Genomic DNA, 72,089 nt, shown 5'->3' on the forward strand with positions numbered 1-72,089 from the left:
AAAATTTTTAAATCGCAATTATTAAAATTGAAATATAAAACTGACCCTAAATAATACTAAATAACACAATTTTTATTCCTAATTCCTAAATTTTGAATTTTGAAATTTTGATTGAATTTAATCGTGGCCGTCCAATTTAATTGAATTTAATCTTGGATGTTGGATTTAATAAATGGAATCAGTCTCCCCATCAAATGCACACATAGGATTAATTCCAGGTGCACACTATAAATTAATCTCAAAGAAAAAAAACCTAACCCTAATCGCCGTCTCTTTCTCACACAAACACTCTCCTTGTGGTCTCCTAGCCTCTCGCTGTCTTTTTCTCACACAGACGCTCTTCTAGCGTCTCGCCTCTGACCTCGCCTTTCGCCGTCTCTCTCTCACACAGATGCTCCGTCTCTTTCTCACATAGACGCTCTCCTAGCGTCTCGCCTCTCACAGTATGCTTCACCTCTGAGTGAACTGTTTGGTTTTTTTGTTGTTGTTTAGATTCAAAGGCTCTCACGGTTTTCTTGCCTCACAATGTCTTTTCTTTTGCTTGGTTTTCTAGATTCAATCGCTCACATCGTCCGTCTCTCTGGTTTTCTCGGTGCATGTTAAGCAAGGTAAGTTAGTAGCTTGATTTTGAATTTGATTTTGAATTTGATTTTGGTCTCTCTTGAATTTGATTTGATTTTGGGTTCTTATATTGCTAATTTTGGTATTATGATTTTGGGTTCTTGGATTGCTGATTTTGGGTTCTAGATTGCTGATTTTGGGTTCTTATGTTGTTGATTTTGGTATTTTGATTTTGGGTTCTTAGAGTGCTGATTTTGTTGGGATATACGGCTGTTGATTTTGATTTTGGTACATTATTGCTGATTTCGGTATTCTGATTTTATAAATGGGTTCTTAGATTGATTTGTTTGGAGCTGTATTAATTGAGTGGCAATTTATACTGCTGTTATTACTAATTTGCAATTTATACTGCTTGTTAGTTTTAGTTAGCCACCTGTTAGTATAGTTATGGACTGAAGTTTGAAATAAATTTTTTGTTTGAAGTTTAACTTGCAACATGGCGAATGCTGACATTAGTGAGTTGCAGCTTGTTTATGAAAATACAGTTGAGGAGTATGAGAATGAGGATGAGTTTGAAATTAGCTTAGGTACTAATATAGATGACGAAACTTGTAGTGTTGAGGTTCCTAATACTGCTACATCAGGATTGGTTAGGGTTTCAAATGCAGAAGAAGGTAGTTCAATCAATTCACATAAGAGAAAGGAGAGGTAGAAGATCTCTTTCGTTTGGAATCATTTTATTGAAGTAGATGAAGGTGGTGTGAAAAAAAATCAATGCAAATGGTGTAAGACTAAATTCAAAAAACAAAAACAAAATCTAGTAATACATCTACATTGGTTAGGCATTTGAAAAATTGTTTGAGTTTCATAGGATTCAAGAAGCAAAAGACTTTGTCGGTTGATGCTAGTGATAATGTAGCAAATTTCCATTTTGATGAGACTAGGGTGAGAGAACCTGTTTCTCACATGATCCTTTATCATGAGTACCATTTTATGATAATGGAGCATGTGTTATATAACAAGGTTATGAAAGCTTGCACACTACATTGGAGAAAGATTTCTCGGATTATTGCTAAGGCTTTGTGTTTTGCTACTTATGAAAGGAGAAAAAAAAAATGAAGTCTTTTTTGAGTAAGGTTAACAAAGTTAACATCACAACTGACATGTGGACTTTATGTCAAAATTCTTCTTACATGGTTGTAACATGTCATTTTATAGATGCAACATGGGATTTAAATAGGCGTGTGTTAAACTTTTGTACTCTTCCCCCTCCACACACTGGACATGCAATTGTTGAGACACTATTTAAATGTTTTAAAGATTGGGGCATTGAGAATAAAATTTGTTCAATCATTGTAGACAATGCAAGTGCTAATGATTTAGCAATGAGGTAGTTACGAGATGTTTTTAACAAAAGGATATTGTTGGTTGTTGGAGGGAAGCTGTTTCATGTTAGATGTTGTGTACATGTAACTAATTTGTTGGTTAAAGATGGGCTGACCGAAATTAAGCCAATTGTTGATTGTGTTAGGGATGGTATTAAATACCTAGTTACATCTGAATCGAGGTTACTGAAATTTGCTGAGCATGCAACAAATTTGCAATTGTCTAAGAAAAAACTATTTTTGGATGTGCATACCCGTTGGAATAGTACCTATATGATGTTGGCAATTGCACTTGATTTTAGGGAGGTTTTTCCTATGTATAGTTATAATGATAATATATTTACTTGGGTGCCATCAATTGAGGATTGGGTTAAAGTTGAATATGTGTGTGAACTCTTGGAGGTACGCAACTGAGTAACCAAGATTGTATCTGGAAGTGACTATCCGACAGCTAACTTATTCCTTCCTGAAGTTTGGCGGATGAAGGATGTCTTAAACAAGAAATCTGATGATGAAAATGAATACATTAGATCCATGGCACAAAAAATGAAAATTAAGTTTGATAAATATTGGGGTGAGTGCAATTTGTTGATGTCAGTTGCTGCAATTCTGGACCCAAAGTGTAAGATGTTGTTGATCAAATTTTGCTTTCCAATAATCTACAAAGAGAGTGAAGTTGCTGCAAATATTAAGCTTGTTGAAAAAAGTATGAAAGAAATTTATGATGTGTATGTCAATGAGCACAATTCAAATCTTGTGGAACAACATCTTCATAAAAGCTCTTCACGTGGTGCTTCAAGTAGTAATGCAATTTGTGAAAAGGGTGAAGGTGGTAGGGATTTGTTTGAGTCATTCCTTAGAACTACAGATTCGGTGTAGCAACCTATTAAATCAGACTTGGACATATACTTGGAAGAGAGTGTATTCATACCTAAGAAGGGTTTGGAATTTAATGCATTGGAATGGTGGAAAGCCAATCCCTTGAAGTACCGTATTTTGTCTAAAGTAGCCAAAGATATATTGTCAATCCCTATTACTACAGTGACTTCAGAGTCTACTTTTAATGCTGGGTGAAGGGTTATTGATCCCCATAGAGCTTCACTAGAACCTGAGACAGTGGAAAAATTGCTATGTGAGGCTGATTGGGTGAGAGCAATGTATGGGCTAAAAAGGGGTGGTTTGGTAAGTTTCAATTTTTCCTAAATTATTTTTATTATTTTCAATTTCTTAATATCTTGTACTTGAACTAATTACTTAGCATTTGTTATATTAGGTGGAGGATATAGATGATTGTGAGGTGGAGATTGATCTGCCAAAGGGAAAATAATTATTATTGTTCAATGTTGCATTTTAGTTGATTCTGTTAGTTGATTATATATGGGATTGTGAGGTGGAGATTAATCTGTTTTGTTTGTTTAATGTTCTTTAACATTTTAGTTGATTTTGTATGGATGATTGTAATGTTGTGATTAATCTGTTTTGTTTGTTTAATGTTTTTTAGCATTTTAGTTGATTCTATTAGTTTTAATTGTAAGGTTGAGATTAATCTGTTATGTTTGTTCAATGTTCTTTAATATTTTAATTGATTCTGTATGATGATTGTAAGGTGGAGATTAATCTGCTGGAGGGAACATAATTATGTTTGTTCAATGTTCTTCAACAATTTAATTGATTTTGTATTTCTGTTTGTTGATTATGTACAATATGATTGATTGTGAGGTGGAAATTAATCTGCCAGAGCTAGAGGAAACATAATTGTATGGTTTAGCAAATTAGTGTCAATTTGTTTGTTTGATTTATTTTTTATTTTTTATTTTTTTATGTTAAGATTTTGAATTTAAAGAAAAAACTCTAATACACTTAAATTACAAAAAAAAAAAAAAAAGTCGAGCTCGAGCTCGAGCCGAGCCCAAACAACCTATGCTTGGCTCGTTTACAGCCCTAAGTATGCATATGAGATGGGAGATGTAACCGTACATATGTACATCGTTATGGATAGATGATGCATGATGACTTTCCATATGTTTTGTTGCTTAGTTATGCTTCTGAACTTGTGTTCATCCTAAATAGTGAATGCACATCTATGGGTGTAACTAAGCTATATATTATGTAAGCATGTATAACGTTAGATGGTATAGTATGCGCATGTTCCAAGAGCGGTAGATCGGGATTATGTATACTCACACAAGTGATATAGTATGATTTCAAATGATGGATTATTTTGGAAAGCCTAGTGAGTCCTATTCTACTGAGGTCTCTATTTCATGGAGACGACGAACTCATAATTTCGCCTACATCATAGATGGTGGTGAATCCCGTGGTGCAGACGATGTTGTCGATGTTGATGCAGGTATAGGGACAATAGATGATGACCTAGTGGCTATGTATCTAGGTTACTATGATGTCTGAGGCTTAGATGCATTGGATGTTTATTTTGTTGGACTACTCGTTAGTCCTCTTTTGTAGAGCAGTTATGTATATGCTTAGACATTGATATTTTGTATATGTCTCATGTCGCATGTGACACTTTTGTATAACCATTCTTTTGTATGTAAAACTTTATTCACATAGATGTATTTGTCGACTTAAATGTGTTAAGTATGTCTAATGTTATTTGTATTACTCTACAAAGATATAAACTTTAATGAATCATTAATGATGCATGTAGCTTTGTGTGGCATATTATATTGTCAATCAGGTTAATGCATGGGTTCATGGCATACTGCAGTATGGCCATGCCACTGTGATAATTCGCTTTGTTGTGAGTTATCAGTTTTTAAAAGAAAAATTTTTAGTCATATTTTTATCAAGCGGGTCGTCACAGAAACCCTAAGGCTCTGTTGCTTCGACGGAAAACACTCAAAATGCCAATCAAACCAGACAGAGAAATGAGAAATAGAATAGAATGAGTCAACGAAACTTATAGAGTCGGTGAGCGAGGAGACCCGGAGCGAGTGAGACTGAACTCGGCGCTGAAATGTCTACCCCAACCCCAAACTAAAACGACACATTATCCCCAATGTGGCCAGAAATACAATACCGGATGGGCGGTGCAAGCTGGGTGTAACGTAAGAGAACGCTCCCCCAAACTTGAATGGCAGACACATCTCCTGAAAAACACAACAAAAACAAAACAAAACAAGCAAAACCAAATCAAATGACAACAAAAAACTAAAAGTTACAAAGGGTTGCCTCCCACAAGCATTAAGTTTACAGTCCTTAGCCACACTTTCCATAGCAGTTTGTAGGATGATTCAAACGGCATGCGACAGTAGGCAAACGCACCAAACGCAAATGTGAGGGTGGTGTCCTCTTGCTCGTTAGGATCCCAAGGGACTTGGTTGTAGCTGGAATGACCATCAATCACACAGTAATAAGGGTGTCCAGCTAACCGATCCACCAACTGATCAATGAATGGGGGAGGGAACTGATCTTTCCTTGTAATGGCCTTCAACTTGCTGTAATCATTGCACCCTAGCCATCTTATCTGAACACGAGTAGAGAACAACTTGTTATCCTTATTCCTCCCACGGTCACATTTGGCCACTTGGGCCACACCTGAATGGGTCTGACCCATTGCTCTTAGAAATCAACTTGAGAGGCTCAACGACTGATGAATATAGGTTGGGGAATGATATCTCAGTGGTTTCCCCATACTCCGGCTGCATCTCAGGAATGGGATCCAAAACAGCTTCAGCTTGCTCAAATAATTCATCAAAGTCCAGATCATATCCTAATTGAGCAAAGCATTCTAGCTCATGGTCATCCATACTTGGCTCACTCACAACCTCAGAGGGCTCAAGTAACCTGTCAAGGTCCATATCTCCTCTACACTGAGCAAAACACTCCACCTCAGGGTCCTCAATACTTGGCTCATTCAACGTCCTAGCTTGCTCAAGTAATCTATCAAGGTCGAGATAAACTCTAGATTGGGCAAAGCACTTTATCTCAGAATCCTCAATACTTGGCTCACACAAACTCCCCGCTTGCCTAAATACCCAGTCTAAGTCCAGATCATCCTCATCTTGAGTAAAGCACTCCACCTCGGGGTCCTCCAAGCTTAACTCACTCATCTTCTCATCAGTTATCTCTTCAATTAAGCACACATTGTGGATCTTATTATAGTTAAGTGGCTGCTTATTGATGTCGAAGATGTTTAGTTCCACTGTCATATTCCCAAAAGAAATTTTCATGACACCAGTCCTACAATTGATTAGGGCATTAGCCGTAGCTAAGAAAGGTCGCCCTAGAATTACAGGGATTTGACTCTCAACATTTGGAATTGGTTCCGTGTCTATCACTATGAAGTCCGTAGGGAAATAAAACTTGTCCACCTTGATTAATACATCCTTAACTATTTCGCTTGGTCTCTTCACTGACCTATCAGCCAATTGGAGTGTCATAGATGTGGGCTTCAATTCTCCCAACCCCAATTGTACGTAGATTGAATAGGGCAAGAGATTCACACTTGCTCCAAGATCCAATAAAGCCCTTTCAATCTGGCTGACTCCTATTATGCAAGAAATGGTAGGACACCTAGGGTTCTTATACTTTATGGGAAGCTTGCATTGAAGGATGGAACTGACTTGCTCGGTTAGAAATGCTTTCTTTAGGACATTGGTCTTTCTCTTGACAGTGACCAAATCCTTCAGGAACTTAGCATACGAAGGCACTTGCTGGATGGCATCCAAAAATGGAATATTCATCTGAACTTGTTTGAATACGTCCAGAATTTTAACATACTGTGCACTCTTCTTTGGGGCCTTCAATCTTTCTGGATAAGGAGCTTTTGGGACAAAACTCATAGGGGGTCCTCAACAGTGGGTATGGCTCTAAAAGGCTCAGCAACTCTCCCCTCATTTTTGCCACTATCTTGCCTTTGCGGCACAACAGGGTTCTCTTCTGGCAGAACCACTTGATTGTCCACTTGTCTCCCTGACCTAAGTGTGACAATGGATTTCACATATTCCTGCCTGTGCACAGAATTTGAAAAAATTCCACAAACTGTCCCTTGGGGTTGGGCACAAGCTGACTTGGGAACTTCCCCTTCTCTCTTTCACCCAAGTGATTTGCTATTTGTCCTATTTGACTTTCCATCTTAGCAATTGCTTGGGTATTGACCATGGTTGCATTCTTAACCTCCTGTATGGCCTGGCTATTGGCCATAGTGGAATTCTTGAGCACTTGTATCATCTAGCCATTTGCCTAAATAAATGTCTTTAGTGCGTCTTCTAGAGCTGATTGTGACGAAGATGTAGGCACTTGAGTAGTATATTGAAATGTTGGAGGTTGCGCTAGATGAGTTAAGTGCCCTTGATTTTGCTGTTGTGCATGAAATCCAGGAGGGTATTGATTCTGAGCACGATGAGGTGCTCATCCCTGATTCAATTGGCTTTGCTTCCATGAGATATTGGGGTGGTTCCTCCACCCTTGATTACAGGTCTTCGAGTATGGCCCACTTGATTGCTTCCTACAATCATTGAAGCGTTCGCTTGTTCCATCGAACACTTGGCATAAGCGGAAGAGATGGACAATTTTCAACTAAGTGCAGAGAACTCGCACAAATGGAACAACTTTCAGCATTGAATGTGTTGGCTGCGTTGATGGGCTGGCTCACAATGAGAGCATCGACCTTTCGGATGAGTTTGATAAGTGCCAAATATTCCATACTTGGACCCCTTTATTTACATTAGTTAATCCTTTAGTTTTGTCGTTATTTAATGTTTTGTGTTAGTTTTGTGTTTTTAGTATTTTGTAGGTCATTGAAGAAAAACTACAGCTTTAAAGAAAAAAATGCAAAGTTTGAAAAAAAGCATACTTTGAGAAGACCTAGATGATGTGGTTAAGTTTAACCAAATTCAAGAAAAATGTTAAATCGGATTAAAGATCAGAATGGATTAAATTTCAGATTGAATAAGATTTCGGATTAGATTCAAATTCAGGTTCTGCACATGTCTCAGTATTTTGACCATAACTTTCCTCTCAAATATCGGATTGAAGTGATTCAAGTGGCATTGGAAATTTACTCAAAATAATACAGTTCATTGTGAAATAGTATTTTCCCAATTCGGACGGTTACTATGCCAAAATCACCCCGCAACTAAAGGACACAAATTTGGACGAATCCGATTCCAATTTCAAACTTTTATTTTAACTGGAGACAGACCTCCGAATTATCTAGGTTTAATAGGGCTTCTAGGACTTTCCTAAGCCTATAAATAGACTTCTTTGCATTCAAGAAAAGATATAGAATTCCATAGAGCAAAATTCTACAGTTTTTCTCTTTTTAGTTTAGGTTTTCTTTATATTTATGTTTTATTTTTATGTGGAGCTAAATTCCCAACTGAGGTTGGGGATGAAACCTCACCGATGAAGAATATCAATACTTTCATGTAAGTCTTTATTTATCTGATTTTATTGTGTTTAATATTTCAATTGTTTTACTTCTTTTCAATGTGTGAAGTGATTATTGGATATCTTTTGTAATTTAAGGATACACTTGATGATTTAAGATAATTTCATATAATTGATTGCTTGATTTTATTTGCCTAAATAATTGGATATCCCTTGTGATTTGTTCTACGGATACATTTGGTGTTTCAATTAAGATTGGATATCTTTTGTGATTTATGGATACATTTGATGATTTAATTGATATTTGTTGTGCAAAAATCTACCTAAATTAATAGGTGAATAATTGTACGTTGTACCTCCAAGTGCATAAGGTCAACATAGTAGTATATGGTGCAAGTACAAGATCATTCCTACGAGGATTGTTGAATTTATATTTTAAAAATAGATTCCTTAAGTAAAAGCAAACAAAGATTGATTTTTGAAGTGATGATAATAAAGGGTAGGGCTTTGATATCCACCATTAATTATATTTAACTAATATAACAATATGCCAATTCTTTGATCAGGTTATGCATATCTAATGTTTGTCAACCTTAGGGCATGGCGTATATTCCTAAAGCTATAGATTTTCCTAAGCAACAAGTTAGGCATGGCATCTACTCTAACTCTTTTCATTCCTAAGGGATTTAGCATGATTTATACTAAGTTGTTCCTTAGGAAAGCATATGTTCTATGGAAATCGACAAACACACGAGGCCTAGGGCATGGCATATACTCCCGGTTCCCCATATTGATTAACCCAAGAACCCGGCGTGGATTTCTTTTGTTACTTATGTTAAACCCAGGACTCGGCCATCCAAATTGATTTAACTAACTAGTCCATACCACATGCATATGTTGATCAGGCACACACATATGAGGAATTCATGCAAGCAGGTATTAATCAAGTTAAATAGCACAACAAGATCATCACAAAGGCCCCAATATTGAAATATTAACAAAACATAACTAGGGCTTCAATCAAGCCCTACTAATTAAATTAGCTACACATAAAGTTGATGTTAAACATCTTCATAAAATAAAAGAAAAGAAAGAAAAAGAATAAACCCGAGACTTGAACGTGAAGAGCTCCTATTCTTCTCCTCCCAGTGTCTATTCTAGAGGCTTAAGGGTCTATTTATAGGCTTTAGAAGTCCTAGACAAAGTAGTAAACCTAGGGAATTCGTAGGGTTTTGAGACCTATTACAAATTGGAATTGAAAACCCTAATATGGAAATATTGTCAATCTAGCCGCCACTTGATAAGTCTCCTGCGCACGGGTGCGCTCGATTGCAGGTCTGTGATCAAGCCTTCTTCTGTCATGCGCTCGATCGCTCCTAGCTTGGTTCGTGCAGTGTCTTCTCTGGTACTGTGCTCGATCGCAGGTACCCTGCGATTGATCACAGTGTCAGGGAGCTCCAATTTCTCTATCTTCTCTTTTTGATCCTAAATCACCTAGTTTTACTTCATTTTCTTCCAAAAGCCTGTAAAAGTATGAAAAACACAAAAAGGAATTAAAACGGCCTAATTAAGTAAAACCAAAGGAATAAAATATGCAAGTTAAGGGCTGAAAATATGAGTAAGTTTTTAAATTTTAGTTTTAGTTTTTTTTTTTTTTAGTTTATTTTATTTAAAAATATAAAAAAATTAAAAAATTAAAAAAAAAATGGTTAATGTTTTATGTGGGATATTTGCATGCTAAAAAGTGAGGAGGAAGCATGAATTTTCATTTTAATGATTTTAATGTCTCTCTTAGTTGTATGACACCAGCTCCTACCAACTACCATAAAAACATTTACCCACATAAACCATGTTCATATTGTTTCAATCCTTATCATGAGGAAAACAATTGTCCAGATCTACGAGCTGAGCTCAACGACTTATGGGACAAATTAGACCAAATCAGAGCAACTAGATCTAACTTTTTATATGAACAAATGAACACTAGTTTCTCCAGTCCGGGCTTTGATTCAAATTTCAATTGTTATAACCCGGGCTGGAGCAACCAATCTGATTTCTCAGGACCAGCTCAGGCTACAGAAAATTATGCTCACCAATTTGATGAATTGCACCATTCAGAATATCCGCAGTTCGATCATGAAGCTCAACCTCCTGTTTATCAGTCTACTACTCAAGTGCCACAACCTACACCACAGTCATCACTGGAAGACATGATGAAAACATTCGTGCAATCAATGGATAAGAACATACAAGATATGAAGAATACTACTATGAGCAATTCCCAAGATATACAAGATATGAAGAATACTACCATGAGCAATTCCCATGATATACAAGAGCTAAAAGGTTTCACCAATCAAGCCGTACAGGAGATGAGGAATTCCACCATGGCTAACAACAGAGAAATACAAGAACTTAAGCAAGCCATGACCAAGATAGAAGGATAGATCGGTCATCTAGATGCTGACTTCAACAGAATAGAGGAAGAAGAGCTTCAAAGTCAGCTGATGGCTGAAAGGCACTACATAATTGATAACGATGATTCCAAAAATTCTTATTATGAGCATGCCCAAGTCACCATCATACTTGAGAGTGAGGAAATTATAAATAACAAAGATGAGGAAGAGAAAGAGGAGCAAGTTGAGCACCCTGAGCAAGTTGAGCACCATGAGAATAGTGAGCCCCCAATAGATCCTAATTTGCCCAGTGACATGGAAGTGAGTACTGAAGCTCCTGCCTGTATCATTGTCCCTCTTGAGACACATCAAGAGCCCAAAGCTTCATCGCCTGAATGTCTCAAAGAGCCATCTTATGTCAAGATACTCAAGGACTTGTGAACACAAGAACACAAATTTAGGAACTACTTTCCTAAGAAGATCCTTTGAAGCAAGCAATTCTACATAAGATGGCGAAATATCCTTCCAGAGGGGTATGAAGTTTTGAAGAATGGGTGGAAGGGATTGGTTGGACATCCGCATGATAGGGGAAAGCACTGTAAAGTTTTCTCCTCCAGTTTATTTTCTGCACTTCACTACACAAATTCTTTCTTTCCTTTTTCATTACATGTTATTTTTATTTGTTTTTGTTTCTAACAGCAATTAATCTTTTGGTGTTTGTTTCTATGAAGAAAAAAAATATATTGCTGTTAGTTTTTGTTGACAGGTGTTTTGGTGTTTAAGTTTGGGGGATGCCTTAACCTTGTTCACACTCAGATTTCCTTACTTCCGATAATGTATTTCTATACTACACATTGAGGTCAATGTGTAATTCAAGTTTGGGGGTATGGAAAAACACTTTGTCTGTTTATTTTTGTTTTTATTTGTTTGTTTTTATTTGTCATTTTGTGTTAAAAAATTTGAAAAATAAAATAAAATTATGCTATGTTTTTGTCAAGTTTGAGTTAAACTGTGACTGTGATTTGCATTTCATTAGCTTGCTTAAAGGGTTGAACACATCATTATGTTATTAGGAGTCTGAATCCTTTGACTCATTTTTGAGTAAAAGAGATTTCACTTGTTTTGAGATTAATTTTTAAGAGCACATTAGCACGTTTTCTGTGAGGTATGATGTTTGAGCTTAAGCTTGTTCTCTTTGAGATTTGTTGGATGACCTATTGATGAATAACTATTGGCTTGCAAGATCTTAAAAAAAAAAAAAAAAAAACAGAAAAATCAAAAAAGAAAAGAAGGAAAAAGAAAAGAAAGATCATGTTGAGTTTTCCGCTGAGTAACCAGACCTTTTGCCTCATTAAGCATTGAGTGTTCGCATCAAAAGGTGTGAAGTTCAGTGTTGATTTATGATATGGCTAGTTTGGCTTCGTAGCCTTTTTGACTTAAGTTAATAAGCCCTTAGGGATGTTCTATATCTAGTGCTCTAAAGCCACCTGGCTTGGGAGCCATTGGCTTAACACTTGTTACGTGGGTCAATTAGAAAGCTTAAGAGAGTTAGACATTGCAAAGCCTGAAAAAAAAAAAAAAAAAAAAAAAAAATCCATATTTTGCCTTGGTTGTTTCATTTGATAGAGATTTTTACAAATTTTGTAGAACTTGTATTGAGTTTAAGCTGAAAGCTTCATGATTGTATGCTAATTACACTTTACACTTTTCAGAACATATGAGGTCTCAATTCTCCATTTATGAGTGAGTTGATTCTGGATTTCCTTTTGACTATGATGATGGTGTTTGTCTTTTTAAGCTTGCTCATGAATAAGAACCATTGTTTATTGTTGTGCAAAAATATACCTAAATTAATAGGTAAATAATTGTACGTTTTACCTGCAAGTGCACAAGGTCAACATGGTAGTATAGAGTGCAAGTACAGGATCATTCCCACGAAGATTGCTGAATTTATGTTTAAAAATAAATTCCTTAAGCAAAAACAAAATAAAGATTGATTGTTGATGTGATGATAACAAAGGGTAGGGCTTTGATATCCACCACTAATTATGTTAAACTAGTATATCAATATGCCAATGCTTTGATCAAGTTATGCATATTTAATGTTTGCCAACCTAAGGGTTAAACTCTAACGCCTTAAGCTATTGATTTCCCTAAGCAACGAATTAGCCACTTGGTCCATGCTCTAATTATTTTCTTTCCTAAAGGATTTAGCATGTCTATACTAAGTTGTTCTTTAGAAAAGCATATGTTCTATGGAAATCGACAAACACACAAGGCCTAGGGCATGGATACATACTCCTAGTTCCTTATGTTGATTAACCCAAGAATCGCGGTGTGGATTCTTTTGTTACTTAAGTTAAACCCAGGACTTGGTCATCCAAATTGATTTAACTAACAAGTCCATACCACATGCACATGTTGATCAGGCATACACATATGATGAATTCATGCAAGCAGGTATTAATCAAGTTAAATAGCACAACATGATCATCACAAGGCGCCAATATTGAAATATTAATTTAACATAACTAGGGCTTCAATCTAGCCCTACTAAATAAATTAGCTACACATAGAGTTAATGTTAAACATCTTCATAGAATAAAAGAAAAGATAAGAAAGAATAAACCCGAGACTTGACTTGAGAGCTCCTATTCTTCTCCCTTCTCCAAGCCCCCTTATTCTAAAGGCTTAGGAGTCTATTTATAGGCTTTAGAAGTCCTTGGAAAAGTAGTAAACCCTAGGGTTTTCGCAAGGTTTCAGTCCTATTACAATTTGGAGTTGGAAAAACCCTATTATGGAAATAGGTACATTGTAGCCGCCACTTGGAATACCTACTGCGCACTGGTGCACTCGATCGCAGCCCGTGTGCGCTCGATCGCACGTCTGCGATCGATGCCTCTTTTGCCTGCGCTCGATCGCTCCTGGCCTGGCTCGTGCAGCATCTCCTCTGGTATTGCACTCGATCGCAGGTACCCTACGATTGATCGTAGTACCAGGGAGCTCCAATTTTCCCATATTCTCTTTTTGAGCCTAAATCACCCAGTTTTACTTCTTTTTCTTCCAAAAGCCTATAAAAACATCAAAAACACAAAAAGGAAGTAAAATGACCTAATTAACCAAAACCAAAGGATTAAAACATGTAAGATAAGGGCTAAAAATATGAATATTTTAGCGTTTATCACACCCCCAAACTTACATATTGCTAGTCCCTTAGCAATACAAAACAAAAAACAGGAGTGGAAAAACAGAAAAACAAAAGATAAATCCATCTTTCGTGGGATGTACGATTGCATTTAGCATATGCAACAAGCCTTTTAAACCACTAGGAATTCCCTAGTGGACGAGTGAAGTCTCGTGAGGGTTTTTCAGAAATGTTACCCACAAACATCATGCAAGAGTTCATGTCATCCCAAAAATTAAAGCATCACTTCAAGATCATGATTTTTATTCATTAGTAAGTTTTTTTTAAAAAAAATGAACTCCATCTTCATAATGAATTGGAATCTCAAAGTGCAATTACTTACAAATGACATGCTAAAATATCACAAGTTTGAAAACAGTGTAAAGTGAATTAGCACAAAATTATTAGGCTTCCAAATCTTTCCAATATGTAAATGTTTCCAAATCTCAAAATTCACTGACATTCCTATTAGAATGACACAAGGCATATTTCTTCTTCTTCTTCTTCTTCTTCTTTTTTTTTTTTGGTCAGGTTGTGCAATGTTGGTTCTCTTAAGCTTTCTAATTGACCCTTGTAGCGAGTGTTAAGTCAATGGCTCCCAAACCAGGGGGTTTTAGGGCATTAGGTGTAGAGACACCCCTAAGGAGCTACTAACTCTAGTCAAAAAGGCTACAAAACCAACTAACCATGACAATGATCAAATCCAAATTTTTCACCTTTTGACGTGAACACTCAGTGCTTTGAAACAAGAGGTCCAGTTACTCAGTGAAAAGCCATCAATGATCATTTATTTCACTTTTTTTTTTATTTTTTATTTTTTATTTTTTTTATTACAATATACGCCATGGTGTCATCTAATAAGTCATCCAATTTCTTCCAAGATGCAGAAACACACATATTAGACTTCATGTCATACCTCACAAATTATGTGCTAATGTGTCTGTGTGATTAGATCAAACATGTGATTTTTCAACTGGCCTAAGCAAGTAACCAAACTAACAGATTCACTCATCAGATCATGTGTTCAAAATTTTAAGCTCACTGATGAATTCACGCCACAATTCTTTCTCGATCAACCTAAAATTTTTGAGCAACAAGAACATGCAATTTTTTTTTTTTTTTCAAACAACACACAAAACAAACAACATGAAATTGGGACAAAGTGTGTGTGAACATGTGTGCCCATACCCCCAAACTTAAATGACACATTGTCCCCAATGTGTCTAAATTAAGGAAAGAGTGTACCCGGGAGATGGTCGAAATAGTCTTGGAAAGCATGGCTCGTAGCACACCCCCAAACTTGAATTGAAGCACACTTGTCCCTGCAAAAGAATAAAACATACAAACAAATAAAAAGGAACAAAACTAAAATGAAATAAAAATTGAACAGAACAAAATAAAAATAACGATGGGATGCTGCCAAGTGTGCTCGATCGCACATGTTGTGCGTTTGATCGCACTAACAGAGTGTGGTAGCATCACCACTGGAGACATGCGCTCGATTGCATGTGTTATGCGATCGATCGTAGTAACAGAATGTAAAAGAAAACGACATAACACCAAAAAAACTAAACACAATGAAAAACACAACAAAATAAAAATCAACAACAAAAAGAAATGGATATGCTATGGGGTGCCTCCCATGAGCGCTAAATTTGACGTCTTCAGCCAGACTGTGGTCCTTTCTCAATGTGGTCCAGAAGTGGATGCTTCAGATGGTGGAGGAGGTAATCGGCTCAAGATGGACCGCATAGCTTCCTCCATGGCGGTCAAGCGTTGATTCATTTGGACCTTATCTTCCCGGGCCTCCCTTCGTTGATCAGCGAGCTCTCTTTGAAGGCCTTCCATTCTGTTACAAAGGGCTTGGTACTGGATGGCTCGAATATTAATTGCAGCTGCATCATCATGGTCCGTTTCGGACTCAGATGCCAGTTCATCTTCAGCCATTGGTTCGGCTTCATCCATCTCTTCCCCAGTTTTCGGGAGTGCTTGGGGCATATGGGAGCAGCTCTTATTCCATTGGCGAATGCCATATAGTGGAGTTGCCGTGACTAGCTCGTCAGCTGCAGTGCCCTTGATACCCTTCTTCCGTAGGATATGTGTGATTAAGTAAGGGAAGGGCAGCCCCCAAGAGTGAGTGAATTATGCTCCCCCAACATGCACTCCATTCCAAAATTTGTTGATTTGGGTCCATATGATGTCGGGGATGGAGTACCATGCATCCTTGTGGAAGGCGTAGAGTGTCTGAAGGAATTGATCATGCCTTTGAGTTTTGTGTCCCAAAGGGAAAGCATTCCGATGAAGTACCGAATCCACGAACCATAGCCTTTGTGGCAATTTAGACCGGCTGCCAGCATTGTGGTGTGCATCTGCATATAGTCCTTGACACATATCTTCAATGATTTCTGTGACATAATAGCGGGCTGGTTGCTTGGCGAGATTTGCAGTTTCGGGAGGATGCTCATCGTTGCATTGCAAGGCGGCAGCGATGTCGGCTTTTGTCACATGGACTATTTGCCCCCGAAATTTGGAGGACATTGCCTCCCGGTTGTCGCAGTCATGAAAGAGCTGGGCGTATAATTCTACGACCAGCTTTCGATAGGCGGTAGAGGTGACCTGTTTAAACAGCTTCTTAAGACCCCTTCGCCTAAACTCTGCAACCGCCCATTGAGTTGCTTCGTTGTTTTGGAAATCTTCTCTGATGGCGAAGTTGGTTTCAAATAGTAGCTCCCGCTCTTCAAAGGCTGGTGGGGGAGAAACGGCATGAGCTCCGGACCCTCTAGAAGATGAAGCACGTGTTTTAGGCATTTGGAAGTTGGTTGGGAACTTTCCTCGAACAGGTGGTGTGCACTGATGATGACTTCAAAGACAACTTCGGTCAAAGATGCTCCCAAACTCCCTGCAAACACTAAAAAAAAAAATCCAACCCAGAGGCAATGTGGGTCGATAAACACCCACAATTGCAAGAAAAATGAAAAAGTTGGAGGTTGGGTGAGTGTTCGGGGATGTTGATGGTTGGGGTGAGGTTGGAATGTGATGTGATTTTCAGTGGAAGATGGTGGTGTGGTGGCCGGAGAAGGGTCTTGGATGGTGGTGGTGTAGTGGATTTGGCAAAATCTAGGTGAAAATTGGTAGAAGAAGGGGTGCCGGAGGTGGAGGTGTGAAATGGGGTTGTACGGTGCCGGGAGAGAGGTTGTGGGCCATGGGGAGAAAGTGACCTAAATAGTTCGCAGGCCTGGCAGGGCGAGTGCGCTCGATCTCACATCTCGTGCGCTCAATCGCACTCGTCCAGATGTGGGCATATTTGGTCATAGTGCGCTCGATCGCACCTGGGGTGCGTTCGATCGCCCTATCAGAGAGTGTTTAGCCCCCTCTCGGTTATTGCGCTCGATCTCCGATACTGTGCGATCGATCGTAGTACCAGAGTGTCGAAATTTTTTTTTTTTTCTTCTGTTTTTTGGAAAAGTAAAAACAAAAAACAAAACATTCGAGAAAATCAAGACAAATGTGAAGGAAAGAAAATAAGATAAAAAGACAAGAGAGAAAATGTTATTGTCCTTTGTGTGGCATCAGTACCACTGTTGCAGGTAGATGCGTCTGAGGGTCTTGCCTGTTCAATGCATCTACTAATTACTGTAGAACTCCTAGTGTGGAGAGCTGCACTTGAGCTCTTCAGATTTAGGCTCAAGTGCTCTTGTAAGCACGGGACCTCTTTGAATTGTGACTGCCTTCAGCGGCTGGTGATTGCTTGGATTAGGTACTGTTTGAGCTGGGAATTCTCCCTGCTTCCTCTCACTCAGCTCCTTTGCCATCTGACCCATTTGCATTTCCAGCTTTTGTATGGCTTGCTCAGTCTTTGTATTGACATGTTTTTGATCAGCCATAAATTGTTGTTGCGAAGTCACCAGGTTATGTATCATGTTCTCCAGTTGGTTCATCTTTGGTTCTTGAGTTGGTTGGCTTGCGTGTTGGGGCCCTTTCTGCTGTCCTTGATTATTACTCCAGGAAAAGTTGGGATGGTTACGCCATTTGGATTGTAAGTATTGGAGTATGGGTTGTTTTTGTGGGGGTAGTTGTTCTGTCCCACGAAGTTTACCTCTTCTTGTTCTGCAAAAGGGCACTTCTCAGTGGTGTGATCTAGATGGGAACAAATAGCACATACCTGGAATTGTGTGTCTTGTTGCAGAGGTGAAGTTTTCTGGACAGTCATGGCCTTGACAAGCATATCCAATTTCTTTTCTACTGCAGCCAACTGATGAGTTGATCCTCCACTGAGATTCACTTCATACATGCCCTTGGTCTTAATTCCTCTTCTTCCTCTTGAACAGAATTGCTGTGAATACTCACTTAATGTTTCAAAAAGTTCCACAGCTTCCTCACTACTTTTTTCCATTAGTGTTCCTCCGCAAGCTGAGTCAACCATCCCTTTATTTGTGTCATCTAAGCCTTCATAGAAGATTTGCACTTGCTCATCTTGAGGGATGTTGTGATGTGGACACTTTAGGAGTAAGGAATTGAAATGATCCCAGGCTTCAAAGAACAAATCCCCATCTCGTTGTTGGAACATTTGAAGTTCCCTTTTAAGTTGCTTTGTCTTTTGGGCTGGGAAAAATCTCTTCAGAAATTTGGTGGTCAATTCTTCCCAAGTATGAATGGATTCTGCAGGCAAGGAATTGTACCATAGTTTAGCATTATCTTTCAAGGAAAAAGGAAAAAGAACTAACCTGAGTCTCTCGGGAGTTAGGCCTTGAACATTCTGCAACTTGCATAAGTCGAAGAATTCTTTTAGATGCAAGTTGGGATCCTCAGTAGCTGTGCCTCTGAAGTGGGTTAGTGCATTGAGAATTTGGGGAGAAATATAATAACTGCCATCCACCTCTGGTTGATATGCTATGCATGAGGGTTGGTGTAAGTTTGTTGGCACGTATGCTTGCTTCATAGGTCTCCTCACTCGTGGTGGATTTGCTTCGAGGGGTCTTGGCCCAATTGGATTTTCTTGCATGTCTTCCATTTCAACTTCTTCTTCTCCTTTGTCTCTAGGTCGTTGTCGAATTGTCCGCTCAATTTCGGGATCGAGGGGAAAAACGGTTGAGACTTGAGATCGACGACCTTGCATGAACTTGGCAGTTTTAGCACTGCCTGGTCTGGATGCTCTCTGGAACTGCGCTCGATCGCAGGTTGGTGCGCTCGATCGTACTACGCTCGATCGCACGTGGCTGACGATTGATCGCAATAACAGAATGCCAATCTGCAACCTGCAATAGAAACAGAAAAGTGAATGAAAAAAAAATTCTTTTTGATTTGAGTTTTGCTAATACTAAATTAAAATTGAAAATTAAACTATCGAAACTGAAGGAAGATAAATTTAAACAAAATTCGCCACAATCCCCGGCAATGGCGCCAAAAACTTTTTGTGCAAAAATATACCTAAATTAATAGGTAAATAATTGTACGTTTTACCTGCAAGTGCACAAGGTCAACATGGTAGTATAGAGTGCAAGTACAGGATCATTCCCACGAGGATTGCTGAATTTATGTTTAAAAGTAAATTCCTTAAGCAAAAACAAAATAAAGATTGATTGTTGATGTGATGATAACAAAGGGTAGGGCTTTGATATCCACCACTAATTATGTTAAACTAGTATATCAATATGCCAATGCTTTGATCAAGTTATGCATATTTAATGTTTGCCAACCTAAGGGTTAAACTCTAACGCCTTAAGCTATTGATTTCCCTAAGCAACGAATTAGCCACTTGGTCCATGCTCTAATTATTTTCTTTCCTAAAGGATTTAGCATGTCTATACTAAGTTGTTCTTTAGAAAAGCATATGTTCTATGGAAATCGACAAACACACAAGGCCTAGGGCATGGATACATACTCCTAGTTCCCTATGTTGATTAACCCAAGAATCGCGGTGTGAATTCTTTTGTTACTTAAGTTAAACTCAGGACTCGGTCATCCAAATTGATCTAACTAACAAGTCCATACCACATGCACATGTTGATCATGCATACACATATGAGGAATTCATGCAAGCAGGTATTAATCAAGTTAAATAGCACAACATGATCATCACAAGGCGCCAATATTGAAATATTAATTTAACATAACTAGGGCTTCAATCTAGCCCTACTAAATAAATTAGCTACACATAGAGTTAATGTTAAACATCTTCATAGAATAAAAGAAAAGAAAAGAAAGAATAAACCCGAGGTTTGACTTGAGAGCTCCTGTTCTTCTCCCTTCTCCAAGCCCCCTTATTCTAAAGGTTTAGGAGTCTATTTATAGGCTTTAGAAGTCCTTGGAAAAGTAGTAAACCCTAGGGTTTTCGCAGGGTTTCAGTCCTATTACAATTTGGAGTTGGAAAAACCCTATTATGGAAATAGGTTCATTGTAGCCGCCACTTGGAATGCCTCCTGCGCACGGGTGCGCTCAATCACAGCCTGTGTGCGCTCAATCGCTCCTGGCCTGGCTCGTGCAGCATCTCCTCTGGTATTGCGCTCGATCGCAGGTACCCTACGATTGATCGCAGTACCAGGGAGCTCCAATTTTCCCATATTCTCTTTTTGAGCCTAAATCACCCAGTTCTACTTCACTTTCTTCCAAAAGCCTGTAAAAACATCAAAAACACAAAAAGGAAGTAAAATGACCTAATTAACCAAAACCAAAGGATTAAAAGATGTAAGATAAGGGCTGAAAATATGAATATTTTAGCGCTTATCATTTATGTGAAACTTCTTTCTTGTTAACAACATAGAGCTTCAATGTTTGTGGGTATCATTCCTGCTAAGCCCTCACGAGACTTCACTCGTCCACTAAGGATGCCTAGGGGTTTAAAATGCTTGTTGCATATGCTAAATGCAATCGTCTCTCCCACGAAAGATGATTTATGTTTCTTGCTTTCATTGTATTTTTTATTTTGTTTTGCTAAGGGACTAGCAAAATGTAAGTTTGTGAGTGATTGATGAGTGCCAAATATTCCATACTTGGACCCCTCTATTTACATTAGTTAATCATTTAGTTGTGTTGTTATTTAATGTTTTGTGTTTTTAGTATTTTGTAGGTCATTGAAGAAAAACTACAGCTTTAAAGGAAAAAATACAAAGTTTGGAAGAAAGCATACTTTGAGAAGACCTTGATGTGGTTAAGTTTAACCAAATCCAAGAAAAATGTTAAATCGGATTAAAGATCAGATTATATTAAATTTCAGATTGGATAAGATTTTGGATTGGATTCAAATTCAGATTCTGCACATGACTCAGTATTTTGACCATAACTTTCCGTTCAAATATCGGATTGAAGTTATTCATGCGGCATTGGAAAGCTAACTCAAAATACTACAGTTCATTGTGAAATAGTATTTTCCCAATTTGGACGGTTACTATGTCAAAATCGTCTCACAATTAAAGGACACAAATTTGGACGAATCCTATTTCGATTTCAGACTTCTATTTTGACTGGGAGACAGACCTCCGAATTATCTAGGTTTAATAGGGCTTCTAGGACTTCCCTAAGCCTATAAATAGACTTATTTGCATTCAAGAAAAGATATAGAATTCTAGAGAGCAAAATTCTACAGTTTTTTCTCTTTTTAGTTTAGGTTTTCTTTAGATTTAGGTTTTATTTTTATGTGGAGCAAAATTCTCAACTGAGGTTGAGGTTGAAGCCTCACCGATGAAGAATATCAATACTTTCATGTACGTCTTTATTTATCTAATTTTGTTGGGTTTAATATTTCAATTGTTTTACTTCTTTTCAATGTGTGAAGTGATTCTTGGATATCTTTTGTGATTCAAGGATACACTTGATGATTTAAGATAATTTTACATAATTGATTGCTTGATTTTATTTGCCTAAATAATTGGATATCCCTTGTGATTTGTTCTACAGATACATTTGATGTTTCAATTAAGATTGGATATCTTTTGTGATTTACAGATACATTTGATGATTTAATTGATATTGGATTTCTCTTGTGATTTGTGCAATGAATGGATACATGTGATGGTTTTGATTAACTGTTGGAGCATAGTAAAACATATCTAAGATTTTAATTGTGAGAACATTAGATTCATATTGATAAACATGGAAGTATATTGTTATGATTCGATGAGTGTGAATTCTCAAACCTTAGTATTTTATCTCTTAGTTTATTTTAATTAGTTTATGTTTGTCTTTTAATTTTTAAAACCAAAATCAAAACCCTTTTGGAACTAGGTTAGGATTTAATTAATTTAGATTTAAAATTGCTTTCAAGAATACAGTTCCCCGTGGGTTCGACCTCACACTTGCAAAACATTATATTGCAAACGATTCGTGCACTTGCGAGTATATTAAAATTTGCACAACAAGTGTATCTATCATTATCCTCAACTCTGCGTCTCCCTTAACCTCATAGATGCCTTCTTTCTTGAGAGCTCGAATGGAGTTATTCCGACAACTTGAAAAATCCCACTGTTATGAAGTGTCAGACAACTTATCCAAAGCTTTGTACGCTTCATCTCCTGTCAATCTCAAGAATGCTCCCCCATTCATAAACTCGATCATGCTACAGTTGGATTGAATCAATCCTTGGTAGAAAAACTGAACTAGCCTCCATTTCTCATATCCATGTGGACAGCACTTGATTTGCAACTCCTTGAATCTCTCCCAACTCTCTGAAAATTTCTCATCCTCCCATTGAGTAAAGGAACTAATTTCCTTTCGGCACTCATTGACTTTGGAAATCGGGAAAATTTTATTGTAAAACGTGTTCAACAAGATTTCCCACGATGTGATGGATCCGAGCATGTTATAATCCAACCATGCCTTGGCTCTATCGTGAAGGGAGAAAGGAAACAATCTCAGATGGACAGATTCTTTAGAGAAGTTTGGAATTTGAAAGTGGCACATATGTCACGGAATTTCTTCACATGATTATATGGAGTTTCAGAGTCCAGACCATGGAATGAAGGTAAGACTTGGATGACATGAGATTGAAGATCAAAATGGGTAGCATTGGTTGGTGGCAATACTATGCATGAAGGGGCATTTGTCGCAACTGGTGCGAACAAATCCCTAGGGGATGTAGTGTAGTCCACATTCCAAGCTCTAGCTTGCCCCACATTCTCAGCTCTCGCATCCTCATTCTCAACCCTAGGCTGCTCCACATTTCGGGGTATGTTATCTCCCATCTCAACAACCTCTCTCTCAATTTTTACTCTCTGATTTCTCCTAAGGACTCCATTATGTCAGGATCTAGGGATATCAACTCTAGGTTTAAGGATCTCTGACCAAGCATACACCAAACAAAAAGTTCTAAAATAAACTAACTAACAAAAATCAAATATTCACACAAAAATAAGAAGTACAAAACAGAGAATAAAAACAAAATAGAAACCAAAATACCAACAAAAATGGAACAAAAGAAATTGCAAATTTTTTTTACTTAGCTGCTTTTAGTCTGTTGAGACTGATCTTTAGAAGTGTGCTCGAGCGCAGGTGAAGTGCAATCGAGCGCGAGTGTGCAATGCGCTTGAGCGCACGCGCGGGATGGGTCGAGCGTAGGTGCGATTGCTTGCTGCCCCTATGCTCGAGTGCGCTCGAGCGCAACTATGACGCGATCAATCGCATTAGCAGGGACTAGTTTTGCCAACACTACAACAGAAACACAAAAACAATCAACTTTTTTCTTTTTCTTTTTTATGGTTAGATAAAATCTCAAAAACAAAAACAAATAAAATAAAATTAATTCAAACAAACAAATCCCCGGCAACGGCGCCAAAAACTTGATGTGCAAATTATAATTACTCGCAAGTGCACGAGTCATGTGCAGTACAGCGTGCGCAAATGCGAGGTCGATTCATAGGGAATTGCATTGCAAAAATCAATTCTTATCTAAACAAATCCTATTTTAATCTAGTTCCGAATTTTGGGATTTTTTAATAAAGAAATAAACAAACATAAATTAACCAAAATGACAATAATCAAATGATAAACGACTAAGGTTTCAGAATTCACCTCACCAAATCAAAGTACACATTCTCATGTTTAGTTCATACATCCGACAAGCGATTAGACCCAAAGCATGTTTTATTGTTTTTATAAAATCCTATTGAGTCATTCAATGAATCTATCTCTATTACAAATAACAAAATATATCTGGTTTAGTTCAAAAGATCCAATGTTTCCATGCTTTGCACAAAAGACAATGGATATCCAAAGTAAACCAAAAGATGCAATGTATCCATTGGATGAAACACAATGAATATCCAACGTTTTCACGATTTATAAACAACAATTAATCACAATTTTGTCACACAATTGAATTGAAACGAACATAAATTACATTAAACGATGGAATTGTACGAACTAAACAAAAAAAATATGCAAACAAATTAATGGTGAGGCTTCATCCTTAACCTTAGTTGAAGAATCTAGCCTCTCATGACTACAAAAAGCATAAAAATACTCATTGAATTCATGGAAACAAGAAACTTACAAAGGGAAATCGTTTTAGAGTTCAAAAACGACAAAACTTGAAGTTCAGGACTGAACAACGCCCCTTGGTGTGTTTACAAAATAAAAATGTTATATTTATACAGTTAATTAGGGTTTCAGCATTTGCCAGGTTGGACGAGTGCGCTCGAGCGCACACTAGGTGCGCTCAATCGCACTCGAGCATGTGTCAGCTCGTTTACGGTGCAGTGCAAGGCGCTGCTTGCTTAGGTGTGCGAGAGTGCACTTGATCACGCTCTTCATACGCTCGATCGTAGTTCCAGAATTCTACTTTCTTCTCGTTTCTTTGCACTTTTCACATTAAGACCGCAATTTTCTCTCAACAACCTGCAAAACACTAAGACACCAAAATTAACCAAAACATCAGAAAATAATAAAGGTAAAGGCTTAGCAAACATAAATTAAGGGGCACAAATATGCAATATTTGGTGCTCAACAAATACCCCCAAACTTATATTTTGCTAGTCCCTTAGCAAAACTAAATGAAAAATAAAATCAAAGCATGAAACATAAGTTTGCTGTCGTGGGAGAGACGATTACATTTAACATATGCAACAAGCCTTTTAAACCCCTAGACATCCCTAGAAGATGAGTAAAGTCTCGTGAGCGTTTATCAGCAATGATACCCACAAACATTTTTAGCATTATGTCATTGACAGACACAAATTTTCACACAAACTCATGTTTCTCACTTCATGAGCAGGTGTCACGCACACACACACTGTGAGAAAGAGAGAGAGACCGAGAGCGAGTGAGAGAGAGTGATCGGTTGAGAGAGAGAGAGCTGCTGGCCGTGAGAGGAAGAAGAAGAAGAAGCGGAAGAAGAAATCAAAGTGGGTCTCGACCAAATGAGTGAATCACGAAAATAAGGTAATGATCTTAACTCCTATGATTTCTCTATAACCATTATGATTATTGAGCTAAAAATTTGGTTGGTGGTTGGATTCTCGGCTAGAGTTTAATTTGGGGATTTTGGGTATTGCTTCTTAGAGCATCCACATCAAATTATGTAAAATTTAGTTAAATTTAACTTTCAAAATGCACTTTATTAGATATAGCGAGTCACTTTTTAAGACTACCAAATAGCAAACTTTCTAAATATTTCTCTACTTTAACTAAATATTATTTTTTATTGTAAAACCAAACTACTTTAACTACCATGAAACTCCTTATTTTATAATTACAACCTAGGGCTAGCAATTTTGACACAACCCGCAGCCCGATACGAACTTGACACAAAATTACCGAGTTTGGGTGACCTATTACACCCGCCTTTATTTATATATAATAATATAAATATATATTAAATATTTTATATTAATTAAATATATAATAAAGTCCAAAACGATGTTGTTTTGGTGTTAAGCACCAAAACGGCATCGTTTTGGATAAGATGAAACCCTCGTCTTATTCACCTTCCTTGCCTCTCAATTTCATCCACAACGCCCCTTTCTCTCTCTTTCTCTCTCGTGAGCTCTCTCTCCCGCGCCTCTACGAACTATAGAGCCTCTAGTTCTCTGCAAATCATTGAACCGACGCTCATCAGGAAGTGTAAGATTGAGGTAATTCTCCTCCCCCTTCTCTCTCATCTCTCTCTCTCTCTCGTCACTCTCTCTCACGTTCTTTTCAATTTCTTCCTTTCGTCTCGCTTCGAGAATTGATTATAGTGATGCTGTGGATTCCTTAGTTTTGAATTTTGGGTTGATAATTATGAAGTTTGTCGCTTCTTTGATATACCCATAGGATGATTCTTATATATTTTATGTTGATGTTGGAAACTTGGGATTGAAAAGCCAAAACCACTTGAATATTCACGAAGTCGTTGGCGCCAGCAGTCAATAAAATAATCTGATAAAATAAATAACATTTGCTTTTTGTCTCTTTAGATTTGAAGAGATTCTGACAATTGTTATATTTAACATTTGATAGATAGTTTGATAAATGGGATTTTTTTGCAGATTTTGTTAAATTTTCTATCAAATGCTAGAAATGGCTAGCTTGATGCGGATGCTCTTAGAGGTTGTGTCGGCAGTGGCTATGGGTTGTTAAACAGAACTTGGGGTTTTGTTCCTTGAAGGGATTTTAATTAGGTCTGAAAGTTAGAGCAATTTTAATATGAAGCTAATACCTAAAATTAACTTGGGGCTTTTGTGTGTAGTGGATTGCTATGCATAATTCAAACTTCGGGTTGTTAGATTAATGGGTTGAAAGCTTCAATTTCACTATTGTTCATAGTATGGACATAAACCCTATCTTATATAGTTTGAATTAAATTGGGGCTTTTGGGATGTGAACACTAGGAATACTATTTGAATGGGTTAAATACATTTAAAGTGTTAATTAATCCTAGGTTTTCATGTGTTCCATGAAAATTGATACTTATGGGGTTTAGGTTCTAATATGTCATATTAGAATCATAGTGATTATTGTAAGTGTTTATGAGTATTATAAATTGGGGTAAACAACAATGGGAATTGATATATGTATATGTTACGTAGATAAGGGAGCAAATAAGTATTTAATGTGATATGTAGTAAGAAGATAAGTAGACGGGTTTAATGGTTTAACAAAGATAATGAGCTTTAATGGTAAACATGTTGATAAACATAGAGTATGATAAGGTTATAGAATAAAATGAATAAATGAGCATTAAAGAATAATGATTATAGGATTAAAGTGTAATGCCTAACTTAGAGTATAAGTATATGCCTCTAGAGTTAGCGATTTTTTTTTTTTTTTTTTGAAAGGGAAAATCATTCCAATGTCATTAATAAAATGGATTACGAGCATATAGCTCTTATATCACAAGTGCACAAAGCTCAGATAATGTAAATCATAGCCGAAGCTACAAGGTTACAACATCATAGACACATGCATAACATTCTATTATTTAAGACCTATCTATGATTTCAACTTCTGCTAACATATGACTAATTTTCAAATGAAATAACAGATCTGCTCCAGGCAGACACAATCCAATGCAGAGGTAGTGCTTATTCCTCAGCCCTGGGCGCATAAAACGTCTGTGCCAACACTCATCCTCCTCGACCCGAAAGCCAAGATACAATTCTCGTCCACAACCAAGGGTCTGGACTAACAACAAATACCCCCCACAGATCAACAAGAGAACAAGGCCTTATTACAAGCAAATAAAACAAGAACAAAAACTACAGGAAAAACCAAAACAGAATACAGGGAAGATCAAGACAAACAGAAACAAAACAAGGAAACAAAAAACAAAACTTACAACCAAGAGCAGTACCAGAGGGGGAGTGTCGACCAAGCCCGAGAGAATTAAGATCAAGCTTGAGACAAACTGGATCTGAACCCCACAAAGGGACTGGAGCATGGGGAAAAGGCGGCGCCCTGAAGGGGGGCTCAACAGTTGCTGGAACCGGAAGCAAGGCGCAGTGAAAACCCCTAAAGAGGTGGAGAATGGGAAACAAAACCCGCATAGGCAGGGACGGGTAGGAGGAGGAGGAGGAGGAGGAGGAGGAGGGGGAAGCAACCCCATCCCTTCTCCCCCAAGGAGAGGACCTGTGTGGTGCTCCCTAAGGAGCTAGGGTTTTTTCTTGCCTTGCTCCAATGCACATGTGTTCTTCTGAGCAATATGTTAATTCCTTCTAGAGTTAGTGATTAAATATATATTATGTTACAAAATAATAATAGTTTAGTTTAACAAAGTTATTAAGACATTAAATAGTTAAAGACTTAATTTAATTAGGATTGTTAAAGATGCATTCACTTGATTAAAGAGTAAAGTATTAAATAAAATGATTTAAGATGAGATGATGGTATATTATTGGTTGCCCAAATATAACCTTAAGCATTAAAGTACTATAAGTATAAATTGGTTATGTTATAAAAATGCATAACTAAACTTTGAATCCACTTGGTATTGCTATTAAATAATTAATGCAATTATCTATGTACAATAAAAGTGGCTAAGCATGTTATTGAAATTGGCTTAACTTAATATGCATTTAAATTATATAAGGATCAAACATACATTTGTAACTTAATTATGTAAAGCGATTATTAGAAGTCTTAGTTGAGTTGGCTTATATAGAGGGTCTTTGGTGCTTAGTTAATGTCTAGGAGAGTAAGTGATGCTACGTGAGAGCATGTGGGTAGCAATGTGTGTAATAAGGTTGAGAGTTTGATAGTTTAACCAAGCCTAATGATATGGTTAATTGTAGGCATGTAATGTGATATTAGAGGCTTAGGATTGAATCCAGTCCTCCAATGTGTAGTATGGATAATTGGATCGATGGAGCATTTTGAAAAGATCACTTGAGTTGTGAGTCACTTGCAATCCACTTGAGGTAAGTATTTTACTTACTGGGCAAAAAGATACTACTTTTAAAATATAAAAGATGTTTTGATGAATGATTGATGTAAGGTGTTTTGTGATACTATGAATATTTAATGATGTTTCATGAGATGTTTTGGATGAATAATTGATGCAAGGTTTCTATGAGCTTTTATGGGTTTACAAGATATTGTGATGATTATGTTGTTATGAGCATTTGGATGGTTCACATAGTTTATGACATGATTCTATGATTTTATGATAGCATATGAGTTCAAGGATTTGTTGACATAAGCATAAACATAGCATGTACAATGAAATGAAATGAGAACAACATGATGACACAAACACGAGTACAATGATGAAACGCAGCGAAAACGCTAAACATGAATGATGTGATGATGTATGAAAATGATGGTTATATTATGAGATGATTTATGAATAACATATGAGTATTTATGGCATGAGCATGAGCATGGATGATATGGAGGAGATGATGTTATATGTATATGTATAGATGTCATGAGGAGATGATGTTATATGTATGGCGGATGTTATGAAGGTGATGATGTTATATATGCATATGTATGGATGATATGAAGGAGATGTTGCATGAGCATGCTTAGCATATTATTTTATGATGATGATGATGATTTATGATGGTTTTTACGCTAGGTGTATCGGTATGTATATGAGGTAGGAAATGCAACTACGCATATGCATAATGTTACGAATGGTTGCATATGATAGTTTTTATGTTAGGCGTATCAGTATGTATATAAGGCAGGAGATGCAACTCCACATATGCATAATGTTATGAACAGTTGCATATGATGATTTTTATGCTAGACGTATCAGTGTGCATATGAGATGTGAGATGCAACCGTACATATGTACATCGTTACGAATAGATAATGCATGATGACTTTCTATATGTTTTGTTGCTTAGTTATGCTTCTGAACTTGTGTTCACCTTAAATAGTGAATGCATGTCTATGGGTATAACTAAGTTATATAATATGTAAGCATGTATAACGTTAGATGGGTTAGTATGCGCATGTTCTGAGATCGGAAGATCGGGCTTACGTATACTCACACAGTTGATATAGTATGATTTCAAATGATGGATTATTTTGGAAAGCCTAGTAAGTCCTATACTTCTGAGGTCTCTATTTTATGGAGACGGCGGGTTCATAATTTTGCCTGCATCATAGGTGGTAGTGAATCTCGTGGTGCAGACGATGTTATTGATGTTGATGCAGGTACATGGACCACAGATGATGACCTAATGGCTATGTATCTGGGTTACTACGATGTTTAAGGCTTAGATGTGTCGGATGTTTATTTTGTTAGACCAGTCGTTAGTCCGCTTTTGTAGAGCATTTATGTATATGCTTAGACATTGATATTTTGTATATGGCTCGTGTTGCATGTGACACTTTTGTATAGCCATTATTTTGTCTGTTAAACTTTATTCTCATAGATGTATTTGTCGGCTCGAATGTGTTATGTATGTTTAATGTTATTTATATTTCGCTGCAAAGATATGAACTCTAATAAATCATTGATTGCATGTAGCTCTGTGTGACATATTATATTGTCAATCAGGTTAATGCATGGGTTCATGGCATACTGCGGTATCGCCATACCACTGTGACAATTCGCTTTATTGTGGGTTATTAGTTTTTTTAAAAAAAAAATTTACTCATGTTTTTATCAAGCGGGTCCTCATAGTTTCATTCATAAATGTACGCATTTATGCGATTTGTATACATTTATTTGTATGTTTCTTGAGAGATTTAGGTTTGGAGTGTTTTTACAGCAAAACGACGGAGCACAAAGCTGAAATTCTAAGTGATTATTCTGTTTGATGTGTTATTGTTAGGGATTCAATGAGAAAAAGAATGAAACTGAGTCTTTGTGAAATTTTATGATGACATTTTATTATTACAGTAATTTTAGACAAGTTAGTCATGAGTAATGAGAATTAGTATTTTCCAACATTTGGAAATGTGTTTTATTTTTGTGTTATAGGTTTAAGATTGCATTATGCATATACATTTACATGCATCTTTACAATGGGTAACTTTTAATTTGTAACTTTTTGACTTGTTTTTTTTTTAAAAATTTTTTATAAGTAATTGTTGTATATATCAAAACGTCAAAAAACACAACTCAAATACACAAGAAACATATAAATGGAGCGCAAAGAAGCACCCAACAAAGCCCTAAGCTCCCAAGAAGTACCCACAAGAGACCCAAGAAGAACCACCCAAGAACCCTAAAAAACAAGCACCCACAAGAAACACCCTACACAAAGGTTAACCGGCAGGACCCAACATCCCCACAAAATCACCCCACATCCCTACTCGAGCCATCACCCCTAGCGTCAAAATTAACGGAGCATTCCAAATTCTAGGGGTGTCAAAAATTATCGGGAAATCGGAACCGGAACCGGAAAATCAGGAAACCGGGAAACCGGGAAACCAGGGTCCTGGTTCCGGTTCCGGTTTGAAAATTTCAAAAACTGGGTTCCCCGGTTCCGGTACCGGTTTTTGGTACCCGGTTTTTACCGGGAATACCGGAACCGGGTTTCCATTTTATTTAATAATATTTATATATTATTATATTTATATATTAATATATATATTATATATATTAATATTTTTTACACTTAGGTTTAGGTTTAGGGTATTTTAAAAAATTAAAATTTTATTTCTAAGGCTCAAATAGGCAAAAACATTGATTTTTTTAGGATTTTTGGACTTTTTTAGGTTTATTTTTTAATTATTTGGAACAATCACAACAAAGCTCATTTAATTTAGACAAAGAAACTAATAGATTTTTTTAAAAATAGGTCAACTTATGAAAAAAAAATTGGCTTATTTTAGGCCCAATACCTAAAATAAGATCAAAAACTAATTTTTTTAAAAAATCGGTTACCGGATTGGGTAAAACCGGAACCGGCCGGTAACCAGGACCCCGGTTAACTAGGGTCCCGGTTCCGATTCCGGTTTCACAAAATTGAGAACCGAGGTAACCCGGTTCCGATTCCGGTTTTGGCCAAAAAGAGAAACCGAACCGGATTGACACTCCCTACCAAATTCTTTGAGCTCCCTCTTACCCTCTCCGGGAGCGTAAAAATCTTGATCTCCCTCCTCATCGGTGGCCTCCCAACGACTTTCCTCATTCCATCGACGAGGCTTAATCGCAAACTTCGACACATTGCCCCTCACCCCCAGCAACACCTTATTCTTGAGCAGCTGTTTAGCGTCCTTACCACATCCGCAAACGACCGCCCAGTGAACAAACCCGCCGACGAGGGAACCATAGGATCCACCGAATCTAGCCCTTTCTCCTTTGTTGCAATCAGCAGACGCAACTCACCTGCAAACCGCCGCCAACCTTGCCCATTCCGGCCTTCTGGGATCCATATGGCACCTTTTCGTCCACCCTCAACATAGATGCCCACCTGCAAGAACCTTCCTGCCTTGTTACTCCCCCGTGAACCATCAGCGCCTTCCCATCCTCCCGGTAAGCCTTGGTGAAATCCTCCTTCATCGGAGAAAGGTCTGCCAGCGTATTGAGAATCAAGGATGGGGCGTAATATATCCAATCATTCAGAATCTCCGGTTAGGGGTCGGGGGTCTCCTCATAGAAGGAGTCCGTCTAGGAGGAGCCCATCTCGAAGAGAGAGATCACCACCCACCCGTCAAAGGAGCTCGCATAAGGTTAGATCTCTAGAAAGAGAGAAACATTCTGTTCATGCTAAATCTCCAAGGCATGCGAGGTCGAGTTCTCCTGCTGCTCACTCACCTTCTCACAGGACAAAACGGTTGAGGAGAGCTCAAGCTGAAGCTGAAAAAGAGAGAGAAACTGAGAGAGCTAGGTCGCCTTCTCCCAGGACAAAAAGGTTGGGGAGAGCTCAAGCTGAAGCTCAAAAAGAGAGAGAAACTGAGAGAGCTCGCTCGTCTTCTCCCCAAACAAAGCAGTTGAGGAGACTACAAACTGTAAGAGAGGTTGAGAGAGAGCATGAAAAGATTCACAGCAAGGGTAGTGACAGGGGGAGACATAGGGAAAGGGGTTCAGAGAGGGAAACTGTGGGTGAGATAAAAGAGAGAAAGCTGGGGAGGCATGATAATGAGGTTGACAGAGAAACTGAGAGAGAGCATGAAAAAAATCATGGAAAGGGGAGTGATAGGGGGGCACATAGGGAAAGGGATTTTGAGAGGGAAACTGGGGGCGAGAGAAAAGAGAGAAGGTCTGGGAAAGATGATACTAAGGTTGAGAGAGAAATTGAGAGAGAGCATGAAAATAATAATGGCCGAGGGAGTGATAGGGGGACACATAGGGAAAGGGGTTCTGATTGGGAAACTGGGGCTGAGAGAAAGGAGAGAAGGTCGGGTAGGGATGATGACGATAGGAAATCTTCTAGATCAAGGCATGAGCGGCTTACTTCTCCATCAGATCATCAGTGCAGGAGCAAACATAGATCTCTATCTCCTCAACCAGAAGCTGATACCAGAGCTCGTGACGAGGTGTCTGGTGATATCCACTCCTTCAAATGCTTTTCTTTGTCATAAATGTGATTCAAATGAAAATGAGTTGAAACTGGAAAGATCAGATTAGAGTTTCCGTATCTAGGATTAGCCTCAATAGTCATCAAACTGAAGATAATGACTTACGCTTCATGAATAAGAAGCAGTAGACATTTGTGAAGAAACTGATGATGGTTTCAGTTGAAAAGTGAGTGAATGTGGTTAGAATGCCTGACTGCTGGAGAAGAAAGCTAATGACATTTTAATGTGAGAAAAGGTATTTTACAAGAAAACAGAAAAGAAAAGAAAAAAGTGAAAAATATAATAACCTGAGAGTGGATGTTGGAGCCCATTCCCTGTCCTAATTAAGCGCCTTTGGGGTCATTATCTCTAGTGCTATTACTATCATTCCATTGATGTTAACATTTTATTCTAGTTACTCAATTTGTGATTTTGCTTATCTAAATTGATGTTGGACATGCATTTCTACAATAGCAACAAATTTTTAAGAATTTTAAGTCTTAAGAAAATAGCACACTTTCATCTATATTTTATTCAACTTTTCAGAGTGAGGACTAAGGAGGAGACTTGATCGTAGGTTTGACACCATTTTTTAGGAAAATCAAGGAGAAATTATTAGAACTGATTTAATTTTGCAAAAACCGGTTAATATGCTGGTACGAAGGGTTGCTTGCATTTAAAGCTAGGGAATCACAAAAATTAAGGGGAAGAGAATCTTGTTCAAGGTGGTGAAAAGAAGGAACTTTTTTCTCCAATTCACTCCTAAATATCACTTGATAGAGCTGCATTTTGAACTTTGAACCTTTTACCCACAAGTTAGAAATTGCGCTGGATTTTTAAGGCTTTGCTTAGTTGAGTTAAGAAGTGCTTTTGTTGTCCATTTGTATGGCAGCTATTGGCATAGGATTAACTAGTGCTGTACTCTTGCACCAACTGCTACAAGATATAAGAAATTAGTGTTCTAAGGTTGATATATGATGTGATTGTTTCCCCCTAATAAGATATTGTATGAAGAGAAAAGAATTGGATTAGAGTCATGCAGAGGGTGAGACATCCATCAGTTCTTGAAGGATTTAATTTTAGCTGACTTCTCAGTTGTGAATTTAATTTTTTTGTTTAGCATGCATTTCCCGCTATGTTGATAACTCAAAACAAAATTTAATTATCAAATTACTTTGGAAATTGGGATTCTTGTTTTCTGGACATATGTTCACGGATGCATTTTAGTCGTTATTGTTTCTCCTTGCATTGATGCTTATTAAAAGTGCCTGACTGTGTTCAATTGTCAAATCTTTTCAGGTGACAAATTTAAGAGGAGCTGAAGGGTGGTAAGCTGCTGATGACTTCAAAACTTAAGATTAAATGAGGAATTTATTAAGATATCTCTAGTTATGTGCGAAGCATGGGTCTCGGGTTTCTTGACAATGGTGGGTACACTAAGTGGCCCTGCCTTGGAGGGCTTCCCGGTCATAAAAAAAAAAACATATCCCTAGTTATATAGAATTTACTTTTCTCAGGTGAGAATAGAAAAATAAAAAAACAGAGTCAGTCATGTTACATAAACTAGCTATGCATTTTGGTATTTTAGCCATATTGTAATATATAAGGTGGATGTTGAGCGGTGAAAGTTCAGTTTAAGAAATATGTTATTACCAAGGACCCCTCTGGTTGGGTGCGGCTTTTTTGGGATTGCTTCTGATTTTAAATCGCAGAAGCTACCATGCAGCCGTTTGGTGGTAGACTTTTGTTGCGGTTTTGCAAAAAATTAGGTGGCTTTTAAGAAGCAGCCGAATGATAGCTTTCAAAGCTAGCTTCTCATATTCTGAAAAGCTGCAGCCCTACCAATCTGGCCCCAATTTGTCTGAGTAAGCTTTAATCAGTTTATGTTGTGATGGAATTGGTGAAATTTGCAGTGGAATACTGGCTTCTTCTCCCTCTACTTAGATTCGTTAATTGACACTTATTAAATGCACAAGAAATGAAGAAGAATTATGCACAATGATCCTCCTTTCTATGTGAACTTTTCAGTTTGTGTGATGCAAAACTGTTACATCCTTGGTTCTGGATTTCAGACGCTTCTTTTCCCCTGCCAACAGGGGACAAGCCTCATGTACATGCAAAATTAGTTGATAAACAATAAAATTTAAATAAAAACCATTACCAACAGGAGGAATTAGATTTCACAAGAATTTTGAAGAATTTGGCTTGAAAGGAAAATAAATTGTGAAGGATATCTTAATAACAACTTTATTGGTGTAACAGAAAAAAAAAAAAAAAAAAGGAAAAGAAAATAAAAGTTGTAACCTTCAGCTCTGAAGTCCAAGGATCTGAGTTTGCTCCAGTTACAAGAAAAATGCATTTTGAATTTGGACCTGCTGTGGTAATTAAATTGAATGTATGTTAGTTAATATACTTTACTTTGTTTAACTTTTTCTTTTTCTCTTTCATTATTTTCTCTCTCAAGATTGAGAATGCAGTGCTATTATTGAGATCAGTCTTGATGTAGATTTTGATTGGGGGTTGCTGCTGCTTGGGCAGGAATAATGAGGATGGTTCAATAGCTAAGATGAAGGCTGCTGAGGAGGCTCTGGAAGCAAAGGAAACGGTAATGCTTAGCTTGGTATTTGTGTTTTTTGATTATTCAAAGATCATGGTTTTTTTATTGGTTATCTGCACCAACATATTGAAGTTGTGTGGCAAAAAAGGCCTTGTTTATTCCCTTAAAGCTTGAGCTTTATTATCATGGTGCAAGTTTTGTTGTTTTGAATGGGTAAAGAATATGCATCCTATTTAATCACTGTTACCTTCATTGCAGCAAAAACCATCATTTGAGCTCTCTGGAAAGCTTGCTGCAGAAACCAATAGAGTCAGAGGTGATATTTCTATTTCCTTGATTTCAATATGTTGTTCCCGTTCCTTTGTTTGTTTGGTAGTGTAGTTCCTTTGTTTGTTTGGTAGTGTAGGACTGTCTGATTCATTGTTCAAGGGGATGTAAATTTTGTTTTTCTGTCGAATTTTGAATTTTTCATTCCTTTGCTAAGTGGGTGTTACTTTGTCAGGTATAACACTGCTGTTCACTGAACCCCCAGATGCTCGAAAACCTGAGATAAGATGGCGGCTTTATGTTTTCAAGGGTGGTGAAGTGCTAAATGGCAAGTCTTAATGTCTTATAGAGCTTATATGTGAAAGTCATCTCTCCTCTTTCTTGCTTCCCTTTCTTGGACCATACATGTCTCATATTTGTGTGTTGCAAATAAAAATGCATGTCATCTTGTTGGCTGGCTGGTTTCTCAGCTTATTCCCTTAAACTTTGCTTGGCTGTTTGAGGGGCAGGGGAAGTGAAAGGATGATTTTCTTCCTTTGATATGTTTTGATGAAGGGAAGAAAGGAATGGAGAAAAAAGATTGACTAGTATTTCTATTTCTATTTTCTTACTTTAGTGAACATCTACTTTCAACTCTCCTTTTGTCATTTTTACATATGGAAAGCACTCTCGTGTATTTTATACCACTAACTTCAGCTTAAAAATGGGTTTAAACTTTCATTGAGTCTGTCTTAGTTATTTCCTGGCTTGATGGCAATTTCTTATCCTCAAGAAGTTAGTTCAATTGACTAATTGACTGGTACTTCTAGTTATGCTCCCCTAAAACCTTTTTCTATTTTCTATTCAATGACAAGTTTGTGCTTGGTGATGTTCCACACCATGCAAGCTTGTGTTTCCATCTGGATTTTTTCTTGTTGTGTGTGTACTAAGCCCCGTACTAGCTAATGCTAGCTGCCCCTTTTCATTCCTCTTGCATTATTAATTTGTGTTTGTGGGAAAACAGTAGTGATGATCAATAGTTCCTTGCACTATATATGTGTTTTAAAAAGTACATATTATCAACAGAGCCCCTTTATATACACCGTCAAAGTTGTTATCTTTTTGGGAGGGAAAGAAGGGTGGCAGACATTCCAACGGACCACCCATCCTGCAGCAAGCAACATGCTGTCATTCAATTCCGGTAAATCTTTGTTTAGCAGTTTCATTTTGTCATTGATGTTCTTGAACATTGTTTAATTTTTTTCCATACGATGTTAGACAAGTAGAGAAGGAGGAAGGTGATGGTACATTAACAAAGAAAGTAAGGTAAGACAATGAATTTGCGATTACTTTTACAAAGTGGGGGGAGAATATTGATATCTTCAATTTGATATCTAAGATCTTTTGTTTGCACCTTGGTAGGCCTTACGTAATGGACCTTGGAAGCACAAATAAAACTTATATTAATGTAAGTTGCTCATATTGATATCTTGTTTTCATTTTTTGTTTATTAATTTGTTCATTTTATAAATAGTGTCAACAAATTAAAATTTGCATTTTTTTTTTTTTAGCAATTTTGTCTAACTCGTTCTTTGGTGTTTGCAGGATAATGCCATTGAGCCTGAACGTTATTATGAACTTTTTGAAAAAGACACTATTAGGTTTGGTAATAGTAGGTAGGCCACTAATTTTTTTTTTTTTTGATAAGTAAGTAGGCCACTAATTAGTATGCTACTATGCTTTCAAATGTTAGATCAGATTAGTACTTTATTAAATTTTATAACTAAAATTGCAATTGAATGTGAAAGTTTGTTTTACTATGTTAGTAATAGTTAGTGATTCAAATTTTTCTAAATGAGATATTTTGTTAGACATGCAATATGTTTTTGCCCCCTTTCTAAGATGCGCCAAATAAAGCATTATTGATTTGTTTCATGGTATCTATGACACCTGACATGTCAAATTTATGATCTATAAAGATTTCTTTTGCTCTGGTTGAAGGAAAACAATGTTGATATTCTTTCCAATTTAGTACTGGGAACCAATTATTGTCTTCTAAGAATATACAAGGTGGAAGAGGTAACACATGCTTCTAGATGTCATGTTGGTTTTTGAAATATTTTGTTGACACCTAAACTAAATATGGGTTATTGAGGATCTTATACTCAACTATCCAAAGACTTTTAAACAATATCAAGTTATCTATTGAAGCTTTAACCCAAAGGAGGATAGCAAATGCCTCCAAATTTTGGCAGTGGGTTTGCAGTTTCTATGTTTTACTTTAGATTATCAAGTTACTATAAGCTAGCAAAACTTGTTTAGGTTTGCATTTGAGTTTTCGTGACAGTAGTTGGGTGGGTGTAATTATTTAAAATTTCAATGTATGGTAATAAAAGGGGAAAAAATGGGGAAGAGATATTGAAATTGAGACACCCAATTGAGTTGAAACCAAAAGCATGTAGTAATGCTCAAGTGGTGAAATAATGTCTGCCATTTACATGCAGTGCATTCTCTCTTATGCTCACACATTAAAGTTGTGTTTCTCGCAAGTAAAGAAATGGAGACTTTAACTTAAATCATCATTTGTCAACTCCTAGATGTATGAGTGTATCTGAGTCACATTATTTCATCGCTTGAGTTAATGTATATGTAGCAAACTTGTTAAAAATGGTTAAAACTCATAGCACGCAAGCTTTGTTTGCTTGGGTCTTGGGATTGATGAGTTTCACTTTTCATTTAGTTGTTATTGACTAGGACTAGATTTAGTGAACTCACTCCTGATCTCCTTCACCTACAACTTTTATGGGTGTGATTATCTTGGAGGATGAGTTTTGTCAAATTGTGTGCAACAGAGGAATAAGGATATTTGGAAAAAGCTAAATATATATTGGACATTGTTGCCTAAGAAAAGTTGAATTTCTTATTTGTATCTATGGGTTCTATGTTTCCTTGGAAGAGTATTTAGAGAGTTAAGGCTTCTTTGAGAATGCCGTTTTTTGTGTGATTGGCGGAATTAGGGAAAATATTGACATTTGATAACTTGAGGGAGCGGAACATCATTATGATGGATTGGTGTTGTATGTGAAAGAAGAGCGGGGAGTCTATCAATCACCTTTTTCTTCATTGTAAAATAGCAAGAGATTTATGGTACTTGCTATTTAATATCTTTGTTGTGGATTGGGTTCTACCTAAAAGGGTGAGAGAGTTGTTGATGAGTTAGGGAGGCCAAGTGGGGCGTGGTAACATTTTTGAAGTTTGGTGGTTGGCTTTTTTATGTTTAATGTAGTATATTTGGAGAGAAAAGGAATGCACAAAGCTTTGGAGATAGAGAGACTTCGGTGGCAGAGCTGAAAATGATTATATTCAACTTCCTTTACACAGGGATGATAGCATATAATAGTTTGCTTTTTATTTTTTTTATTTTTAAAATTTTTTTATTTATAGTTTTTTCAGACTTTTTGAACCTTTATTCTTCTTTTTCTACTGAACAGAGGATACTACATGTGTATTAGGGTTCGGCCTCTATGCACTTTTCAATGAGATTATAAAAAATAAATAAAAAAATCTTATTGCCATAGGATACCATGGAGATTTGTGATGTTAATTCTAAGCTTCCATTTGTTGCATAGAAAAATGTACCTATTGCCTTTATAAGAGATAAGGATTGCAATTCTTATAGTTCTGCAAAAGGAGTTCTTGCTGAGATCACCACAAAGCAGGTTTTTCTTGCAATAAGGTGCATCTTGTTTCAACTATTCCTCCTTCTCTGGAACTAGTTTTTTGCTTCTGCATTATCGAGTGTTTTTGGGACAGGTTCAGTCCTATTTTCTGGTTCAAAACTTTTAACTTTTTGATACAGAAGTTACAAGAATGATCGGTATCTGAATATGTAAAGACAGGATAAAAGTTTTGAGCTTCGTGGTGAATAAGTTTCAGCATTTCTGCCTAATATTCCTGTGTGTTGCATGATCTTACTGTGTATCTCATGCTTATTCAAATAAGAATTCTTCCTTAAACATGGGGTTTCCTACTTATTTGTGGCTATGAAAATTGATTTACTCATTGCTTGTCTTGTGAAGCATGCATTGCACTATTTCAGATCTTCTTTCGACAGTTCAGATGCATCATTTTAATTCGTTTCTATATATTGCTTTTTGTAGCCGAGAGTATGTACTACTGCACGAGAACTCCGCCACTTGATGGGCAGAAGTTGGCTCCTCCAATGTGCCGCCTCCTCCTTTCAGCGTGTGGAACATGTTGATTCTTTGACGGATGGGAACTATTTGCAGCCGATTTGTGCTGTATTTTCTGTAGATGCAGTTGAGTTTGACTATCTTTTTGCCGGTGTTGCTGAAAGAAAGTTTGAATGTCTTAACTCATACTTCTTTATATAAACAACGACCTCAATTTCTTTGGCATCTGGATTCAAATATCTCTAGCTTTTATTCCTGATTGTGTCATGAGAAGACATTATCACTATCATTTCACAAATGGTCTAATATTAGATTTTACAAATGGTGTATGTTAGGGTTGGCCAACTTCACCGCGTGCCGCATACCGACTGTGTGCCGACCGAAATTGACCGTAACCGACTAGATGACGGATGGTAGGTGGAACGGATTTTTCTATTCCGACATTGTTGGTTCGGTAGGCAAAAGGGATTTTGGGAAAGTCGGTTTTTGACCGACACTAACTCGGCTTCTACTGCCTTTCAAAACGGTGTCGTTTTGAATATTAGTTAATATTCAGTATATTTCCTTGACAAAAATAGACATAGATGCTTGTCTAGCTCAGTTGGTTGAGCGCAAGGCTCTTTGCCTTGTGGTTGTGGGTTCGAGCCCCATGCTAGGCGCTTATGTTTATATTTTTATTTATAATCAAAACGACATTGTTTTGAGCCCTATATATATATATATATATATATATCAAACGAAGCTCTCTCTCATTTCTCCTAACCCTAGCCAGCTGCCACTCTCATCTTTGCCTCTCTCTCACTCTCAATCTCTCATCACATTTCCGCCTCTTTCTCACTCTCACTCATGACTCCACCTCTGTGTTTTTTTTTTATCTGATTTTGATTTTATTTTCTTGCTGTTTTGTTGCCGAGAAAGTGGAGAAAAAGAAGTATTTTTTTGCTAAGCATGTTTTAGATAGTGATTTGCTTCTAGTGGTGTTTGGTTGTTTGGTTAGATAGGTTTTTTTTTTTTAGATGGGCATTTTCTGATTTTGAATTCTTTTTCTTCTTGTTTGGTTGCAGAGAAAGTGGAGGAAAAATATTTTTCTTGCTATTTGGTGATTTTCTTATCGAGCCCATCATTGATTGTGGCCCAGCCCAAACCAATTTATATCGACCGACACAGTAACTGACTTGGTGTCGGAAATACATGTTTGTTGGTAAAGTTGGTGAATTTACCGACTTTGGTGTGGTTGAGGTTTATATTTTATGCCGACCACAGCCAACACCGACCGATGCCCAGCCTTAGTGTATGTATTGTCATGTCATTTAAAATTTGGACAGAAATTGTTTCCAAATTGTGTTAGATGAATTTTTTCCAACTTGGTCAATAAACTTGGCATGTGTCCATAGTAGAACAATTGGAAAAACGTGTTTTTTTACCTGATTAAGAAACATATGACAAATTTATAAACTGATTTTGAAGAATATTTTTCAACCAAATTTAGAATTATTATTATTATTATTTTTTAAAGTTAATTAACTTGATATGTAATTTACAAACTGATGTGGGGATAAATAGAAATATGCATCATCACAAGAAAAGAAGATTAGTCCTTACATCCGGCCGTTCATCATGAAGAAGATTAGGTAATCTTTATCAGGACAAGACAAGAATTTTTTTTTTTTTTTTTACAAGACAAGATATTAACTATTAAGCACGTGGAATCATGCATAAATCTAAGTAGGCAAGATGGAGACATAAAACACCCATCCTTCCCACTTGTCAAGTGTTAAAACTATCTGGCAAGTCAAGTGGAAACAGATGAGAGATCTTTCAGAATCCAAAAAAAAAAAAGTAAAAAAAAAAAAAGAAAAGGAAATTGGCAAAAAGCGAACCGCAAACACAAAATCACATTCAACCCAACGAATTGGTTTATTTGTTGTGCTTGGTTCGGTGGAAAGTTTTGGGAGGATTTTCTTGATTGTGGTAGAAAAGTATGAGTTTCAAAACCAAATGCGGAATTGATGTTCTGTGTGCTGAAGGCTTATTTATAGCTTTACTTGAATTTTCCTTCATTTTCTCGGTTACCGTTTACGGAGAATGGTTATATTGGCTGAGGCTACATTTCCATGAGATTTTCGTGTTGTTGTGATGTGTTATGGAAGTAATGGCTTGGGATAAGAGTAATGAGGCGCTGATACTGAACTATAACTTCTCAAATAAAAGCAATTTTGTTGACGATGATAGTGTGTTACAAAGAGAACTAAGTTTGTGTATTGAAATCAAAATGACCCATAATTTTGTTCTTCGAGCGTGTGTAGGTGTGTGTGGGTTTGTGTATATGTATCGAAGTTATTGATTACGAGCTGAAATTTTTTGATATTGCTGAAAGAACTGAATGGGATCTTGAAAGACTATGTTGGAAGGGAGAGTCCTCTGTATTTTGCGGAGCGGCTAACTGAACATTATAAGTGTCCTAATGGTGAAGAGCCACACATTTGTCTTAAGAGGGAAGATCTGAACCATACCGGGGCTCACAAAATCAATAATGCTGTTGGCCAAGCTTTGCTCCCCAAGCGGTTGGGGAAAAAACGGATGATTGCTGAAACCGGAGCTGGTCAGCATGGAGTTGCGACAGCCACAGTTTGTGCTCGATCGGTTTGGTTTGCAGTGTGTCATCTACATCGGTGCACAAGATATGGAGAGGCAATCACTTACTGTATTCAGAATGCGGCTTCTTGGTGCTGAGGTTTGTTTGTCATAGTTTTTATCCTTCTGCGTGATGTTGCCTAATTTATGCATAGACCACTCCAATGTGTATTTAAGCTCTTTAGGGAAAACATCATCTGCAAATAACCCTTAATTAGTTGTTGACATGACCATTCATCTTAGAATGGTCTCTTATTGGTTTTCTAGGCTTTTGTTGGGTCTCTCTTTGGAATGCTTTTTATCTGGGCAGCCTTATCCATAGTGGTTTGTTTAATTGGCTCTTGATTTGTGAAGGAATGTTAATCCGTTTCCATCTCTGAATCAAACTTTTTATTATGTACTAAGCAGGGACAAACATTTAAAATATACTTGTGTCTCTTCTCATAAGCAGACACTGCGAAGTAAGATTGATGCCTAGATTGACAAATTCCTGCTGCATGGAAGTACCAGTCTACGCTAGTTTTAGTTTCTTTTTTCCTTTCTTTGGATTTAGGTATTTAAGCTTTTAGTTCACCCCATGTATATTTCACTTAAAAAAACTAAGGCTTGCCATATGCTAACAATTAGCAATCTCTTAATTTTGCATGTACACATCTTTTCGTAGCTTATGTTTCCCAATTGGACGATACAATTTATTATTTGGGACAAAATTAATTACCTTGCTTCATTTTAAAATGCCACCATTAAATCATTTTTAGTTTCTTGGGATGGAAAGACTGCCTGATGTATTAGTACTTGTAGTATTTACCATAAAAAGGATTAAATGGATTTTTGTGGTGCATTTATCCTTCTTTGTTATATACAAAACTGCTCGTACCAATATTTAAATTATGAACCAGGTTAGAGCAGTCCATTCTGGAACAGCCACCTTGAAAGATGCTACTTCAGAAGCTATTACAGGGACTGGGCAACTAACGTGGAGGCAACCCACTATACTTTGGGCTCTGTTGCTGGGCCACACCCGTACCCCACGATGGTTCAAGAGTTCCATGCTGTGATCGGTAAAGAAACCAGAAAACAAGCACTAGAAAAGTGGGGAGGGATGCCAGAGATTCTAGTAGTACGCGTTGGTGGAGGTTCGAATGCCATGGGACTCTTCCATGAGTTCGTTGATGACAAGGATAATAGGTTGATTGGTGTGGAAGCTGCAGGGTTTGGATTGGACAGTGGTAAGCATGCTGCCACTTTGACAAAAGGGGAAGTTGGGGTTTTGCATGGAGCTATGAGCTATTTATTACAGGATGAAGATGGGCAAATAGTAGAACCTCATTCCAAAAGTGCAGGGTAAGACAATTAATTGATATTTTCAATATAACTTTTGGTGTGGCTTCATATTGTATTCTTTCTAATTCTACATCTTTACTTTCTGGCTTAGCTTGGATTATCCTGGGGTTGGACAGGAGCATAGTTATTTGAAAGATACAGGACGTGCTGAATATTACAACGTCACGGATGAGGAAGCATTGGAAGGTATGGCATCTTCTTTACACTCTCTGTTATATTCTTTTTTTTTTTTTTTGGAGGGGGGAGTTATGTCATCTTTGCTTATAAAAAAAAATTCTTGTTTCAATTGTTTACTGAATATGTTTTTATACATGACATTCTCCGTTGATGTGGGAATGCATCATGTCTTTTTTTGCTACTGTTAGCGTTTGAAGCTTGATATCAATGTAGAATCCACCAATACACCATCACGTATTTCATTCGACCATCAATTTCTTGTGCCCTTCCGTAATTCATTTGCTCTTCAGTCATTTCTGTTCTTCTTGCAAAAGAAAGTCCTCTAGCTAGCTCATGATTGATCCTCTTCCATCTAATGTATTTGAAGTTGAGATAAACTTGAAAACCATTAAAGATATTGCATTTCTGGATGTCTTTTTCCCACCCTATTTTATAACACAGATTATTTGTTGAACGAACATGGTTATGATGGAAACCTTGTCGGCTGTTGAAAATGTTGATCTTAATTTTGCATTTTTGCCAAAAAAAAAAAAAAAAAAAAAAAAAAATCTTATTCTGTTCATCTTGTTGAGTTTGCAGCAATCTTGTCATGTTTGACTTACAATTGATGATCTGACAAATACATCTCGCTAAAAATTTGTTTGCATCTGGCTCCTACATAAATGGGTTATTTTCAGAAGACCTGTTAAAATGGTTTAGGTGTTGGATTTGTTAAAGACAGTTTAGACAGTGGATTACATACATTTCCGAAGGCACGGATTGTTATACAAAATTTCTCCCCTGCTGTTGAAAAATAATCTTAATTGTCTTGTTGGAATTGTATAAACTTGAGGAGGTGTTGGGCCATGCCAGTAGTTTCCCTATTGTCCCATGTTGAAGTTGCTCTTAGGCTTCATTTTTTTTATTTTTTATTATTATTTTTTTTTTAAATTGATTTATTTTGTATATACAGCGTTTAAGGTTGTGCTCTGGAGACATCCCATGCATTGGCTTATTTGGAACAGCTGTGCTCTACTCTTCCAAATGGAATTAAGGTTGTGCTTAATTGCAGTGGCAGAGGGGATAAGGACGTCCAAACAGCTATCCAGCATTTGCAGATTTGATGGTGATGTCCACGGTTGCCATTTCGAATAAATTAAGGAACCCCTTCTCTATCTTTTTTTTCTTCCCCTTTCTTTTAGCTGGTTGAGCTGTTTGAAAAGCTTTGTTTGTCTCGTGTGAGACTGTTACGGTAATAGAGATTAGATTGCAATAGGAGACAAATTTATGAAGGATACCAACTTACTAAAGAGAACTTGCGAGAATTGCTGCCAACTTAGTCTTCATAGAGATTATATGTTTATCTATTTAGTAGTTTTATACAAATAAAGGTTATCATCAGATACAACTACCTGTATCGTAGGAGTAGAGTTTGCTTTGAATGTTTTTTTTTTCAACGTGTACTCAATAAATTGAGGGGATTCTAAGAAAAGTTCATCGTGGAGTTTATATTTGACAACAATGTTGTTAGGAGGTTTAGACAGCTATGTCGTTGCAGATCATTTATCTATGTAGTTTTCACAATAAATGGCTGCGGATTGCTCGAGGATATGTTTTTGGGTCTCAACAATTACCCAAGTAGAGTCAAAACAACGTTCTAAAAAGCACAGTTGGTGGCCCAAATAACTGGCCTGCCCTAAAGGCTTCTTAGCATGCAGCCAAGAAAGGGCAGGCTAAGGATAGGCTGCTCCGAGAAACTTTTCCTGCAAGGGAAAGAATATAGCAGGAAAGATTGCATTGATATTGAGAATGACTAAGCCGAAGTGACTGAAGGAGAGCTCCACTTGGATATATTGGGGAAGGGAAAGGACATCAGATATGGATGTGGCAATTTTCATAGTCTAGAACGGGGGACACTAGCTATAGCCAATCTCTATTGGGAGGCAAAAATCAAACCACAGTTTTTCTCTAAATTAGAATGGAGGAATTTCTTTTAACTCAGTCTATAAAAATAACATGTATTTTTTAAACACATGATATGCACATGTGTCATTTGTCCTTATTCTGTCCAACTCAATTTGAAGAAAAATTTTGTCCAAAACGAAAATAAATTGCAACCCATTGAAAGAGAGAGAGAGAGAGAGAGAGAGAGAGAGAGAGCAACAACTAACAAAGAGTGGTGAGGAGCCCCAACAAAGGGAACATGATCCTTGAACCGGATAATATTCAGTTAGTTTTAGTGAAGCGGGTATTTTTGTCTTTTCCCAACAAAAGTGATGAGATGTCATGACACATAGGGTAGGGAAAAAGTTAAAAAGAGGTGGTAACTTCATTTTAAAATTACCGATGCTTGTCGGTAGGAGGCCAACTCGAGAGTATGCCCCACCACAAGGAAAGAAAAAAGGTTGCTACTTGCGCCGCCGCCGCCACATGACAGGAAGACGCTTTTTTTATATCCGGATCCTCCCAACTACTTTAATTACTCAAAACATCCACCACCAACCCCCTTGTCCCATTAAACTAATTGTGGCTTTGTAATTTGCTAGCCATTATATCTTGGTGAATAAAGATTTCTAGAGAGATTTTCCTTGTTCTTCCAACTTTTGCTTATTCTTTTGAATCAACCACTTCTAAAGAAAGGTTTTGCTTTTGATATTAATTCGTGTGTGAATCATTGGTGTCAAAACTATGTTACCCGAAAGTACAAGGAGAATTTTGCATCCAGCATTCTGTCCAAATAAGATATCAGTATCTAATCTATCACCCACCATACACATTTTGGAGCAACTGATTTGAAATCTGCAGATTTTTTTTTTTTTACAAGTATATAAATTTGAAATTGTTGGGTCATGGATCAACCACACAAAGCTCATCAGGCTATCCTTACCCATCTATTGCACAAGATCCATTTACATAAAGCCCAAATGAGAAACGGCTCAGCTTGATAATCAGGCCAACGAGTATGGAACATTCCTAACTTGTTAAGCAAGCTCGTATGATTTGCCACAACATTATCTTCACCGAATAGTATTTGATCACACGATTCGATATTTGAATTCCTTAAGATCACGAAACAACCCATATCTTAAATCAACGTTGAGCAGCGAGCAAAGATGCGAGGCTGGAATCCAACGGGTAATAATCATCCCCAAATGCCTATAAAAGGGAAGCTCCAGTTCATTATTAGGTAATGACAAATTCTCTCTTTGAGTTTTGATTGTGTTTATTTTTCCTCTTTAAACCTTTCACTGACTTAGGCATCGGAGATATCCCCCGTCGGCACAACACTGGCAGCTCTGATCCTCTTGCTCTCTTTTCTCAGCAGTACACTCGGACACAGTGGTACACTTAGACGCGATATCAAGACTCAGACACAGTGAAGAACCCGATTGGTCCTTGGACAATGTGTGATAATGTGCCACGTCATCACTTAGAAAACTATCATCAACAGTTTGTTTGGTGCCGTCTGTGGGATCGATTTTCATCAGATCTTATCATTCAAAATCTGAGATGGTGCAAACACGTTCACACCCACTCCCTCCTCCAGAATGCCTGGTTGGAACGTCTAACGATCTGAATGCTCAGTTCGAGGAGTTCAAGAAGCGTATGAATGAATCTGTAGAGGCGTTGAAGAAGCAAAATGAAGATCTCGCTACTTGACTTGTGGTGGCTAAAGCTCGTAATAGCCGGAGGGACCAAGAAAGTGAAGAGAGGCGTGCAAGAGCTCGTGAGCATGCAGAGAGACGTGAGCAAATCTGTTTAGAGAGACGACCATTGATCCATGAGGACCATGTCAGTTCTATCTATGGCAGCCATCATACTATTGTGTAGAACTAGGAGGAGAATCATGGTAATCTCATCCCTCCCGTCATGAACATGAGTCCCGCCATTTTCGTCGTGAGCGTGATTCTCTTCACGAACATAAGTCCCGCCATTCTCGTCGTGAACGTGATTCTCGTTCACGAGAATGACAGGTCGCCTCGCGAAAGTGAGAGATCCCAGCATAGTCCATTTGTTCATTCTCACCACGAAAGACGACTCAACACAGACATGGAGGACCTCAAGAAGAAGATGGAAAAAATGGCGAAGCAGATTGTGGATGGAGGAGATGGAGCATCATCTAAAGATCTAGTGCAAAGTACCAACCTGCCATTTACAGATCGTGTAATGAGCTATCCTCTCCCTGACAAATTCAAAGTTCTGCGGATAGACAAGTATGACGGAAGTGGGTATCCCACCGAACATATGGAGAGTTCCTAGCTCACCTTATTCTTCATGGTACCCTTCATGAGATTGCTTGTCGTGCTTTCCCTTTAACTTTGAAAGGAGTTGCTAAGGATTGGTTCGGGGAATTGGATCCCAAGTCTGTAGACAATTTCAAGACCCTCGAATGACTATTTCTAGCCCAGTTTTTGGCAGTTCGAAAACACAAGAGAAATCCTGCATACTTGTTGTCTCTTCAGCAAGGGAAGAATGAGTCGTTAAAAGACTACCTGCTAAGGTTCAATCAGGAGAAGCTAATAGTAGAAAAAGTTAGTGATGAAACAGTGTTCTCACCATTAATGAATGAGATCAAGGTAGATGGGCCACTAATGGCAGAGCTATCCTGAAAGAAGAAGTGGGCAACTCTTCAAAAGTTCATGAGCAAAGCTGAGGACTTTATCAATCAAGAGGAAACGGTTGCGGCTTTGTTAAAGTCTAAAAAAATTGAGATTGCCTCGGTTAAACCCAGTAGCAGGAAAGCACATGAGAGCTCTGGGAAAAAGAGGAAGGAGGAGAAAGCACCTCCAAAAGGTCTGCAGAGAAAGGTGGAACCACAACGTCAGCAGGGCTAGAAATTGACTCCATTAAATACTAGTGGAACGGAGGTATTTATGGAGATCAAAGGTGATCCAGCTTTCAAATGGCCGCCGAAGATGAGGACTCCTTCATTCAAATGCACTAATCAGAGATGGTGCGAGTATCACAATGACCATGGTCACCTCATTGAAGACTATATATCTCTATGTCACGAGATAGAAAACTTTAGCAGGAATGGGAAGTTGGTGAGATTCCTAGTTGGTGAAAGAAAAAGGGTTAGAGACCCTCATGAACCTAAACAGTAGAATGATAACAAAGCTCCTGAAAGGAGGCAGGATGATCGTGTTGTGAGAGCAAGACACAATGACGAACCGAGGATGGCTTGGGCTGACCACCAAAACTTGGAACCAAGATGTGATTGGTGAAATCCATACAATCTCTAGGGGGTTGGCTGGTGGAGGTGAGTCAAACTCAGCAAGGAAAGCTCAAGCAAGAAGAGTGAACACGGAAGAGGTTCTCTTCCTTGAAAGGCTATCAAAAGTCCAAAAGAAGGATCTGATGATTCTGTCGTTCTTAGAAGAAGACGTAGAGGGAGTAGCAATGCCCCATGACGATGTGCTCATGGTAAAGGTAACAGTAGCTAATCATGCTATTCACTGAGTCTTGGTAGACAACGAAAGCTCGGCTGATATCCTATATTGGCCAGTTTTCAAACAAATGGGAATAGATCGGGATAGGATAAAGCCATTTGGTTCACCACTGGTCGGATTCACAGGGGAGCAGGTTCAGCTTGTGGGTCTCATTTCTCTTCCGGTCACAGCAGGAACAGCCCCCACAGAAACAACAATAATGGTAGATTTCTTGGTGGTTGACCGACCATCTACCTACAATGCAATTATTGGTCGGCCATCATTAAATAAATTGAGGGCTATCACCTCAACCTACCATCTGAAGATGAAGTTCCCAATAGAAGATGGAGTTGGAGAAGTCAAAGGAGACAGGGTGGCAGCAAGGAAGTGTTATAACACTTCTATGAAAAAATGTTCTGAGTCTGCACCTCTTACGATCAGTAATGTGGCCAGCAAGAAAGAAGGCAAACCAAAAGGTGAACGAGTTAAGGATTTGGAAAACGTGTCTGTGGAAGACGACATGGTTCTGAAGATTGGCTCCCAACTACCACCACAAATTTGAGAAAGCCTCATCAACTTTCTTCAGAATAACATTGATGTGTTTGCTTGACTCACGAGGACATGCCAGGAATCAACCTTGAAGAAATACTTCACCATCTAAGCATTGACCCAATAATGAAGCCAATGAAACAAAAGAGGAGAAAGTTCGCCCTAGAGTGAAACATGGCCATAGCTTAGGAAGTAGAAAAGCTTCTGAAGGCTCGGTTGATCGAAGAAGTCTATTATCCAGATTGGTTGGACAACGTAGTATTGATCAAGAAGTTCAATGGAAAGTGGAAGATGTGTGTAGACTTCACCGATCTTAACAAAGCATGCCCAAAAGACAGCTTTCCACTACCACAGATATATGCGTTGGTGGATTCAAGAGCTGGATATGGATTGCTCAGTTTCATGGACGCATTCTCTGGCTACAACCAGATCTACATGCACCCGGAAGACTGAGAAAAAATTGCATTTATTACTGACCAAGGCATATACTGCTACAAGGTTATGCCTTTTGATTTGAAAAATGCTGGAGCAACCTATTAGAGGTTGGTCAATAAAATGTTCCGAGCGCAGATTGGACATAACATGGAGGTTTATGTTGATGACATGCTCATCAAGAGTGTGTTGTCGGTGAATCATACACACGATTTACATGAAACATTTAAGACATTAAGGCAATATGGGATGAATCTGAATCTCGTAAAATGTGCTTTCGGAGTTTCCTCAGGCAACTTCCTTGGTTATATGGTGTCAAATCGAGGAATTGAGGCCAACCCTAAGAAAATCCAAGCTGTCTTAGAAATGCAATTGCCAAAGAGTACAAAATAGCTTCAACAGCTAACTGGCAGGATAGCTGCACTGAACAAATTCATCTCTCGGTCAACCGATAAATGTTTACCTTTCTTTAAGATATTAAGAAAGGCATTTGAATGGTTCGAGGAGTGTGAACAAGCCTTCGAACAGTTGAAAAAGTACCTGGCTAGCCCACCACTACTCAGTCGAACCATTCCCGGAGAAATACTATACCTATACTTAGTCGTGTCTCCTACTGCGGTTAGTGCAGCGTTAATCTGGGAAGAAGAAGGCGTGCAGAAGCCATAATACTTCATTAGCCGAGCATTAAGAGGGGTTAAAGAGAGGTATGTGCAGATAGAGAAGCTTGCCTTTGCCGTAACCATTGCATCAAGAAAGCTTCGGCCGTATTTTCAAGCCCACACCATTCGGGTCTTGACCGAGTATCCCCTATAAAAGATACTTTGAAAGCTAGATCTGTCTGGCAGATTAGCTAATTGGGCCATTGAACTTGGAGAATTTGACATTGAATATGTCCCTCGGAACGCTATAAAAGCCCAAGCACTCGCAGATTTCGTGGCAGAATTCACAAATTTGCCAGAAATTGAGGAGGGGTAAGAGATGAATCGTGGGTGATTTATGTGGACGGATCGTCCACTAAGAAAAATGGAGGAACCGGGGTAGTATTAATCACCCCAGAAGGAGAGGAGCTGTGTAGTTCATTGAGATTGGAATTCAAGACTACTAACAACGAGGCCGAGTATGAAGCAGTCGTGGTAGGACTGAGCTTAGCTCGGCAAATGGGAGTAGAATTTATCGAAGTTCGAAGTGACTCTCAAGTAGTTGTCGGACACATCCGTTGAGAGTTCGAGGCCAAAGGAGAAAAGATGAGGCTCTACTTAGCCAAAGTACAAAAAATGCATAATTTGTTCAAGAAATTCTGCATCATCAAGGTCCCAAGGCATGAGAACGAGAGAGCTAATCATTTAGCTTGGATGGGTTCATTGATACAAGACGGTATAGAAGAAACTGAAGAACTAGTACAGACCTTATTCAAGCCTACAGTAACCGAGGATATCTCAGTCATGACTGCAAAGGCAAGGCCCAACTGGGCAGAAGAACTGGTAGAATACTTGGAGAAGGGTACTCTTCCAACCGATAAGATGAAAGCAGTCCAACTTAGGACTAAAGTTGCTCGGTTTACTATGATAAATGGTACAATTTACAAAAGAGGGTTCATGTTACTCCCTCTCAAATGTGTCTCTAAAGAGGAAGGTGATTACATTCTCCGAGAGATTCACGAAGGTATGACAGTCACTTCGGAGCAAGAGGTCTGGCACACAAGGCAGTCCAAGCAAGGTTCTATTGGTTGAATATGAGTCAGGATTCGATGAAAATGGTCAAAACTTGCGATAATTGCCAACGCTTTGCCAACATCTCAAAGCAACCCCCCGAGGAATTGAGTTCAGTTTCCTCACCCTGGCCTTTTTCGCAATGGAGGGTAGATATTGTAGGACCATTACCCAAAGGAAAGGAGGGTGTCTGGTTTGCAGTAGTAGCTGTTGATTACTTCACCAAGTGGGCAAAAGTTGAGGCCCTGTTAAGTGCCAAAATATTCATATTTTAGCCCTTAAACTTATATGTGTTAATTCCTTAAGTGATGTTAATTTATGCTATTTTAGTTCTTTTGTGTGTTTTCCATGCTTTTGTAGGCTTTTGGAAGAGAAGGAATTGAATATAGAAGATTTGGGCTCAAAGAGAGAAATTGGGAAAAGTTGGAGCTCTTGACAGTGTGATCGAGCGCACTACCAGAGAAGACTAGCAGCGAGTGCAGCCATGTGTAATCGAGCTCACACGGGTTGTGATCGACCGCACCCGTGCGTTGGTGACACATCAGAGGCGACCAGACTGTTATTCTTTCCATATTAGGGTTTTCCAAGTCCCACTTGTAATGGAACTAAAACCCTACGAATTTTGTAGGTTTATTATTGTGTCAAGGACTTCTAAAAGCCTATAAATAGACCTCTTAGGTTCTAGGAATAGGTGTGGAGAAAGAGGCACAAGCTCTGGAAAGGAAATGAAGGCTAAATCAAGAGAAGTTTAAGTTTTCTTCTCTTCCACCTTTTATTTTCATTATGTAGTTTATATTTTAATTAGGGCTAGATTGAAGCCTTAATCATGTCTATTTATGATTTCAATATTGGCGCCATTGCTACAATTATATTTTGGTGTATTTAACTTAATTAATTCTTGTTATCTTGTATTCCTCATATGTGTTTGATTGATCAACATATGCATGTAGTATGGACTAGTTAATTAAATTAATTTGGATGGTCAAGTCCTGGGTTTAATAAGAGTAACAAAAGAAATCCACGCCAGGTTCTTGTGTTAATCAACATGGGGAACTTGGAGTAGACACCTATGCCCTAGGCCTCATGTGTTTGTCGATTTCCACAGATTTATGCTTTCTTAAAGAACAACTTAGTATACACTATGCTAAATCCTTTAAGAAAGAAAAGAATTAGAGTAGACACCCATGTCTAATTCGTTGCTTACGGAGATCAATAGCTTAAGGAGTAAACACCCATACCCTTAGGTTGGCAAACATTAAATATACCGGAATAATTGGCACATTGGCATATTGTTGTCTTAATTAGTTGGATTAGTGGTGGATATCAAAACCCTAATGCTTTTTAGTTTTAGATTATCTTTATTTTATTTCTTTATATTAAATTTAATCGTGACAATTAAATTTTATATGTTTAATTAAATAGGAAATTACTTCTAAACATAATTTACCAATATGTTGTTCCACAATTACCCACCTAAATTAATAGGCAAATAACTGGATGTTTTACCCGCAAGTGCACGAGGTCAACATAGTAGTATAGTGTGCAAATACGGGGTCATTCCCACGAGGACTACTGAATCTTGTCTAAAATTAATTCCCAAAGTGAAGTAAAACAAACGATTGGATTTAAATTGATAATGATAAAAAGGTAGGGCTTTGATATCCACCACTAATTATATTTAGTTAATATATCAATATGCCAATGTTTTGATTATGTTATGAATATCTAATGTTTGTCAACCTAAGGGCATTGGTGTCTACTCCTTAAGCTATTGATTTCCCTAAGTAACGAATTAGGCATGTGTGTCTACTCTAATTCTTTTCTTTCTTAAAGGATTTAGCATGGGTGTCTACTAAGTTGTTTTCTAAGAAAGCATAAAACTGTGGAAATCGACAAACACATGAGGCCTTGGGCATGGGTGTCTACTCCTGGTTCCCCATGTTGATTAACCCAAGAATCCGGTGTGGATATCTTTTGTTACTTATGTTAAACCTAGGACTCGGTCATCCAAATTGATTTAACTAACTAGTTCATACCACATGCACATGTCGATTAGGCACACACATATGAGGAATTCATGAAACTAGGTATTAATCAAGCTAGACATCATAACAAGATCATCACAAAGGCGCCAATATTGAATATTAACAAAACATAACTAGGGATTCAATCTAGCCCTACTAAATAAGTTAGCTACACATAGAATTGATGTTAAACATCTTCATAAAATAAAGAAAAGAAAGGAAAAGAATAAACCCGAGACTTGAACTTGAAGAACTCCAATTCTTCTCCTTACAAAGCATACATATTCTAGAGGCTTAAGGGTCTATTTATAGGCATTAGAAGTCCATGACAAACAAGTAAACCTAGGAATTTCGTAGGGTTTCAAAACCTATTACAATTGGGAGTTGGAAAACCCTAATATGGAAAGAAAGACACTCTGGCCGCCACTTGACATGTCTCCTGCGCACAGGTGTGATCGATTACAACCTGTGTGCGCTTGATCGCAGGTCTGCGATCGAGCCTCTTCTGTCATGCGCTCGAACACTGATTGCCTGCTTCGTGCTGTGTCTTCTCTAGTACTGCACTCGATCGCAGGGAACCTGCGATCGATCGCAATGTCAGGGGCTCCCATTTTTCCTATCTTCTCTCTTTGAGCCCAAATCTTCCAGATTTACTTCATTTTCTTCCAATAGCCTACAAAAGTATAAAAAACACAAAAGGAATTAAAATGACCTAATTAACTAAAACCAAAGGATTAAAACATGCAAGTTAAGGGCTGAAAATATGAATATTTTAGCACTTAACACATCCTCGTGGGAATGATCTTGTATTTGCCTGCTATACTATCGTTTGATCTTGTGCATTTACGAGTAAAACGTACCAAGTATTTGCCTATTAATTTAGGTGGGTATTTGGCATAACATGCCCTAGTGAATATTACAGCCAAAAGCGTAGAACGATTTCTTTGGAGAAGTATCATATGTCGCTATGGCATTCCACATGCTTTCGTAATGGACAACGGAAAGCAGTTCGATTGTGATTCATTCCGTGAATGGTGCGCCAAGCTCCACATCAGGAACTTTTCTCATCCCCAGGACATCCCCAAGCAAATGGACAAGTTAAAGCCACTAACAAAAACCATCTTCAGAATTTTTGAAGAAAAAGCTGAGTGATCTCAAGGGAAATTTGGGCTGAGGATCTTGTAACTCACCCAAAATTAGCCTTGGCTAACCTAGCAGGGTACTGGCAATTGCCTCAGTTAAACCAACTTGTGGCTAAATGAGGAATCGCCCCTCTAAGCATTTCAGAGTAATGCATAAGAAGGTGAAATACAATCTGAGATAAACTATTTACTTTGCCATGGTACAAGTAAAATCCTCAAATTAAATACATGGAGCAACTACTCAAAAAAGGCAAACCTGATAACATTAGACAAATCCTTAAGCAGGGCCTGTAGTGGTAGTCATACCACTCTTGGCTGCTAGTGACAAGCTTCCTAAAAGGGTAATAACAGCATAAATCTAACTACTTAGTAAGTAAACCTCACAGTTTTAGTATGATATGGGTTCATTTAAGCATAAATAAATGTGCAATTTTAGTAAACATTTAAAAGAGGTGTTGTCTCTGTTAATACACCATAAAAGTATTGTTTGGTTAATAAAAGAGTGGTGTACTCCCGGCGGCAAACGCCTAAATATTTTAAGGCAGGAAAAGCTAATGCTTTATAGGTCATAACTCTCATGTATACTCTACCCAAGATATTACCCCTTCTCAGCAGGGTTGGCGCTGTCCCGAGGGACATGTAATACAATGCCAGTGCCTCAGCCTTTGTTCGCTACCATACATAACACTAACAGCACAACCGAGTCCGACCTTAGGTGGCTCACACCGCTAATGATATATGTCCTGTAGTGACCGAGTCATTTGGGAATGACTACGACTGGTCACGAAATCATTGGATCAAAAGCCCATATAACAACACACACATTTGACCATAGAATGAAGTCTATATAGTAAGCCCATGGCCATTTATACTGCACGTACCAATGTACCATGTCATACGATGCATCTTATTATTCAATTAATAAAGCAGTTACCAATGTATTACAAAAAGTAGACATGCTTATATTATACTCGTGGTCAGTCAACTGACATATCCCACGTTTTTAAGAAAGTGTTCGTAAGTTTTTACTTACCTCGTACGCTCGCTTGAATCCTCCGACATAGCTAAATCTTGCTATAACGAAATATGACATGTTGTCATGCACAGTTCTAGAGGACCCTTACAAGTAAGATACTAAGCCCTATCCATTAAAAGGATCGCTAGACTCGAAAATACACAAGAATGAGCCTTAAAGGCAAATACCCGGTTTCCTGACCGTACGTCTGAGCCCGAGAGCGTACGTCCGGTCAATGAGTTAGGAAATCTGGAAATAAGCTTCAAAGCTGTGTTTTATGGCTTCTATAAAATATATAGGCTTTTACATCTCCTTCTAGGCTAATAAATAGACACATGCAACATAAGAAAATTCGACATCAAACAATACAAGAAATCAAAGGAGTTTTCAAAATTCTTTTTATAAACGTTTCTTGGTTTGTAAAGAAGGGAGTAAAAACCTAACATGGTATTCTTTTGAAAATTCATAGCAATAAAACAATAATGAAAGCATAAAATGGTAAGGGGTTACCTTAAGAATCACAAGAACGCAAGTTCTCCTTCTTCTTCCCAAAATTCCTCTCAACTTACAAGGAAACTCACAAAGATGAACACACAAGGCTTCTGAGGGCTAGGGGGCGAGAAAAGTGCTCTGGGAACGAAGAGGGGGGTGGGTATTTATAGGAGACAAAAGTTGGAAGCGTTCACCAACTACTCTAAAAAGTAGCGGACGTCCAGTACTATAGGGGCGTACGTCCGATACTATTACACATTGGGTAAAAGGGTTCAGCGTACATTCTAGGTATTATCCAAGGTTTTTCCAAAAAGCAGCGTACATCCGATGTGGTCCCCTAGCGTAGGTCCTGTACTATTTGTAGAGTACGGCGTACTATTGGTAGAGTACATCCGGTGTGGTCCCCTAGCGTACGTCTGGTATTAAAGACAAGAGCGTACGTCAAGTGGTCCCCACGCATACGTCCTCTACTAAAGACAAGAGCGTACGTCCCATTCCCTAGGCGTACGTACGGTCCGAAATCATAGGTTTAGGTTTTACTTCAAGGCTTCATGGCTAAGTGTGAGGGCTTTGAGTTATGCTGAGATGGCTTAGGATTTTCTGTTTAGGGCTGATTTAGAAGTCCATTAACTGGTTGAGTAAGGGAAAACTCTTTTTAAAACGATTTAAAAAGTCAGGGTATTACAGATCTTCCTAAAGTTCTTTGGGCATATCGAACTATGAAGAGGACGCCAACCGAAGAAACCCCTTATGCTTTAGCTTTTGGGACCGAGGCGGTGATACCAGCTGAAGTTGGGTCAGGCAGCTTCCACGTAGAGGCTTTTCAACCAGAAACCAATGATGAAGGCCTCAAGTTACATCTCGACTTGTTAGAAGAGAAACGAGATCAAGCCCAAGTAATTATGGCAGCGTACCAGAAGAGAGTGGCTCGGTATTTCAATTAGAAGGTCAAGTGCTAAGAGCCAAATATTCCATATTTGGACCACTTTATTTACATTAGTTAATCCTTTAGTTGTGTCGTTATTTAATGTTTTGTGTTAGTTTTGTGTTTTTAGTATTTTGTAGGTCAATGAAGAAAAACTACAGCTTTAAAGGAAAAAATACAAAGTTTGAAAGAAAGCATACTTTGAGAAGACCTAGATGATGTGGTTAAGTTCAACCAAATCCAAGAAAAAGGTTAAATCGGATTAAAGATCAGATTGGATTAAATTTTAGATTGGATAAGATTTCGGATTGAATTCAAATTCAGATTCTGCATATGTCTCAGTATTTTGACTATAACTTTCCGCTCAAATATCTGATTGAAGTGATTCAAGCGGTATTGGAAAGATAACTAAAAATACTACAATTCCGTGTGAAATTAGATTTTTCTAATTCGGACGGTTACTATGCCAAAATGGTCCCGCAATAAAAGGACACAAATATAGACGAATCCTATTCCAATTTTAGACTTCTATTTTGACTAGGAGACAGACCTCCAAATTATCTAGGTTTAATAGGGCTTCTAGGACTTCCCTAGGCCTATAAATAAACCTCTTTGCATTCAAGAAAAGATATAGAATTTCAGAGAGCAAAATTTTACAGTTTTTCTCTTTTTAGTTTAGGTTTTCTTTAGATTTAGGTTTTATGTGGAGCTAAATTCCCAACTAAGGTTGGGGATGAAACCTCACCAATGAAGAACATCAATACTTTCATGTAAGTCTTTATTTATCTGATTTTATTAGGTTTAATATTTCAATTGTTTTACTTCTTTTCAATGTGTGGAGTGATTTTTGGATATCTTTTGTGATTCAAGGATACACTTGAAGATTTAAGATAATTTCACATAATTGATTGCTTGATTTTATTTGCCTAAATAATTGGATATCCTTTGTGATTTGTTCTACGGATACATTTGATGTTTCAATTAAGATTGAATATCTTTTGTGATTTACGGATACATCTGATGATTTAATTGATATTGGATTCCTCTTGTGATTTGTGCAATAAATGGATACATGTGATGGTTTTGATTAATTGTTTGAAGCATAGTAAAACATATCTAAGATTTTAATTGTGAGAACTTCAGATTAATATTGATAAACATAGAAGTATGTTGTTATGATTCGATGAGTGTGAATTCCCAAACCTTTGTATTTTATCTTTTAGTTTATTTTAGTTAGTTTATGTTTGTCTTGTAATTTTTAAAACCAAAATTCAAAACCCTTTTGGAACTAGGTTAAGATTTAATTAGCTTAGATTTAAATTGCTCTTTCAAAAATACAATTCTCTGTGGGTTCGACCTCGCACTTGCAATCCATTATATTGCAAACGATTCGTGCACTTGCGAGTATTAAAATTTGCACAACAAGTTTTTGGCGCCGTTGTCGGGGTAGAAGGGATTGGTGGGACATCCGCATGATAGGGAAAAACGCTGTAAAGTTTTCTCCTCCAGTTTATTTTCTGCACTTCACTCCACAAATTCTTTCTTTCCTTTTTCATTACATGTTATTTTTATTTGTTTTTGTTTCTAACATCAATTAATTTTTTGATGTTTGTTTCTATGAAAAAAAAAAATATTGCTGTTAGTTTTTGTTGACAGGTGTTTTGGTGTTTAAGTTTGGGAGACGCCCTGGCCTTGTTTACACTTAGATTTCTTTACTTCCGGTAATGTATTTCTATATTACACATTGAGGGCAATGTGTAATTCAAGTTTAGGGGTATGGAAAAACACTTTGTCTAATTATTTTTGTTCTTATTTGTTTATTTTCATTTGTCTTTTTGCATTTAATTTTTTTTTTTTTGAAAAAAAAAATTGTACTATGTTGTTGTCAAGTTTGAGTTAAACTATAACTGTGATTTACATTTCATTAGCTTGCTTAAAACGTTGAACATATCATTATGTCATTTGAAGTCTGAGTCTTTTGACTTATTTTTGGGTAAAAGAGATTTTACTTGTTTTGAGATAAATTTTTATGAGCACATTAGCATGTTTTCTGTGAGGTATGATGTTTGAGCTTAAGCTTGTTCTCTTTGAGATTTGTTGGTTGACCTATTAATGAATAACCATTGGCTTGCAAGATATATAAAAATAAATAAATAAATAAATAAAAAAGAGAAGTAAAAAGAAAAGAAAGATCATGTTGAGTTTTCTGCTGAGTAACCAGACCTCTTGCCTCATTAAGCATTGAGTGTTCGCGTCAAAAGGTGTGAAGTTCAGTGTTGATTTATGATATGGCTAGTCTGGCTTCGTAGCCTTTTTGACTTAAGTTAATAAACCCTTAGCCACCTAGCTTGGGAGTCATTGGCCTAGCACTTGTTACATGGGTCAATTAGAAAGCTTAAGGGAGTTAGACATTACAGAGTGTATGAAAAATAAATGCATATCTTGCCTTGGTTATTTCATTTGTTAGGGAGTCTTACAAATTTTTTTGGAACTTGTCTTGAGTTTAAATTGAAAGCTTCATGAATGAATGTTAATTACACTTTGCACTTTTCAAAACATATGAAGTCTCAATTGTCCATTTATGAGTGATTTGATTTTGGATTTCCTTTTGACAGTGATGATGGTGTTTGTCTTTTTAAGTTTGCTCATGAATAAGAACCATGGTTTATGTGAAACTTCTTTCTTGTTAACAACATAGTGCACAATGTTTGTGAGTATCATTCCTGTTAAGTCCTCACGAGACTTTACTCGTCCACTAGGGATGCCTAGGGGTTTAAAAGGCTTGTTGCATATGCTAAATGCAATCGTCTCTCCCACGAAAGAGGATTCATGTTTCTTACTTTCATTTTATTTTTCGTTTTGTTTTGCTAAGGAACTAGCAAAATGTAAGTTTGGGGCGTTTGATAGGTGCCAAATATTCCATATTTGGACCCCTTTATTTACATTAGTTAATCCTTTAGTTGTGTCATTATTTAATGTTTTGTATTAGTTTTGTGTTTTTAGTATTTTGTAGGTCATGGAAGAAAAACTACAACTTTAAAGGAAAAAATGCATAGTTTGGATAAAAGCATACTTTGAGTAGACCTAGATGATGTGGTTAAGTTTAACCAAATCCAGGAAAAAGGTTAAATCATATTAAATTGGATAAAAGATCAAATTGGATAAGATTTCGTATCGAATTCAAATTCAGATTTTGTACATGTCTCAGTATTTTGACCATAACTTTCCGTTCAAATATTGGATTGAAATGATTCAAACGGCATTGGAAAGCAAACTCAAAATGCTACAATTCGTTGTGAAATAGGATTTTTCTAATTCGGACAGTTACTATGCCAAAATCTCCCTGCAATTAAAGGACACAAATCTGGACGAATCCTATTCCGATTTCAGACTTCTATTTTGACTGGGAGACAGACCTCCGAATTATCTAGGTTTAATAGGGCTTCTAGGACTTTCCTAAACCTATAAATAGACTTCTTTGCATTCAAGAAGAGAGATAGAATTTCATAGAGCAAAATTCTACAGTTTTTCTCTTTTTAGTTTAGGTTTTCTTTAGATTTAGGTTTTATTTTTATGTGGAGCTAAATTCCCAACTAAGGTTGGGGATGAAGCATCACCGATGAAAAACATCAATACTTTCATGTAAGTCTTTATTTATCTGATTTTATTGGGTTTAATTTTCAATTGTTTTACTTCTTTTCAATGTGTAGAGCGATTCTTGGATATCTTTTGTGATTCAAGGATACACTTGATGATTTAAGATAATTTCACATAATTGATTGCTTGATTTTATTTGCCTAAATAATTGGATATTCCTTGTGATTTGTTCTATGGATACATTTGGTGTTTCAATTAAGATTGGATATCTTTTGTGATTTACGGATACATATGATGATTTAATTGATATTGGATTCATTTTGTAATTTGTGCAATGAATGGATACATGAAATGATTTTGATTAACTGTTGAAGCATAATAAAACATACATAAGATTTTAATTGTGAGAACTTCAGATTAATATTGATAAACATGGAAGTATGTTGTTTTGATTCGATGAGTGTGAATTCCCAAACCTTAGTCTTTTATCTCTTACTTTATTTTAATTAGTTTATGTTTGTCTTTTAATTTCAAAACCAAATTGAAAATCAAAAACCTTTTGTTAACTATCAGAGTGCATCCATTTGTTCAAAACTCGACTAAATATTATGCGTTGTTTAAGGTAATTGTATATTTATCCCTACCTAATTTAACTAACTATTATACCCTTTGAATTAATGATTGTATATACTTATTTGGGGAAACTTCACTTTAGACCCCTAAACTATCACGCGATTTGACATACCCCGAACTTTGAAACTTCTAAATTTGGACCCCTGAACTTTCAATTACAATTAATTTGAATCCCTTCGTCAATTTTTGCTGTTAAAACTCTTAAAAAGACAAAATTAACCTTCAATTTTATTTTTATTAAAAAAATGGAAAAATAAAAATTGAAAAAAAGGTGACCAAGGTGGCTCAACCGTGGGTCACCTTGTGATTTTTTTTTTTTAAAAAAAAAAAATTAATTTGAAATTAAGAGTAAATTTGAAATTTTATAAAAAAGTTAGGGGTATAAACGTCATTGTATCACTTTTAATGTTTAAAGCTTGACGGAGGGGTTGAAATTGATTGCAATTGAAAGGTCAGGGGTCCAAATTGAAAAGTTTCAAAGTTCAAGCGGAGTATGTCAAATCACGTGGTAGTTCAAGGGTTTAAAGTGAAGTTTTCCATACTTATTTTGTTGCCATCATAGAATGCCATTGATGCGATTAATGGAACACACATCAAAGCACATGCTCTGCATAAAGGCAAACAAATTTTAGGAGAAGAAAGGTAGTTATAATGCATAATGTAATGTGTTGTTCTGTGGACATGTCAAAAAAAAAAAAAACACTTACATATATATTTATATATATATAAACACAAACAAGCATATATAGGAATGATATCAATTGATCATCCAAAAATATGATTCAGATCACCGTGAACTCTTGGTAAGCATTTTTTGCACACCTTTCAAATTTGTTTTTCAAAGGTTGGGACCAAAGTATTCCTAATTCTTTTAAAAATTCATAAACTTTTTTCTCTACACATTTTTTTTGGTTCAATTTTGGTGACTTTTTTTTTTTTTTTTTTAATTTTTAATTTTTAATTTTTATACTGGTCGTCTTTGTACATGTCACCCTTTAATTCATCTTATTTTTCAGTTATGTACACGTCGTAATAAAATGGAAGATGATTTTTTTGAAAATAATTTAGTTGTCTATATTTAAAGGAAAATTATTGAGAACTTAGATTGCAGTTTTAAACACTTCTTATATTTCTGTCTTTTTGTACTAGTGCCGACATATTATGTTCCTAATATGACCAATGCTACATAAACTCCCAAATGCACATTTTTTAATGTGACATTAAAAATTATCACTGGATTCAAAATTTAATAGTGTTCTTTTCAAAATTTAGTATGATTTTTAATGTCATGTGAGAGAGTATGAGAGTATGTGTAGTATTTCTTTGCTAATATATCAATTTTGGAAGATATTTATGAACTTTTATAAATATAATTTTCTGTGATACACATATTGTGTGATAAATTATTTCATTTATATTTTAAATTGTGTTTATTATATTTTTTATCTAGCTCCTACAATAATAATTTTCTGGCTCCGTCACTCAGCACAAGTAGGGGTTATAAGGAGCTATGCAGTCATAAGGAGAATGAAGATTGCAAACAATGATTATTTATTTGCCCATTCGGAGAATGAAGACATGTGCACAAATGATTATTCTTCTAATTGGTTTTTGGTATATTCATTAATGTCTTTTTTCATTATTTTGTAACATGTTGAAGCATTTTCCGGTACGATGAACTCAAGGGAATCCAAGCCTCCAAGCTACGCCTTTCTTATCCACACTTTCTGTTAGACCTACAAAACTAAAGCACATGTTAAGAGGATGCGTTGGGTGTTGGCCGGCTGTTCCTCCTCCGATGCTTAAGTCAGTGTTTATGTAAACTCAATATATACTTAAGTCTCCCCTTCGTACCTTTGGAGTGAGGTCTTTTATAGTTGATCATCTGAAGGTGGTTATGATGACCGGGTGAAGGATCGGGGATTTGGGCATAACGGCCGGCAGAGTTAATACTTGTGTCTCCCATCTTTATGATTGGCAAGAAGCCGTTACATATATTTATAGGATTCTAAGGATGGTGCGTATTTGTTAGGAGTCTTTTAAGAGCAGGATCGTAACTGTTCCAATGATCTTACTATGTGTGAGCTGTCCGTGTAACTGAGTTGTGTCCTGATTGTGATAGATGCATCTGGATGTTAAGTGTAGGAGATTCATTGTGATACAGTAGTTGGCCTTTGGTCATCCGAGAGTGTAAGAAACGACATCGTATCCATTGTTTTGTGTTGGGTTGCATTCATAGAGCCCATTTGGATGTATCGGGCTTTCTTGGGTCGTTGGGCCTTTGACCCGTGGGTTCAAGTGATGGGTTTATGTGTAACAATTACCCCCCGAATTCCTTATGCCGAGACTTTGGGAGGAGAGAATTCAAACTCTCGATCTTCTTATAGTGTTCTTTTCTCGAGGGTAAACCGTTTAAGTGCTTTTTCTTGCTCAGTTCCTTGTAGCCGTTGTTTTTGGCGTTTTAACCATTTATGGAACCTGACACCTGCACGTTCCGGGTATTTCGAGATCTGTTGCAATCTTGCGATTTTTCAAATCTTTTGTCTCTATCCACGTAAATGCGCCGTCGTTTGTACACGTGTTCTTCTGGACGTGGTTTGAAAATTGACGAAACAGGTGTCAATTGGTGAACGGTGCCTTTGGTTGCATTTTTTGAAAGGAAAGATGGCTTGAGTCTCTTCGGTTCAGGCGTGACTGTAGGCTCATGATGTCCCTGTATTAAATACCCTGCGCCTTGTCCAAGGTTTCCCATTCTATAAAGATTTTGCCATCGACCTTCATTACTTAAGTCTTCTAGATCTCCATCCATCTTACTAGAGCTTAGTGCATTTTGATTTTTCCAGTGATCATGTCTTCTCAAAAACTTCCAACGTAGGTTGACGAGATCGTCGACGAGCAGTCACCGGAGACTCCTTTGGTTCGCAGGGGTTTGCCTGCCCTTTTCTCCCATAGTGAGAGAAATGTTATATTTCTTGGGTGTGACTCCTATACAACTGATGCCAAACAGTTGGCGTTATTTCATGGCTATGCTTCTGTTATGGCCTTCTGTATTTTTGGGGAAGATCCTGTCGATCCCCGAATTTTTAAACATATATAGGCCTCATTTTTATCTTACTTCCGAGACAGTTACTTTCATGGTTCGTGGGAAGAACCAATTTATCAAGCTCAGGAAGACATACTCCAACAACAAGCATTGGGCAGAGTAGTTTTTTTACATATCCGGAGTTTGGGAGGCGTCGACGTCCGAGGTCCTGCCTCTGCAACATTCCGTTCCCCGAGAGTGGGGGGTTTTCCAAAAGTGCTGTGAATGTTTTCGGTTCTTCCTCTCTTCTTTTTTGTTCTGCTTTACACGTCCTTATTTCCTTTTTCTTGGGAGGGAATGAGTACCCTGTGCTGAACCTGGAGCAGCAAGGCTGAGTTGATTACATCCTGGAGTATTCTCAACTTCCCGAGAATGCGAAGTGGATGCTTTTCGGTAACATCATTACTGATTCCTCTCTTCGTGAACGTCTGGGGTATCAGATTTCGGAGGACAAGGCTGTCTGGGATCATCAGGGGAATCCTAAGAGACCAAATCCATCTAGAGACAAAATGGTTCCGAAGTCACCTTCTCGGCCCCACAAGCAAAAAGAGTCGAGCACACAAGAATGTCTCCTCTTCGGGCAAGCCGGTTGCCGCTGTGGTTCCTACTTCGAGGGATTTGGATTTGGCTGCTAAGTCATTGCATATCCATGTTCAGGGCCAGGTTTAATCAGTCTTAGTATTCAAGGTAGACCCGTCGGTGTCCAAGAGAAAAGCTGATAAAGGCAAAGCACCCTTGGAGTTGCTTTCGAAGAAAGGGCGTGTGGGCAAATCGAGGGATCTCCTGGAGGTGATGTTTTCTTTTGGTCTGATTTCGTACCGATAACTTTCGGTCCTCCTCACGGTTCGGATGAGGCTTCAGAACCCGTTTCTGTAGCGGAAGTTGTTCCCCTCCACATAGTTCCTTTGGACACGCGGCCTCGGGAGCCAGGAAAGCCAGTGGCTACTCGACGTGAGACCTGCATTTCATCTCCTCCCAAGGATAGGCCTGTAGACTTCTAAGCTGAACCATCCAACCAGGCTCCCGTATATCGAGGACAACCGCTTAGGGGGCATTTCGGGAGGTGTTCGCCTATAATTAGGTCTTTGGCCTCAGGTTTGGGAGGAAACCCTTTGTCAGTTGTCACCAGGTTGCTTCCAGCGAATTATACCCGAGGAGAGGGTCGGCTTACCCCAGAGATATTTGTGGACAAGCTGATCCATTGTCATTATTCGGTAAGTTGTTTGCGTTTCCTTGTTCGAGTATCTTCGTTGTTTCTAATGTGATTTTCTTTTGTGTAGTGCTCCACCCTCATTGCGAGTTGGTACAAAGAGTTTTAGGAAGGCCAACGGGAGTATGCTGATGAGAGAGCCACTCTTCGAGATTTAGTTCGAAAGATGAGCAATCGGCAAGAGGCCTCTGGTTCTCAAGATCCTAATTCTGAGGTGGAGAATCTTTGTCGTCTGCTGGTAGAGAAAGAGAATGAGCTCTTTGAAAATCATTGATATCTGACCCTCTGTAGAGATCAGTTTGGCATTAACCCTGCCACAATGGAGTTAAACTTCTTGGAGGTGCCTGCTACTGCTATTGACGAAATGGTTGATGCAGGCAGAGAGTTGATTCTTGATGCTCCGGAAGTCAATGTGCATGGGTTTTGCCCAGAAGCGAACTTACCCCCAAGCCTTTTGGTCCCGAGATTGTCATAGATGATGATGCTGATGATGTGGGAGCAGCTCCCTAGACTTAAACCTCTTTTTATTTTTTTTGTTTGTATAAGGATCTTTACTCTGTGCATATTTGAACTGTCTTTGAACTTCTGGTGTTTCTTGATGCTTTGAATGCCTTTGTTGTTGTACTCTGTGGTCGGGTGTTCTAAACCCATGACTTTGTACGATTCTTCCCATGTTGGTCCGACTTTTCCTGTCGCTGGGTCCCGGGTGGCTATGCTAACCTTCTGGAGGACCCAATCCTTAGTCTTGAACTATCTCAGCTTGACTTTTTTATTGAAATATCTGGCTGTTCTTTGTTAATAGGCTGCCATCATCGTTTGAGCATTGTCCTTCTTCTCCTGGAGCAAATCCAAGATTAACTTCATTCCTTCTTTTTTCATCTCGGGGTTGTAATACTTCACTCGGAAGCTGATCGAACCAATTTCTACCGGGATGACTGCCTCGGATCCAAATGCCAGAGAGAAAGGGGTTTCTCCCGTCGGTGTTCGGATGGTCATTCTGTATGACCATAGTACTTTTGGAAGGATTTCTACACATGCTCATTTCTTGTCTTCTAGCTTCATCTTTAGAGTTTTCATCAGAGTTTTGTTTGTTGCCTCTACCAGACCGTTGGTCTGAGGGTGTCCGAGAGACGAGAAGTAGTTTTTGATATGAAGTTCGGGATACCAACTTCGACAAGGTTCGCAATCGAATTGTTTGCCGTTGTCGGTTACAAAAGCATGCGGGATGCCGTATCGACAAATGACTGCTTTTCAAAGAAAATTCCTTATGTTCCCAGTGGTTATAGTGGCTAACGACTCGGGTTCTGCTCACTTAGCAAAATAATCAACTGCGACCTCGACAAACTGACACCCTACTTTTCCAGTTGGAAGTGGGCCCACTAAGTCAACCCCCCATTGTGCGAAGGGCCATAGGTCCAAAACCGGGCTTAATTCTTCGAGCGGATTGGCTAATATTCTATCAAACTGTTGGCATTTGTCGTAATGTTTTATCATTTCATGGGAATCTCGGTTCATTCCTGGCTAGGAATACCCTTCGAATAGCTTTGTGAGCTAACATTCTTCCTTTTGAGTGGCTGCCGCACACCCCTTCATGAATTTCTATAAGTACATATGTGGCTTCATCCTTTGATAGGCACTTGAGCAGAGGGAGGGTGTAACCCCTCCGGTATAGGACCCCGTCAACTAGTGTGTAGCGCACTGCTTGGATGCGAATCTTCCATGCTAACTTTTTATTGGATGGCAGCTTGCCCTCCTTGAGAAATTGTAATATATTGTGGCCCCATTCTGGACATTGCTCCCTCTCTACAATGTACGCCACTTGATTTGCTTGGACAATCGAGGGCTCGGTTAGCTCCTGAATTGGGTGGTCAACCGCTATGATTTCTTCCTCGATAGTGGAGCCCATACGAGCTAAGGCATCTACCTGCGAGTTTTCTTCTCTTGGTACTTTTGTAAAAGTTATTCTGTTGAAGAACTTCATGATCTCCTTTACCTTCGCCAAATACTTCTTCATTTTTTTCCCCTAGCCTTGTATTCTCCCCGAACATGCCCAACTACTACCTGGGAGTCACTTCTGACTTCTAGGTTTTTCACTCCCATTTCCTTTGCCATATTCATTCCGGCAATCATGGCCTCGTATTCAGCTTCGTTGTTGGTGGTTGTGAATTTCAACTGCACAGCTACTTTGCATTCTTCACCGTTGGGTCCTTTGAGCACAACCTTGACCTCGCTGTATTTTCGAGTTGAGGACCCATCTACGAATGCTACCCATGCTTCCCCCAGGTTTATTTCTTCTTCTTCGGGGGCATCGTAGAATTCGGCCAAAAAGTCAGCTATCGCTTGCCCTTTTAGGGATACTCTCGAGTGGAACTCTATGTCGAATTATCCGAGCTCTATGGCCCAGTTGACTAACCTTCCTGATAAATCTGGCTTTTGCAAGATTTTCCTCAAGGGATACTCAGCCAATACCTTGATTGTATGCGTCTGAAAATATGGCCTTAACCTCTGAGCGGATGTGACCGAGGCGAAAGCTAGTTTTTCGATTCGTGGGTATCGTTCTTCAGCACCGCGCAGGGCTTTGCTGACGAAGTAGACATGCTTTTGCACTCCTTGTTCTTCTCGGATTAAGGCTGAGCTTATGGCTGATGGAGACACTGCCAAGTACAGGTACAAGGCTTCCCCTTCTACTGGTTGGCTCAATAGCAGTGGGCTGACTAAATATTCCTTCAATTCCTAGAAAGCTTTGTCACATTTCGGACTCCAGGAGAAAGCCTTCTTCAGAATCTTGAAAAAGGGATGGCATTTATCGGTTAAGCGAGAGACAAACCGATTTAGCGTCGCTATCCTGCCCGTTAATTGCTAAAGCTACTTCGTGTTTTGAGGCGCTTGCATGTCCAAGATCGCCTTAATCTTTTCGGGGTTAGCTTCAATTCCTTTCTGGGAGACGATGAACCTAAGAAACTTGCCCGAGGCTACTCCAAATGCACATTTGGAAGGATTGAGCTTCATCCCATAGTACCTTAGCGTATTGAACGCCTCGGCTAAGTCTGCGATGCGGCTGGCTGCTCGTATGCTCTTTACCAACATATCATCTACATATACTTCCATATTTTGCCCAATCTGCTATTGAACCATCTTGTTGACTAATCGTTGGTATGTACCTAATGCATTTTTCAGTCCGAACAGCATGACTCGAACAGATCCGTGTCGATCATGAAGGCCATTTTTCTTGGTCAGACTCGTGCATGGATATCTGGTTATACCCCAAGAATGCATCCATGAAGCTTAGTAACTCATGTCCCGAGGTTGAATTGACAAGCTGGTCTATTCATGGCAAAGGGTAGTTGTCTTAGGGGCATGCTTTGTTGAGATATGTGAAGTCGACACACATTCTCCATTTCCCATTCGATTTTTTTACTAGTACCACATTTGCCAACCAGGTGGTGTACTGGATCTCTTTAATGAACCCATCTTCACGCAGTTTTTTGACTTCTTTGGCAACAACTTTACTTTTCTCAGCCGTGTACCCCCTCCGTTTCTGCCGTACTAGCTTGAAACTAGGATCAGCGTTCAACTTATGCACCATGACTGAAGGTGCTATTCTTGGCATGTCTTCGTGACTCTAAGCGAATACATCACAATTATCGCGTAGGAAGTATTTGAGCTTTTCTTTCACAATCGGGTCTAACTGGGACCCAATTTTGGTGACCCTGTTAGGTTTACTGACCGAGAATTCCTCAAGATCTTCGACCGGTTCACCGCCCTTTAATTGCTATCTTTCCTCCTTACTAGTACTCCTAGGGGCCGAAGTCCTCGGGCATTCTTTCATAGAGATGTTGTAACATTGTCGGGGCAGCCCGTTGATCGCCCCTTATTTCTCCAACTCCTTGATCCGTTGGGAATTTCTTCTTGAGATGCGGAATTAATGTGATGGCCCTTAATTCATTGAGAGTCGTTCTCCCGATAATAGCATTGTAGGCTGATGGTCGGTCGACCGACATAAAACGTACCATTATTGTCGTCTGCCTTGGGTATGATCCAACCGTGCCCAGTAGCTCGATTGATCCAACCGGTTGAACTTGTTCCCTTGTGAATCCCATCAAGGGGCAGCTGGTTGGGACGATTCTCTCTTGTCCCAGATTTAGCTTTTTAAATGCAGACCAATATAGGATGTCTGCCGAGTTCCCTTTATCCACAAAATGCGATGGACATTATGATTTGCCACTGTTAGGGTGACAACCAAAGTGTCTGTGTGTGGGTGAGATATACCCACGTAATCCGCATCCGAGAATCCAATCACCATCTCACTCCTTCGGGACTGCTTCAATGGTCTTCCTATAGTGTAGACTTTGTGAGAGCATTCCAATTGATGGGCGTAGGCCTTCCTTGCCCTTCCTGACTCTCCCCTTCCGGCGAATCCACCAATTATGGTGTGGATTTCTGGAATGTTCGCTTGGTTCTGAGGCTCACGGGTTAGGCGAGCTGGCCTTCCTCTAGGCTCCTCCTGTCTTGCTCTCTCCTCCCGAGGATACCTATTGTGATTCCTACGGTTGGAACTTCTGCTTCGATGTCGTTCCTGTCGTTGTTGGTCCTTGGGAGGATAGTAATTTACTTCTCGGACGTAGTTTTCCTGAGGAGGGGCTGCTCTTCTTTGTTCTCCCAAGAATCGCATGAGTTTACCATTTTTGATAAACTTCTCGATGAGATGCCACAAGGCAATGGAGCCTTCTGTGTAATGTCCATTGACCTTATGGAACTCGCAATAGTGATCTGAGTTTTGATTTTGAGGGCCCCGAGAGGTCTTTGATATTCCGGATCTTTCTTGATCTCCATCAAGACCTCGGAAATTTTGGCGTTGAGCGAGGTGAAATTGTGATTGTTAAACTTCTTTTTGAAGTGCTTCAGGGCGTTGGACCGGGTGATCCCTCCTCTTATTTTCTTCCAATTTCTTGGGAGTTTTCTGACTTGACCTCATTGCCTTCAAGGTTTCTTCCTCGTTGATAAACTCTTCCACCTTGTCTAGTAGCTCCTGGAGGTTGTTCGGCTGCCTTCTCACGATTTTCCTTGCCACCGGCTCCTCAGGTGAGATACCGTTATAGAAGGCAGAAAAGATTACACCATCCGTAGGATCATTTACCTTCAATTTTTTGGTATTGAACCGAATCATGAACTCTTTCAAACTCTCCCCTTCTCGCTGGTGGAGCGTCAATAGATACCCGGAAGGCTTCTTCCTTTCTTTAGAACCTAGGAAGTGAGTAAGGAAAATTCAAGCCAAATCCTCAAAGGTAGCCACAGAGTTAGGCGCCAGGCTTCGGAACCACTCTCTAGCGTTTCCCGAGAGTGTAGTTGGGAAGGCTCTGCACGCGATTTCGTCGGGAATGGAGTGCAACGTTAGGTGCATCTGATAATTCTCTAGATGCTCAGTCGGATCTCCGACTCCACTGTAGCTCGGAATCTGGGGTGTTTTAA

The 72,089-nt window shown here is 38.1% G+C and overlaps 1 protein-coding gene and 1 pseudogene across 4 annotated transcripts; both read left to right on the top strand.

Moving 5' to 3' along the window:
* The first annotated feature begins 31,804 nt into the window (after positions 1-31,804).
* Positions 31,805-41,073, top strand: LOC132168562 (FHA domain-containing protein DDL-like). Of its 4 annotated transcripts, XM_059579562.1 has the most exons (10): positions 31,805-33,230; positions 34,551-34,579; positions 35,790-35,856; positions 36,067-36,124; positions 36,311-36,403; positions 37,141-37,255; positions 37,333-37,380; positions 37,477-37,522; positions 37,660-37,730; positions 40,215-40,345. In XM_059579562.1, the coding sequence occupies exons 1-10, from the start codon at positions 32,289-32,291 to the stop codon at positions 40,252-40,254; spliced, it is 1,509 nt and encodes a 502-aa protein (XP_059435545.1). In that variant the 5' UTR covers positions 31,805-32,288; the 3' UTR covers positions 40,255-40,345. The 4 variants fall into 4 exon arrangements, with proteins under 4 accessions (XP_059435545.1, XP_059435544.1, XP_059435542.1 ...); XM_059579561.1 differs by lacking the exons at positions 37,477-37,522; positions 37,660-37,730 and adding an exon at positions 40,583-41,073 and having other exon boundaries at positions 37,333-37,375; positions 40,215-40,373; XM_059579559.1 differs by lacking the exons at positions 37,477-37,522; positions 37,660-37,730 and having other exon boundaries at positions 37,333-37,375; positions 40,215-40,472.
* LOC132168563 (tryptophan synthase beta chain 2, chloroplastic-like) lies at positions 40,599-45,870 on the top strand (annotated as a pseudogene).
* The last annotated feature ends 26,219 nt before the right edge of the window (positions 45,871-72,089 follow it).

The sequence above is a fragment of the Corylus avellana genome, chromosome ca2 (genome assembly GCF_901000735.1).
Source record: "Corylus avellana chromosome ca2, CavTom2PMs-1.0".
In the NCBI taxonomy this organism is placed as follows: Eukaryota; Viridiplantae; Streptophyta; class Magnoliopsida; order Fagales; family Betulaceae; genus Corylus; species Corylus avellana.

Excerpts from the sequence above, each read along its gene's own strand:
- LOC132168562 (XM_059579559.1), top strand. The coding sequence starts at position 32,289 with ATGGGGCGTAATATATCCAATCATTCAGAATCTCCGGTTAGGGGTCGG. Across the intron at positions 33,231-34,550 it reads ATACCAGAGCTCGTGACGAG|GTGACAAATTTAAGAGGAGC; the intron begins GTGTCTGGTGAT and ends AAATCTTTTCAG. Across the intron at positions 36,404-37,140 it reads GGGTGGTGAAGTGCTAAATG|AGCCCCTTTATATACACCGT; the intron begins GCAAGTCTTAAT and ends TATTATCAACAG.